At 37.7% G+C, this 72,089-nt stretch overlaps 4 protein-coding genes and 1 long non-coding RNA gene across 5 annotated transcripts; all 5 read left to right on the forward strand.

The window, feature by feature from the left end:
- Positions 1–5,621: 5,621 nt before the first annotated feature.
- Positions 5,622–6,623, forward strand: LOC145821802 (uncharacterized). Its single transcript, XM_082918375.1, has one exon. The coding sequence runs from the start codon at positions 5,622–5,624 to the stop codon at positions 6,621–6,623; it is 1,002 nt and encodes a 333-aa protein (XP_082774501.1).
- Positions 6,624–23,427: 16,804 nt separating this feature from the next.
- LOC145822753 (uncharacterized) lies at positions 23,428–27,651 on the forward strand. The gene is made up of 6 exons (XM_082920643.1): positions 23,428–23,505; positions 25,521–25,628; positions 25,999–26,169; positions 26,253–26,751; positions 26,946–27,093; positions 27,221–27,651. Exons 3-4 carry the CDS (start codon positions 26,011–26,013, stop codon positions 26,622–26,624), a joined length of 531 nt encoding a protein of 176 aa, XP_082776769.1. The 5' UTR covers positions 23,428–23,505; positions 25,521–25,628; positions 25,999–26,010; the 3' UTR covers positions 26,625–26,751; positions 26,946–27,093; positions 27,221–27,651.
- A 40-nt stretch (positions 27,652–27,691) lies between these two features.
- LOC145822754 (uncharacterized) lies at positions 27,692–28,232 on the forward strand. The gene is made up of 2 exons (XR_014364448.1): positions 27,692–27,757; positions 28,028–28,232. It is a non-coding gene; the product is annotated as an uncharacterized LOC145822754 (long non-coding RNA).
- A 16,726-nt stretch (positions 28,233–44,958) lies between these two features.
- On the forward strand, positions 44,959–47,286 carry LOC145821803 (uncharacterized). Its single transcript, XM_082918376.1, has 5 exons — positions 44,959–45,246; positions 45,827–46,063; positions 46,226–46,342; positions 46,476–46,691; positions 46,822–47,286. The coding sequence occupies exons 1-5, from the start codon at positions 44,959–44,961 to the stop codon at positions 47,284–47,286; spliced, it is 1,323 nt and encodes a 440-aa protein (XP_082774502.1).
- A 7,520-nt stretch (positions 47,287–54,806) lies between these two features.
- Positions 54,807–59,526, forward strand: LOC145789012 (protein MOR1-like). Its single transcript, XM_082920644.1, has 4 exons — positions 54,807–54,962; positions 55,081–55,258; positions 55,955–56,002; positions 59,207–59,526. Exons 1-4 carry the CDS (start codon positions 54,889–54,891, stop codon positions 59,348–59,350), a joined length of 444 nt encoding a protein of 147 aa, XP_082776770.1. The 5' UTR covers positions 54,807–54,888; the 3' UTR covers positions 59,351–59,526.
- The last annotated feature ends 12,563 nt before the right edge of the window (positions 59,527–72,089 follow it).

Genomic DNA, 72,089 nt, shown 5'->3' on the forward strand with positions numbered 1-72,089 from the left:
CCTAAACTTTAAACAGAATGGTTTCAAGCCCTTGAACAGAGTGGCATAAAGCCCTTAACAGAACGGCATAAAGCCCTTAACAGAATGGCGTAAAGCCCTTAATAGAATGGCATAAAGCCCTTATCAGAATGGCATAAAGCCCTTAACAGATTGGCATAAAGCCCTTAACAGATTGGCGTAAAGCCCTTATCATGTATGTATGAACTCAAGAGGTGGCTCGCACGGATTCTAGAGGTGACTCGCATGGAAGCACTTAGTTCCGTGCAGCACTTTGTTTCATACTAACGGATCATACAGAATGGCCATAGGCCCGGATATCACAAATTGGCCACAGGCCTCACAAATGTTACAAAATAGCTGTGAAACTCGCATGGCAGCACTTAGTTCCGTGCAGCACTTTGTTTCATACTAACGGATCATACAGAATGGCCATAGGCCCGGATATCACAAATTGGCCACAGGCCTCACAAATGTTACAAAACAGCTATAAGCTTCACAACTACCATAGAACGGCCATGGGCCTCATGACTTTCACATCGGCTTTACGCCTAGTTCACATATGTATGATGGACTCAAGAGGTGGCTCGTACGGATTCTAGAGGTGACTCGCATAGCAGCACTTAGTTCCGTACAGCACTTTGTTCCATACTCGATAGATTCACACATTCACAGAGTGGCCCTTGGCCTGATGGGTTCACACATTCACACATTCACATAGATTCATAACTTCACAAATTCTTTGATGTTTCCATAGCTTCACACTGTTTCCCTGAATCACTCATATCATGTCATAACATAGCAGAAACAGAACATATAAATAGAAACAGGGCATTCTCAGTTCCTAAGATTACCATTATACCATAGTGTACCTGCATTCCATTTTCTTGTCATGAACCAATACTGCTAACTCGCAGATATCAGAATGTTAACATTAACTATTAACAGTAAACAACGTATGACCTAATGATGCGTTTAGATTTCCTCATGGTTCATTGCAAATCGACATACTTGTCTTGCAATTAGCAAAACGTTCATTCTAACGATGATCCGAAGGCAAAGATACCATTACATTAATAGGTCAGAACAACCAACTTCACAGTGTTAAGAGTTTGTATGCAATTCTTATACGGAATCATAGGTAACTTACAAGTTGATACATTAACGAAAATCATGGACCTTAACCAAAATGCAAGGTAGGTTCAGAGTCGTACCGATGTACGCCAAAATCTTTCAATGTTCACATCGAAATCGTTGTTCAAGAATGATCCTAGGTTCCTTTTTATTCATTAAGCACGACATAGTCCACTTACGGAGGATAGACTATTAATATTGACTATTAATCAGAAGCATACACATTTATTTCATCATCGTTCGTGTGCGTTAACATAGTTAACTTGCAATTAACAGAGTGTTCATGGTGACCATTAGCTGTAAATAAAGCATACTACGACAGTACTACTACTCACAGTGTCGAGATGACGTGTTACTTCCTCCCAGGGTGTGTCCTGCACACGTTCAAAACTTGCTCATTAGTTCATTTTGCTTATCATTTTACTTTCTGTTTCATTTCACTTCGAAGGAGTGTATCATTATCAAAAGGCCTCAAATACATATTCCGATAATATTAGAGGATTCTACACGTAAAACGGAGCAAATAATATTTTTCAACATGAGCCGCACGTGCGGCTGTGAGCCCCGCACGTGCGGCAGTTGGCCCCGCACGTGCGGCCTTGACGTCCCGCACGTGTCTTTTAGGCAGAACCAAACCACAAAATTTCAGCATTTGCCGCACATGCGGCAGTGACTCCCGCACGTGCGGCGATTGCCTTGTTTTGGTCCGAAATTTGCAACAAATTCTCATCCTTTGGGGAATGTTCTCAAGGCTCTAAAATGGATCCTTTCATTACTAAATCATGGTTCAAAAACATGTAAATCAAGGTACAACATACCATAATCTAACTTGAATTAAACCCATGAACACAACTCAATTGGTTTGAACAAAAGTTGAAGCTCATCAATATAATTCCATTCTAGAGGCTCTTAACTTTGCACACACATAACATAGATACACAAAGGCATGGCATAAACATGAATACCAATTTGAGAAGTAAAGAGAAGAGACAAAATGTATGCTCTCACTAGATAACTTGAATTGGATCCAAAATGCACAAATGAGAGGATTATCATACCAAGTCTTCAACACACACATTTAGGACTTTCATTCCACTCTAGATCATACACATCAAGAGCTTCCTATTTCAAATTGAGGAAGAAGATTGGATGAGGGAAATTAAACTTACCTTAGCTTCAATTTCTCTCAACTCTCCCTTGAGTTCATAGAGGCTCTTATAGACATACATATATAAAGAGTGAATAAAGACGAAAATCAATCGTTTAAACATCTGAAATTGAAATTTCACAGAAACGCTTAATATTACCTAAAAATTATGTTGATCACATATATAAAATCAATTTCAGATAAGCAGGCCCCTAAGGCTTCCAATTTCTGATTCAAACTTTATAGTTGCAACAGATACATTTCTTAACAAACAGATAGGCATCTTTAAACATGAAGTTCACTTTCTTAACCGTAATTTCTCATAGGATTTCACAATAAGCATTCGAAAGCACAAAACAGGGACTAAAAATATATATCAGAAAACATGTACGAGGGTCGGGTTATTACAATTCGAGTGCAATATGCCAAAACCCATGGCATTCATAGCACTTGACACCTTGTCCTCTCACATTCTTATTCTCAGCTTTCGGAGCAACTTTGGGTGGAACAATTTGAATTTTTCATTACCCATCCTTAGAACTAGAGTCCTTGAAATTAGGCTTCTTTTGCTTTAAAAAATTTTAAACTGATTGTTAAACATAGCTTTCATTTCGTACTCTAGATCAATTTCTACCTCAGGGTTCTTAGCCGTCTCATGAGCACTAGCACATGCCACACTATCTTTTTTGTTTTTTCTTAGAAATCTAATGGGCTTCACAAGTGTCACGATCGAAACCCACCCCTATAGGTTTAGCATCGTAACCGAGTAGGAATCCGTAGATTACCGATGGCCTCTTATCAATAATCAAATAATTAGAGGCTAGCGGAAGCACATATACAAAATACAACGTCCATAGAGCTATGCAGACTTATATGGGACAGAAAATTTAAAACTTATATTCACACAAATATATATATATATATATATATAGTGACGTCATATGTATATACACATCATTGTCTTACGTCATCCACCGCTAAACAAAACCAAAAAGAGACTTAGCCCAAAATTTAGATTATACAAAAGTCTGGTTCAACAAAGGAAGGAAAAAGATAAAAATAGACATCACATGCACTACTTGATCACTTAAACACTTTGCGAACCTCCTTGGGAGGCACGGTAACTGGCTTGACAAAACACAACTCTAGGCTAGCAACTTAGGCCTAGTCCCACACTTGATCACCAATATACATGAATAATACTTTGAGTTGGAGCCCAGTAAATAACAACAAGGTAAAGGGTTCATGAATGATGTCCAAAAACAGATTCAGAAATCTGAGTTCATATCAAAAACAAATTCGGATTCACATACTTATACATAATTCATAAGCAGATATATGAAGTACATTCATTAGCTATTAGATCAGATTGGTCATAAGACCCACATGCATAGTCGGTACTTGTGGGGGCCGAATAATTGTACATTGAGAAAGGCCAAGATATTTGAAGACATCTGGCCGAATTCAATTCAGTTATAATCTAAGGGCTCTTGAAGCCGAATGTACAGTCATCCATATGGAGAGTCGAATGGGAACCAGCACGCAATCGGAGGGCTGAGTAAGCAATCAGGTGCCAGATTAAGAATAGGCCCAAACCTGGGGCCCAAAGGGTAATATAAAAAGAGGAACATCAACCAAAGAGAGGTATGTGAGAATAGATAAAATAACTTGAGATAGAAGTAAACTTGAGAGCATACTAACTTTTTCGTCGGAGTGCTAATTTCGGCGCCCCCGACCGGAGTGTTCACCCCTTTTTCAGGTAGTAATCAAAGGATCAAGGACGTCTGACTAGATCCTGGAGTACTCAAGCACATCCATGGCGAGCGTAATAGATGATCCTCCCGTAGTTGCTGATGACATTACGCCAAGAGATGACATCACCCCAAGAAACATGTTTGGACCAGAGAATATCACCGCACGATGGGCCTTGAACTTTCGACTCAAAAGCTCAGACCTCACCCTCAAATTCAGTGCAAGAGACAATATAGAAAACCATAGATCAAGCAAAGCGAAACGAATAGTGTCTAGAAAACATGATGGCTGAGAATGAACGCCTGCATCAAGAGTTGGCCTTGGAGCTAGCCAAATCCCAGCAGGCCGCAAGCCATGACGGGGTCGACCCCCAGGAAAGAAGGATGATCGATGACATCGACTTCGGAAGCACGATAATGACAGTGATTCTGACTCACCATCCTAGGAACCTAGAAAGAATGGATGAGTCAATGTATCCAACTCATCCGAAGGAAGTTTGTATGTACGGCACAAGCGAGGGAAAATAAATGATGATTCGGATGCAAAAGACAAGCATGACCCTTTTGTGTGACGAATCGCAAAGGCTGTGTTACCCAAGAAGTTCAAAGCACCATCGTTCACCCTGTATGATGGAAAATCAGACCCCACTGATCATATTCGTCATTAAAAACAAGCGATGACACTGCATGCTGACGATGTAGCCCTCGTGTGTCGAATGTTTCTGAGCAGTCTTGGACCACTGGCTATCAGGTGGTACTATAAACTGGAGCTAGCATCGATAAAAAGCTTCTATCAACTCGAAAAATCCTTCAGAGCAAGATTCATCACCAATGAAATCTAGCCAAAGTAAGCCGATTCTCTCTGGGCAATGCAAATTAAACCAGAAGAAACCCTTCGTGAATATTCGGCACGCTATTGAGAATGCTTTAACTTGGTAGATGATGCCTGCAATGATTTCATGGCCATTACCGCCTTTAAAGTGGGATTACATCCTGATAGTTCCCTCCACAGTTCGTTGACCAGACGACCCCCAAAAACAGCTTGGGCGTTAATGAAGAAAGTTGAAGAATATTGTAAGGTGGAAGACGATGCTCTGCGGGTCAAGGCTGGATAGAAATCCATTAAGACGACTCTGCCTGAAATCATTCAGTCCATAAGCGTCGTGTCGTCAAGGAGCCCTGAACTATGGAATCAGGCTAAATGAGACAAAATGCGTGACTCGTGCTGATCAAGTGATCAGTGTTCGCACCGATCAAATAAGCAATATCAAGTGGATAACAGGCGCACAAGATGCTCGGACAAGAAGTACACGGAGTTAGCAGAGCCGATCAGCAAGATTTTGTTAAAAGTTCAACACCTTCCGTTCTTTAAATGGCCGCCCAAAATGATGGGACCTCCTGATACAAGGAGAAGGGACAAGCGGTATGAGTACCACAACGACCATGGTCATGACACCGACAGTTGTTATGCACTGAAGGATCACCTGGAGGAGCTGGTACAAGACAGCCGACTAGGGCAACATGTTCGAAAGAATAATCCATCGAACACGGTAGCCCTACAGCCGGATTCACCCCCACTTGGTGTAATTCTCATGATATACAGCCTGTCGTCCTCCGCCGAGGTACAGACAATTCAGTTGCAACCTAGCCTGCATAGGCCAATCACACCAGGAAAACGGCCCCATGAAACTGGAAGGATTAGTTTCGACGACACCAACTTAGTTAGTGTATCTCTCCCTCACACTGATCCCCTCATCATCGAGCTACGCGTGAACAGATACACCATTGATCAAGGAAGCACTTCAGAAGTAATGTATTACAAAATGTTTGTTAAACTCAGCTTCAATGACTCGGATTTGTCGCCGGCCAATTACCCATTATTTGGCTTCAACGCTAACCCTGAGTATCCTTTGGGAAAAATCACACTACCAACTTGGGTGGGCACCAGATCAGTAGATGTAGAATTTCTGGTTGTCAAACTCTCTTCTCCTTACAATCTCATCATAAGAAGAACTTGGTTGCATATCATGCAAGTTGTTCCAAGCATCTACCATCTATTAGTTTGTTTTCTGACTAAGTATGGCATTGAACAAATTCGGGATTCTCAGAAATTGGCACAGGCGTGCTACCTTGTTGCTATTTTAAATGGACCGAAAGAACTGGAAGTGAATTTGATTGAAGTACCGAATCGGGAGAGCCTTGAGGACATTGGGAAGATCCCTAGTGAAAAGGCAACTGAAGACTTTGATCAGGTGGAAATTGATAGGAGTCCTGACAAGTTCTTCATGATCGGCACCTACTTAAATGAAGTTGACAGGCACGAGCTTATATCCTTCTTACTCGGCAACTTCGACATGTTTACGAGAACACAATACGAGATGCCAGGGGTGAATCCATATGTGGCCCAGCATTGCTTAAATGTTGATCCAAAATGTAAGCCAATCATTCAAAAAAGTTGGCAGTCAGCCGCGGAGCATGCTTCGGCCATTGTTGAAGAGGTTGACAGATTGCTTGATACCGAGGCAATTCGCGAAGTAACCTACCCTACATGGTTATCCAATACCGTGGTTGTAATGAAGAAGAATGGATCTTAGCATGTTTGTGTGGATTTCACGGACTTAAACAAAGCTTGTCCTAAGGATAGTTTTCTTCTCCCAAGAATAGACCAACTCGTAGATGCAACGACACATCATCAACGCATGAGCTTCTTGGACGCCTACAGAGGCTACCATCAAATTGCCATGCATCTGAAGGATCAAGAAAAGACTGCATTCCTCGACCCAAGAGGAACCTATTGCCTTTCGGGTTGAAGAATGCAAGGGCAACTTACCAGAGACTCGTTACTGCCACGTTCAAGGAATAGCTCGGCCGTACCATGGAAGTATACATCGATGACATGGTGGTCAAACCCAAGGAAAAGCACGCCCATTTAGCAGATTTGGAAGATACATTCGGCATTCTTCGAATGTACAAAATGAAATTGAACGCCTCAGAGTGTGCATTCGGCATTGGATCCGGCAAATTGCTCAGCTACATTGTTAACCACCATGGAATAGAGGCCAACTCTAGGCAAATCACATCAATTCTAGAACTTGGTTCTCCTCGGTCGATTAAAAAGGTTCAAAAGTTGATGGGAATGGCCGCCGTGCTTAACAGGTTTCTCAATCATTCTACAGATCGCTACCGCCAATTCTTTCACACACTTCAACAAGGAAAAGTTTTCGAATGGACCCTCAAGTGCCAGGCCGCTTTGGATGGTTTGAAAACTTATCTCCAATCAGTACCACTCTTGGCAACCCCTCGATAGGCGACCCGCTCATTTTGTATATGGCGGTATCTGACCGGGTGATCAGCACCGTACTTTTAAGGGAGGAACTGAGGGAGCAACGACCAGTTTATTATGTAAGCAAAGCAATGGCTGACACTGAAACGCGTTATCTACCACTGGAAAAGCTCATCCTTGCTCTCATTATGGCTGCAAGAAAACTGATGCATTACTTTTAGGGGCACACCATAAATGTACTAACAGACTATCCCCTCCCGTCGGCACTCCGTAGTGCGGAAGCATCAGGGCGTGTTTCGAAATGGGCTTCGGAACTTGGCCAGTATGATATCCAGTTTTTGCCTAGAACTGCCATCAAGGGACAAGTGCTCGCCGACTTTGTAGCCGAATTCGTAGGGTGCCTTGCTAACTTCAAGTCTGAGCAAGTGCAACCTAAACCCAACCGAAGAATATATGTTGGAGACATTTGGCAGTTGTATTGTGACGGGTCATCCAGCCAACGTGGCAGTAGTAATCATGACCCCCGAAGGGCAAATAATTGAGCAGGCGGTTAAACTGGGCTTTGATACATCAAATAATGAGGCCGAATATGAAGCATTGCTAATCGGCCTTCAGAATGCACTTCACCTCAGTGCGCGACAGTTGCTTGTTTTCTGTGACTCGAAACTAGTTGTGATAACCCTGTTCCGTATTAATCTTAATTATGATTGCAGTTATGTGTTTAGTATGATTTTGAGTGCCAATTGAATGATTATATGCGATTTTGAATTTCTATCTGTTCACCGTAGAAAAATCTGTCTGATTTTCTGCTTTAGAATTTAAATTAAAGGCCTTATCGGCCACAGAAACTGAAATTGATTACGCCATTGTGATTGGCGTAATTTTTAGAGCCTAATTAGATTCAGAACGATTAATTAAACTCTATTATTTAACCATAATCAATTTGAATAAGAGAGCCTATATAAGGGTCTTATTACACTTAAACTCTTCATTTGGTGAACTTAAAAATCTGGTTATACACCCTATAGAGAGAGAGAGAGGGGCCAGTTCTAGAGAGAGGAAGAGGGAGAATTGTGTATCTTGGCTCAAAGTTGTGAATTTGGAAGCTTAACTCCAAGAATTAGCTAGAAATTGGGAGCTTGGAACTCCAAGGTGAGTATTTGAGCATTGGTTCATAAATTGAGATTGTAATTTTGAGGATTTAAAGCTAGATTGTAAACAAAAGTGTAAATTAAGTTATATATGAAGTTAAATTGTGCATGCATGCATAGAATTACCATGAATTGCCATGGATTGTATAATTTAGCTTGTAGTTTGTTAATTATAAAAAAATTGAGTATTGAATCACACATGCAAGCATGGTTTTGATGAGTTTTGTGTGTGTAAGCATCACTTCAACCATTTGGAATGGAATTGAAGTCAAAAATTTGCATGCATGCTTGATTGATGAAATATAGAATTAATATGAAGTTGAATACACATGTTTTGGATCTATGGAGAGAATTCAAAATGATTTTGGAAAAGGGACCATGAATTTGAGCAATTGGCCTCATATTGTTGTTGTTCTTATGTTATGCAATATGTTTCCATGTTTTTGTGTCCAAACCATGATCTTTGAACCTTTAAACTTTGAGTTTGAACTTGGAGAACAATTCTGGAAATTTCAGAATTCGGCATGTCCGCTCGAGCGGGGTAATGACCGCTTGAGCGTGAAATGCTAGCTTCCAGCAGTTTTACAGACAATGTCATCTGCTCGAACGGGGAGAACCATACTCGAGCCTCCAAGGAAAATGTTTGACCTTCAGCTCGAGCGTCTGAATTAGCGCTCGAGCGTGAATATGAGACAACTACTACTTTTGCAGACCATGGGGGTCCGCTCGAGCGGAGGAACCCACGCTCGAGCAGGGAGCCCTATTTCAGAAACTTTGTAAAGATGTTTTGTGTTTCATTTTCCGTTCTCTTTCATTTCTAAGTACTCTTAGGCATACATTAAGCATTGTAAATGAGTTAAAAGAATAAGAAAGAAGCCTAAATGGGATGTATGACTTAAGAACGGATTGAATCGTATGTGCCCCATTATGTTCATAAAATGCGTAGGGTCAAGCACGAGAGCAAATCCACCGGCAGATCATTGTGAGTAATATCTTAGTAATGATATTTGAAGTATGTTATTTGTCCAATTGCTTATTTCCATATCAGTCTTATAAATTTGTTAAACAGAATTGTGGACAAATATTTGTTATGCCATATGATTAGGCCAAAGGCCGTTTGACATGAATGATTGGGCCAAAGGCCGTCGGACACCATTTGATATGAATGGTTGGGCTAAAGGCCGTTTGACATGAATGATTGGGCCAAAGGCCGTCAGACATTGTTTGTTAAGGAACGAAGTGGGCCAGAGGCCGTTTGACATGTTCGGGCTTGAATCGCCTAATGTACTAAATAATGCACTAAATAGAACTCTAAATGGGCCCAAGGCCGTTTGATATATGTGAATCACATTCATGTACCTTCTTTATTTGATATTATTCACTGGGCTTTCGCTCACGCTCATCCATGTGTATGTAGGTGAGCCAAGAGATGTCCAGACCCAGCCTTAGTGAAGTAGGTGTGGAATAGTCAAGTTTTGAGGAGTCAGCCCACACGTCTGACGCACGAGACTTGTTTTTGCCCTTTATTTCTTTTGTATATTTTTGTTATGTTGGCGAGAACTTTGGATTGCGGTTGTGTATAAGATTTTCATTGGCTGACCATGACTTGAATGATCCTGTTGTGCAAAGCTTTATGTTAACTTTCTTTGATGTGGGTTATTAACGAATATATGTGCAATGTTATAATGTGCCATGTAAGCACGGCTCTATGGACAAAATTTTTAAGTTTGCTTCCATTTTGGCCCCTTAACTCTGTTGATATATGTTTGATTTTGTCTGAGGTCGTAGGTAATCTCTTGGTTACTGGCCGGTTATGTCCTTAACCCATAGGGGCGGGTTCGAGTCATGACACTAGTCATCAACCAGTTAAAAGGGGAGTACGCAGCTAAAAATGACCGCAGGTGCATGACAGTGGCGAATTCCTTGCTCACGAAATTCGACCACCACGAATGAATCAAATAACCCGGGATCAGACCACGCATGCAGATGCCCTTGCTTGCCTAGCCTCTGCCATCAATTCAGGAATCAAACGGATAATCGAAGTAGGATTCATCCCTGAGTCGAGCATCACCTCTTTTGAACCACTTTAGATTAACATCATTGAACTAGGACCAAGTTGGATGGACCCTATCGTCGCATTCCTTTCCTTAGAACAACTCCTAATGGACAAGAAAGAAGCCCACAAACTACGAAATAAAGCCTTGTGATACTACTTGGATCCGCATTAAAAGCTCTACAAAAAATCCCTTTCTGGGTCGTACTTAGAATGTGTTCACCCAGACAAAGTAGAGGAACTCTTAACTGAAATACATGAAGATAGCTTTGGTGGCTATTCTGGAGGATGCTCGATGGTCCACCGAGCCATAACACAAGGGTATTATTGGCCCACCATGTGAATTGATGCCGTGAATTATGTCAAGAAATGCGAACAATGCCATAAGTTTTCCTTTTTAACTCATCTGCCAGCTGAGGAATTAAACTCAATCATTAGACCTTGGCCGTTCGCTCAATGGGGACTCGATATCGTCGGACCACTTCCACGAGCTCTAGGGAACAAGCGATTCCTGGTCGTCGCGACAGATTATTTTACAAAATGGATTGAAGTAGAGGCCTTAAAACATATTTGAGATGTAGTTGTTAAGCATTTTGTATGGAAAAACATCATAACACAATTCGGCATACAAGAGCGCTTGTCTTAGACAACGGCACCCAATTTGATTGTGGCGTCTACCGAGAATTATGGAACACATATGGTATTGGGCCTTACTTTTCCTCGCCGGCATATCCACAAAGCAACGGTCAGGCAGAGGCCTCCAATAAATTCATCCTAGGCGGCATCAAGAAAAGGTTGGAAAAAGTTAAGGATAGATGGGTCGAAGAGTTGCCCAGTGTGTTGTGGGCTCACCGCACTACTCCAAGGCGATCCATCAGGGAAACGCCGTTCGCATTGTGCTTTGGAACCCAGGCAATTATCCCCCTGGAAATTGGCCTACCCACACTGAAATCCAAGGTTTTTGACATGGGCTGTAATGACATGATGTTGGCCTTGGACTTGACTCTGATTGAAGAACGCCCAGATCATGCCCTTGCTTCCATGGCGCGGTATCAGCACCAGCTCGTTAAATCATATAATCAGCACGTGCAATTGCATCATTATACGCCTGGAGATTTGGTCCTCAAGAAAGTGCTTCCCGTTACTAAGAATCTGGCTGACGGAAAATTAGGCCCCAATTGGGACGGCCCTTATCAAGTTGATTCAGTCGTTGGAACTGGGACATATCGGCTTAAAGACATGGTTGGAAGACGTTTGCCGCGCCCTTGGAATTGCACACATTTGCGCAAATTTTATCAGTAAGCCAACTTGTACGGCATGCTAGTTTGTTTCAAAATTTTGCTGATATGTTATGAATACATCTTTCAATTTCCCAGTGCAATGCCCTTTCTTATCGCAACCTTGTTAATAATGATTTAATAACGAATATAAGACTCTGAATTCAGAGCGCCCTCCTTGGATGTCACGTTTGGGCTGAATAAGCCTCCGAATTCAGAGCGCCATTTGTGGATATCACGATTGGCCAACACAATAAAACTCTGAATTCGGAGTGCCCTTCGTGGATGTCACATTTGGGCTGAATAAGCCTTCGAATTTGGAGTGCCCTTCGTAGATATCATGATTGGCCAACACAATAAGACTCTGAATTTAGAGCGCCCTGCGTGGATGTCGTGTTTGGGCTAAATCACGTATTTGGGTTGAATAAGCCTCCGAATTCGGAGTGCCCTTCGTGGATATCACGATTGGCTAACACAATAAGACTCCAAATTCAGAGCGCCCTACGTGGATGTCACGTTTGGGCCGAATAAGTCTCTATATTAGAAATGCCCTTCGTGGATATCATGATTGGCCAACATAATAAGACTCCGAATTCGGAGCGTCCTACGTGGATGTCACGTTTGTGCTGAATAATCCTCCGAATTTGGAGTGCCCTTCGTGGATGTTACGATTGGCCAACACAATAAGGCTTCGAATTCGGGGCACCCTACGTGGATGTCTCGTTTGGGCCGAATAATTCTTTGAATTCAGAGCGCTCTCCATGGATGTCACGTTTGGGCCGAATAATCCTCCAAATTCAAAGCACCTTTCGTTGATATCACGATTGGCCAACACAATAAGACTTTAAATTCGGAGCACCCTGCGTGGATGTCACGTTTGGGCCGAATAGTCCTCTAAATTCGGAGCACCCTTCGTGGATATCACGATTGGCCAACATAATAAGACTCCGAATTCGGAGCACCCTGCATGGATGTCACATCTGGGTCGAATAATCCTCCGAATTCAGAGCGCCCTTCGTGGGTATCACGTTTGGGCCAAATAAGCCTCTGAATTCGGAGCGCCCATCATTTGTAAGCTCGAATGGCCGAGTAATCCTCCGAATTCGGAAGGACCAAATTTGACAATAGAATGGCATGGATCAATACATAGTTGTCACAAGAAGATACAAACATTAATTGAAACAATACGAAAAATATTTATTTCATTAAAAAAACGTAAATACGTGTTGACGAATTTAAAAGTACAATAAGTTATATTAATATCTAAATCTATTTGGCACCCTCTTTATCACCGAATTTCTCGGCGTCGTAAGCTTCAAAAGGAAATTTGTAATTCTGATACAGAGGTGACGTCGAATCAATACCTGCGGTTTGCAGAGCCTTAATCCATCCATGCTTAAATCCACGATTTTCGCACTGGCAAACATCCTCAGCTAATTTTTCCTTTGTCTTTTCAATACCAATTGTTTAGCCATTGTAAAAACCTTGTTCGTAGGCCTTCACTCTTATTGCTTTTCTTGCAAACATGCTCGCCGTATCTCGGTTGGCGATCGCATGATCCAGCAGACACTGGTTTACTCTTTCCTTTACAATTGGGTTCATTTAACTTGCCGACTATGTTTCAGAAGCCTTAGCTTTCTTCAACTCATTCTCAGCTTTCTCTGCGTGAGCTTCCAAGCTCCGAATGCGGCCTTCTTTCTGCTCTATCTCTTTTCGTGCAGCACGAAAACGCATGCTGATTGCATAAAAGGTGTATAGTCCCTTTACCGCTCTATGGACGCCCTCCTGAAAAACTTCGTAGTTAGGCCGACCTACCATTGATTGCTGGACTTCAAGTAGAAAAATCTGTCGAGCAAACTCGACCGCCACATTTGGATTGCGGATAATCAAATCCACTTCAGTCATTAGTTTATTTCCAACGAAGACCGAAAAACTCAACGGGCAAGGTGTCCTGATAGTTTCATTTCTCGAACGGGGGGAGCTCCTTCATTGCTACCTCTCCTTCCTGGGTGACTTCTTTACCCCGCCCCCTCTTGGAGACCTACTTGGACGACTGGGGGAGCAATGCCTATCACGCTCCTCCGACGGCCTGTTTCCTGTTCGCGTAGGTTCGCCACTCGATTCATCTCTAAGTCCAGTTCAATTAGTGTCCTTCCCTCCCCTCTACTGTTGAAGAATATTCTTCTTGATATCCACATTTCCTGAATTTGATACAATGTTCTTTTCCCTCTCGTAGATTATTGAATTTGAACATAGCACAGACCCCACGCACACCTAGCCCCTACCCCGCTTATTAATTACGGGTGTAGCGTTCCCAAAGCGATCGCTTCAATGGATTGCGTCGACAAGCTACTGTGCCCCAGCCAATCCATGAACTACAAATATTCGGCGGTTTTGTTCACTCATCAGCTAGTGCAAGGGTAGATTTAGTAATCTATTCGGCCCGATTGCAATGCATTACGCCAACAAGTTACTATGCCCCACCAATGGTGGTTCTATTCATTCATGAACTAGGGCAAGGGCAAATTTAGCAATCTATTCAGCCCGATTGCAATGCATTATGCCGACAAGTTACTGCGCCCCACCCAATTCATGAACTACAAACATTCGACTTCGGCGGATTTGTTCAACTGGGGGAAGGGCAGATTTAGTAATCTATTCGGCAGATTAATGCCCTATCTGACATCGTAAGCTGTATTTCTTTTTATTATTCGGCTCTTTAATGTTCAAATCGACATGGTTATTCGAAAGATTATGTTACAGCCGATTATGTTATCACTGAATTAAGTTACATCACCATACTTGTCTAGTAATTAGCATATGCAGAAAGATTATGTTATTGCCGAATTAAGTTATATCACCCTACTTATCTACTAATTAGCACATGCAGAAGACAGATAAAAAGGTTATTTTCATTAATAAATTGAGTACAAATAGTCGTCATTTTACACATGAAAATTTCCCTATATTTAACTTCTAAACAAAATAAATAAGCAAAAATCTACAAAAAATTGCGTATAGCAAAGCACCAAACAAAAACCAAAATTACATTAACGTATAGAACTCTTTCTTCAAGATCAAACTCCAGCGGCTCAACCTCTAGCTGCTCGTATGGAATTCGTTATTCCAATGTCACATTAGCGACAGCCAAAGCTTTGAGCCAGCCGTGTTTGAAGCCCCGATTTTCGAACTTGGTTACTTCCTCTACGTATTTTTCTAAGGCGGCGTCCTCTCCGGCTTGGAACGCCTTGGAGATCTCGAAGTCAGTGATTTCTTTTGCCTTCTTCGATTCTACCAAGTCAGCTTCCAGTTTGGCAATCACCTCCTTGGCCAAGTTGAGCGCATCCTCACTCGTGTTCGCCCTTTCTTCGGTGGCCTGCCTAAGTTGATCTAAATATTTAGCCTTCTCTTCCTCAGCATTGGCCCTGGCTCGATCTTCAGTCGTCTTGCCCGCCTCGGATTTGGCTCTAAGGGAGGCCTCTCCAGCCTTGACCTTTTCAATTTCAAGTTTGACTTTGAGCAAGCCAATGTGCTCGATAACGTCACAATGACGGCAGCCGATTTCTGCGATCCTGCCTGCCGCCTATGCACAAAAGATTAATAAGATAGCTGGCATAAAAAGGAACGAAATATTTTTTCAAAGTTACGTACCAATATCGCCGATTGAGCGGCTAAAGCTATCGACACCATGTCCGGCTCTGCACGAAATGTTGCTTTGTCAATCGGCAGAGAAATCGACGAGGCCACGTTTAAGGCCACGACAGTGTCTTTCAAAGCCAAAGCATCAGAAGCAACCGGCACATTATTTTTTTAGGTTGTATGATAAACGGCGCAGTTAAGTCCTACGACTCTTCTATGTGCGACTATTTATTAGTTTGGTCTTCAGAAGAGTCTTCGTGCTCCGCAAGGCGTTTCTCCCCCCTCTGTTCGGCCACCAGATTGTCCGATTGATCAATGACAATTGGCTCCGTTTCAGCTATAACAATCTGCTGCATTTTGGCTATAACAATTTGCTTCGTTTCCTCAACAAGAGCAGGTGGTAGGGGTTCAGACCTGGCGGCTTCGACCCTCCTTCGGGCTGCCATCTTCTCAGCATTTTTTCTTCTGGCCTTCTGGGCGAGCGACTCCCCAGCCGTATTCTCAGGATCTGTGCCGGGAAGGTCTCCTAAGTCGGTGAAAATATCTTCTTCTAATGATACGTTGACTCGGCCTGAAGTGGACAAAAAGTTGAAGCTGGCTTCCTCAAAGGCCAAATTAAGAGCCGCGTCAACCTTCTCACCCAGACTGTCAGATCTGTCCAAGTTGGACCGATTTGACTGTTCAACGACTTGTTCGGCGACCTGCTCGGTGACTTGCTCTGAATTCGAAACTTCAAGACCAATCTCCCTAAGGTTCTTGAAATTTGGGAAAATGAGTGCCATGAGCTGCTGTTCGCCCTTTGGAATCGGAATGTGATAAGTGGCCGAAAAGGTAGCGTATGTTGGCTCGTACCACAATAAGATGTGGGCGGCCCTCCCTTGCTTTTGGAGGTTTGGACAGTCGAAGAATTGGAGCGCAGTTTTGTTTTGCTGAAGCACAACGTCGTTGGCCGGAATAAGTACTTTTTTCAAATCGTTACCTCCACAAACAAAACGGTAAGTACATGCAATCTAAGCCGAATAAAAGTATAGCAAATGTGCATAGAAATGGGACTATACGGCCAACTGGTTCACCTTTTTGTTTAGGCACAGGATCTAGTTGATCTTCATCTTCGCCCAATTCCCAATGGCCTCAGACAACGACCATGACATCGTCAACATGCTTGCTAGAGCTGGCAAGCAAAGTCACTAGATGGTGATCAGTGTCCTTGGCCCTAAGAAAGTAGCATCCCTACCAACCAGATGATTTCGCCAAGGCATAACAATGCCGAATAGCAGGGATTCCTAAATTAATCCTAAGTTGGCGGTTTGATACTACTATTCCCATTATAATTCGGTAAAAGTTTACGTTAGGTTGTGAAGGGAGTAGACCCCAATAACGAAGGACGGCCTTTAAAAATTGATGAAGGGGGAAACGGACTCCACCCTCAGCGATTGACAGGAGGGGAAAGATGATCGTACTCTCATCGGTCCTCTCCATGTCGAGTACGTTATCTGCCACAAGCGACAGATTTTCTGGAATGGAAAAGTGGCATCAAAAAGTAGAAACTCGGTCTACGAAAAGGAGAGCTTTCAAATGTTTCGCCATCCGAATCAGAATGGAAAATATGCTAAACTAAAAACAAACAAGAAAATGGGATTTGGAATGAGGAAAAAATGTAAGGAAGAGAAGAACTTACAAGGTAGAGAGAAAAGGACAATGGGGAGCAGTTCCAAAGGTCATGAAGTTGCAGAGGTGAATTCAAAAGAGCTTTGCAAATTCAAAAAATATCCGAAGGGACAACGCGGCTTCATATCGCATTAAATGAACAATGCGTACGAAGAGGCGAAAAATTGTAATGATTTCTAAACCATGATCGTTTTGATGCTTCGGTATTGAAAGGAGTGCCAGCGCCGTATTCTTGACTTTCCACATAACAAAACCAAACATGCCGACTAATTGGCGTTAGTCAGATGTTTGAGTGGCAATTGTAGGGGCCGAATAATTGTACATTAACGAAGGCCAAGATATTTGAAGACGTCTGGCCGAATTCAATTTGGCTATAATCTGAAGGCTCTTGAAGCCGAATATAAAGTCGGCCATATAAAGAGCCGAATGGGAACCAGCACACAATCGGAGGGCCAAGTAAGCAATCAGGTGCGAGATTAAGAGTGGGCCCGACCCTGGAGCCCAAAGAGTTATATAAAAAGAGGAACGTCAACCAAAGAGAGGTATATAAGAATAGATAAAATAACTTGAGATAGAAGTAAACTTGAGAGCATACTAACTTGTTCGTCGGAGTGTTCACCCTTTTCAAGTATCAATCAGAGGATGAAGGACGTCTGAATGGATCTTTGAGTATTTCTAAACCACTTCTCCACAGTACCAGTGACCATAAAGGTCCATGTCTTTGTGCATAAATAGCTATGTTACCCCTAGGTGAGGGCCACTTGAACGTAGACCTCGGTATTGTTACCTCCAGGTAAGGGCCACATGAACATAAACTACGGTATTGTTACCCTTGGGTAAGGGCCACGTGCATATTGGCCACGGTATTGTTAGTCTGAGATATTTTGACAAGGGACAAGAGTCCTAGATAACGTTAGACTACCTATTTGGGTAAGGATAGACTCTTGAGAGAGTTAATTCTAATCTAAATAGGAAGAGTCTTAGGTAAGTGATATCCTTATAAGGAATAGAGTCCTATGAAGTAAGACTTCTAGGAAAAAGTGGGCAATGCCATTATAAAAGGAAGGCACCGCCGTGGGTCTAAACTATGTTTTATTTTGTGAGTTTTGTGATTGAATTGATATCTTTGAGAGATAAGTTCGCTGACTTGATCGTCGAAGTGCTCCCAAGTAGATGAGTCACTAGTCTTTGTTGTTTTCTTATGTGCAGGTGTTGGCTTCTCTATCCTACCATATGTTTTTCGGCTTTGTTTCCTGAATCTCAAAGACTAGATACGATTAGTTGTGAGGTCAGATTTTAACACCCAAGACTACTATCTGAATCCTTTTTAGGGTGCATATGCACTTTATGTAAAAAAATAAAAAAATAAAATAAAAAATAAAAATTATTACAAAAGGTATAATTTTTTTTTTTTTTTTTTTTTTGTAAAAGAATATAAGGCAGTGTTTGGTTTGATTTTCAAATCATGATTTGAATCAAAAAATTTCAAAACTTATAATCAAACAAAGTTTTTAATACACAATTCAAAAACTCTTTTCAAAACTCTATTTTTTTTATAAAAAAAAATTAAAAATATTTTTTTGTACTTTGAATTTTTTTTCTATTTTTTATTTTTTTGAAAAAATATTTTTTTTATTTTTATTTTTGCAGAAAAATATTATTTTATTATTTTATTTTTTCAAAAAACATATTTTGTTATTTTTTGAAGTATTGGCCAAATAATTTGTTATGATTTAGATATATATATGAGAAATCCAAAAATTTTAAAAATTTTAAAAAAGTATATATTTAAAAATGAAAATGTTAAAATAAATATTAAAATATTTCAAATAAATATTAAAATACTAAAATATTTAAAATAAAAAAATAAAAAATATTTGAATGAAAATTTATATATTTAAAATATTTAAAAAAATACAACCCACAACTGTATTAAATACAGTGTAGCTTAAAAATTAAATATTTACAATAAAAAAATATTTACCATAAAAAATAAAAATAATTAAATTATTAGATATTTAAAAAAATAAATCAAAAACTACTTCAAAATACAATTCAAAACTCAAAACTCTTTTTAAAATTATTTTCAAAACTCATAACCAAACAAAGTTTTCAAATCACAAATTCAAAAACCCTTTTCTAAACTCATAACCACACTCTTTTCAAAACTCTATTTAAAAATAATAATAATCATAAAAATATTCAAAAAATAATATTTTTTTTATTTATTAAAATCATTTTTTATTTTTTTATTTTTTTTGAAAAAATATTTTTTTGATTCCATTTGTTAAGAAAATTATTTTTTATTTTTATTTTGTTTTGAAAAAAACGGTTTTGTTATTTTGTTATGATTTAAATATATATGGGCGATCCAATTTTTTTTTAAATTTAAAAAAATTAAAAAATTAAATATTTAAAATAAAAATATGAAAAATATTGAAAATATTTAAAAAAATAAAATAAAATATTTACAATAAAAAACATTTAAAATATTTTAAAAAATATAGCGCACATTAAAAAAAATAAATATTTACAATAAAAAAATATTTACCCTAAAAAAAATAAAAATAAGGAAATTTTTAAATATTTAAAAAAAATAAACCCAGAATAATTTCAACATACAACCCAAAACTCTTTTTAAAATTCTTTTCAAAATTCATAACTAAATAAGTTCTCTTTTCAAATCTCTTTTTTCAAACTTATCTTTCAAAACTTAAAACTCAAATCTCATTGCAAAAATTAAACCAAATGGAGCCTAGCTTCTTTTTTTTTTTCACAAAAGTATAATTTTAGTTATTTATAACTTTTAGGTGTACATTATAATTTCATCATTCATAACTTTCATTACGAAAATCATATTTATCATCACATAAAATTCGTAACTTTACTCGCAAAAAATCGTAATTTTTCTGGACATCGTAGCATTTTCTAGTAGTACTTAATCCCACGGAACTCCAATTGCTTTCCCAAAACACCATCTCCAATGGTCACTCAAATCTATCATCAAATTTGAATTTGGTGGAAAATCACTTCTTTTTTTGCTCTAACGGTTTCATCAAATAGGCATCAAATCTAGAATTTCACTTTTCTTTCATTAAATTGAGGACAAATATGCTTTTTATCAAATCACTGCTCATACCCGTTTGATTTTCACCACCGGATAACCACCTCAAGGCAAAAATTTGTGAAAAATTACATTGGCTGGATGTCCGCCTGGTCGATCGATGTTCTGATGAAGCTTAAAAAACTTTTGTTAGAGCACTTGATATCAAATGAAACTTTTACTCAAATTTAATGAGAATTTTGATATACCGTTGGAGATGCTCTAATAGGGATTTTTGGAGTTAGGATAAGATTGCAATTTTCTTTCTTTGTTTTTTTTTTTTTTTGGAGGGGGGTTGGTTCAATCCATAAGAAATATTACCAATATTACATCAAACTAGGGTTTTTATTCTGAAAAAAAAAATGTAATCATAAGAATATAACTAAATAATTAATTCAACAATATAAAATAGACCCCACCAAAAAAAAAAAAAAAAAAAAAAAGTTTAGTTATAAAAATTTAAATCCCCTTGACCTCCTAATGAGACATAGGGACTCATTATAAATTCCTCTGTATATTTAAGATTCAAAGACAGTTCAAGAGTCTACGAGTGTTTGTTGACTTCACATGTGCGAGTTACATTTTATTAAAATATATATGCCAAGTTATTTGTAGAGCGCCAGTCCATCATATACATATATATTTTTATCTATATAACGTGAGCACCCCATATGGAGTGAATGTTCTATTCTAAAAGTATCACAAATTTTATTTCAACCATCTTACAATCCAAATACATGTCTCTACTAACTACAAGGGATTCAATTGCTAATCCATTTGGTAAGTTTTTCAATTATTAATCTTCGCACTATATTACTCTCTTTATGTAGATGGCTATTTTCAATATATATATATATATATTTTTTATAAAAATATGATGAAATTACACCTGCATAGTATGTGCATCGGCCGAGATATTTATATATATATATATATATATATATGAATGATTAATGTAAAAAATGAGAAAAGAAGACATGGTATAAGTGTTCAAGTAATAAAAAAAATACAATAATGCACACGCATGTGTGCTGTGTGTTGATTTTCAACACTCACGCAATGTTGGAATATAAATAAAACAATACAATTGGTGAAGAAACTGGTCCAAGTTTAGGGTCTAACTAGGGCTGTTGGAATATAAATAAAACAATACGTTATATACAATTTGTTGTTTCTGAAAAGGGTGACTAACTAGGGCTGTGGTGCTTGTGTAGGCATTTTAAAATTCCACATGCACCAAAACTGGTCCAAGTTTAGGGTCTAAACTTGGTAATATTCATTTGATTTTAGTGATATTCAGTTGACTTACTACATTGGTTTCTGCACTCTTGTGTTTGATTCCCTCTAATGGTGGATGATTTTGTAATTTATTGATTTGTTATATGTTTCTTATTACAAGCACATAATTCAATGTCTAATTTGAAACATAATGCAACTCATAGGAATAAGTACAATGTTCATTCCCAAACATGTAATCCCTTTCATTTTGATTTCGGATATTTCAATTGTGTCAATTAACTCTCAAACTTATGCAATTTGTGTTTAAATGATTCCCAACGACATTTTTGTCCAATTATCTGTCTAATTTTTTTTCCTATGACCAAACTTATTCAATTGCATTCTTTTTAGGCCGGTTGAGTCATGAAAAGGTAGACTTGCAACATGGGGTAGGAAGCAACAAAATGAAGGACTTTGCCATAATTTGCTCAAGCAGAACCTACTAGAAAACTCCTCAAACTCAACTTCTTCAAGTGAATCTATTGGTCCATTCAGAATGAGGGCAATTAGAGCTCTACTCAAGCAGAGATAGATACTGAAGTTCGCGTATTTCAACCTAAAAAGAGTAGGTTTGGGATTGTTTTTGCTCTAATCGAAAAATCTTGAAGAAAGGATTTTTAGTACCTTTGCCAACAGTCTAATGAATGTGTATCAAGGAAGGGAAAGCCAAAGATATTGGGATTGGAGGTGGGTGCTGTGACAACATCCGTGCTGTCACACCCTGCAAGGTTTTTTCCACTACAAGAAATAAGGGTTTTGGCGACGTTTTTTTAACGGCGTTTTCTTAAACGTCATTTTTATTAATATTTAACGACGTTTTAAAAACGTCGCATATTTATTTAATTAAAACGACACCGTTTTATGATCAAAGGCGTTTAAAAAACGCCTTCAAATGCGGTACGTCACACGCGCTTATTTTGAATCTGATAATAAAGCCTTTGTAAACCCTTAGGTCTTCAGACCTCTCAATCCTCTCTAACCCTTATCCTCACGTCGCCTCTCTCTCAATCCTCTCTAAACATTGAATCTCACATTCAAATCTCACAGATTCACCAATTTCGAAGCTCTACCTCCACCGCCATCTGCACCGGCGAGGTAGCGAGATTCATCGATTCACCGATTTCATAGATTCACCGATTCAAATCTCACAGATTCACCGATTTCAGATCGATCTGCATCGCCACCGCGATTTCGATTCAGATCGGTCTGCACTGCCACCCCGATTTCGATTCTCTCTCTAGATCTCTCTCTCAGAGATTCATCTTTGATTTCATCTCAGAGCGATTTTGATTTCTCTTCTCTCTCAATTTCAAAGCTCCACCGCCACCACCATCTATGCAAGCTTCCATGGCTTAGCACCTCATCTTCTTATCTCTTCTACTTTGTATATACATATACATATATGTATATTTATCGATTCTCTCATGTACATACACGTATCTGTATAGACACCGATCGATAATGGAGCAGAGCTTCTTCGATTTGATCTATTTTCTACACTGCCCAGGCCTCGCCGAGACATTCCTTGACGCTTTACTCTCCTCAGTCCCGATTTGGCTCGCTGTCATGATCGGCCTTGTTATCGGTTGGTCCTGGCGCCCTAGGTGGACCGATTTGGCTCACTGTTATTCCTCAAGGATTTTTAGTTGTTAATGATATGATATGAATGTTTTCAGCTGATTTACCCGCTAGATAAATTCTAATTCTGAGCAGTCTGATGTTCAGAATTTTATTTGTTGGATAATCATAAAGTTGGCTTTCACCTTATTACATGGAGTCTAAATGTTGTCATTTTTGGATTTGTAGACTGTTGTTCATCGAAGTTTTGCAGTAGTAGATAATCTTGGTGAAGTTTCTGCAAACGCACAGGTTATAGATTTCCTATCATATGCAGTGTATTGTGCTTTGTATCTTATTTATATAACTGAAATGATCTTTGGTTGGGTTTCAGATTCAAACAGTGTGCTTCGATAGCCTTGGTCTTATGCTTGCGCCTTGAACATTTTGTTCAGAAACAATCTAAGGTTTTTACTTTTCATCTTTAGATTTTAAATAAGTTCCATAGTGCCACTGTTAATCTTCATCAAATTGATATTCTATGATCGTCCTAGCCTTTTGTGATAGCTAAGTTGACCATATTGTACATCTTACTGCTGCAATTCAACATTGTAGAATTCTTTTCCCCTGTTTACATTATATTGCAATATGTTTAATATTGATTAGTTTGCTAAAAATTTCTATTTTATATAACCTGTGCTCCCCATGAATATGTGATTGAAAGGTATAAAAAATTTATGACTTTTTAACTGATGTGATGTATCCAATTTGCTTAAATTTGGGTGAGTTTTGATCTCAAGTTGTAAAATTTACTCTAATTTGAGTAAAAGCTTTATTTGATACTAGAAGTGGTGTCATTTTATTTTAGAAAAATAAAACTGTAAACTATATGATTGAATTCAAATTCTGAAATCAGAGGGGAACAGATTTGGAAAAAAATAAAAATAAAAAACCTTGAATTTAGGGCATAACTAACCACCTAATTGCTATATACGGACACTTTGGGAAAATCGAAAAATTGAGACAAACACCAAGTTGAGCCTTCTCTTTATAATAGTATAGATAGATAGATAGATCGATAGATAGATGAAACACTCCAATGGACAAAATCCAGTTGAAGTATAAATTTGAGTAAATCTTCAGTGCTGACAGAGTTGTATATTTGGAAGTTACAAAAGGGTCTTGAAAATTTTGAGTAACATTTGAGTCTTCCCTTGATTAGGATAAAAACATTGGGTAAAACTCAAATTGATATTAGTTTGAGTGGAGAGGTTTTTTAAGTGATTTTTATCCAAATTTAAATTTGATATAGGTTTTGTGTTATGAATTGGAGATGCCTTAGGTTTCAAGTATACAAAGTATTAAACAAGGTTCTTACTCTGTTGTAGGTTCTGAATCCACTTAGCCCCCAGTTTTACTACAGATTTGTTTTTTCAAATTCATGGGTGTTTGTTTCAATGAAGAATTAAACAACACAGATAAGTCAATGTCTAATCCAATCCCAGCTTGCATCCACCATAGCTTTTAAAAGGATAGATGCTGGATCCTTTTTCTTCCATAATTTCTCTTGGCAATAAATTTCCTTGCTTTATGGGCTCACAGAAAGTGTTGGGAGTTCATAGCAATCTTGAAGTGTTGACAGATTCAGAAGACAGATACAAGTAATTAAAGGAAAGGAGTATATTACAGTGCGATTGTAATGAAAGATTATCTTTAACAGGTTCTTACAGATTCAGAAGACAGATTATCTTTAAAGATTATCTTTAACAGGTTCTTACAAAAAAATGTTATCGTGTTTTGAATATGCTTAAATCGGACATAGGATCTTTCTTAGCATAACCTTGAGTCTCATGAGGGAAAGCTTGTTTTTATCACGTTTGTGGACACGTATATGAACAAGTCTGTTACAATCATTTTAATGGTTTAATTTAATGCTGCCTTATGGGTTAGAAATTAGGAATTGCTAGACATTTCTTTGATGCAAGCATGGATTAGGGAGTATTATTTTGATGTTAAATTTAGTAGATATATAGGACAAGTGTGATGATGAACACTCTCCTACAACCTTTCATTGCAAAATTATAGGGAAGCGGTGCAGGGATTTATTTAGGTTGCATATTATTTCATTTATGCCTTTGAAGGTTGTTGAAACTAAGGAGTTTCAGCATTTTAATGGTGCATGAGGGTTGATTTTATGGTTACATTAAGCAAGAGAATGCAAAGTTTTGGGCTACTATGGGTTTTGAACAGGACTGTCAAGGTTACTTTAGTCTTGCAATTTGTGATGCCAAGAGTGAATTGGCTTGGGCTTCAAAATAGGATCTCTAAGAATACAACAAAGGTTAATAAGGTCTGGTCTTATGTTTTGGAGGTGTAAGAAGATCATAAATGTAATAATGAAAAAGACAAGTTGAAGAACATGCGAGGAATCACTCAATCAGGTCTGGTCTTATGTTTTAGCTTTTCATATCTTTAACTGCAGGTTACTGACCAGAACCTAGATGTTTGGGAGACCTCATCTGCATGCGTATCAGATGCGCTCCGTCATTACTATTACCAGTACCTCTCATCCACTGCAGAGGCTGCCGAGGTACTTTCAAAACACAAATGGGGTAGGCAAGTTGTTTTTTGTGTATTCTCAAAGGAATTGCAGATGAATTAGTAACCCTTTATAGATCATCTGACATTAATTTCCTTTGGAACCAAATCAATGAGTGATCAGCTTTTATGAAGTAAATGTTTCAGCGGGCCTCTTTAGTCAAGGCTAGGATGCTTTCATACCCAACCAGTTTCAATGATTCATAATCACTATTCACCAAAGTTTTCTTTTCCTTTCTTTTCTTTCTTTCTTTTTTTTTTAAATTATTTATTTCTTTTTTTTTTTTTTATAAATAATAATTTGAATCTTGCTTCTTGTTGCTGAACTGCAACATATATGAGACAGCTTACCCATGCTGCAGGAAAAAATTGCGATGCTTCGAGCAAATGAGTCTTTGCTAAAAGAAAATGATAAGCTCAAAAAAGAAAAAGTGTCTTTGCTGAAAAACAAAGATTTGGCTGATGGTCAAGTTATGGTGTTGACAATATCCTTGGAAGCTCTGCAGAAGGATTTGAAAGACAAGGAAATTCTGGTAGTTCTCTCTGATTAAGAGTATCTTCTGTAGCCTGTCAATAATATATTTGTGGGAATTATAGCTGTTGTTATGATTTTCAGGTTCAAGATCTGAAACAGTCATTGGAACGCCAAAGAAAGGAACTCAATGACTGCAGAGCTGAAATCACTTCACTAAAAATGCACATTGAAGGTTCTCGATCTGGATGGAATTTGGTAGCTGGTGAAATTGAACATGCGCAATCAGAGTCCTTAGAAAGCTACAAGGAAGAAATAAAATTGCTGCAGAAGGAAATAGAAAGAATTCAGAATTCAGATAGACTTAGAGATTATATCCTCAACCCTTTTTCCTTGGGGAATTACTGTCAGTGCTTGAAAGAATTCAGAATATTTCCTGCCTTCCTATCTAGTCATTATATATATATCATTTGTTCCTCGTGTTATTCAATATATTACAATCTTTATTTTCCTTGACTTGGTATACATCTATTATCAAAGATTTTCCAACTTACAACCACACCACCTCCATCAAGTGATGTGATGCGTCGCCGTGAGAGAGCTAATGCATTTTGTGAATCCATCCGTGCTCTAGATGCTACAGGTTTGCTCCTTTCAAGATCAGAAACATTTCTTTTTTCGTTTCAACCTGTGTGAGTTCAATGCTTCTTGTGGAGTACAGTGTCATGTTTATTTGTTTCTAGTGGAGATATCCACAGCCAGTAATCAATATAGTACTAATTTTGGTTTTATTTTTTGGGCTTTTTCCTTACGTTTCTTCATCTTCTTCCCCAACAGGATCTTTATATCTAATAAATAATAGGTCACCATTGTGAGAAATGAAGAAAGTGGAAACTTTGTATGCACTGTGGTCCTATGAGGAAGTACCGATAGTATATTAGATGACCTTGAAAGAGCAGTTGATGATGGTGTGAATACATACAAGGTAATTCTGTCCAACACATCTACGATACTTATTTTAGGTAGGTCATCTTTTATAAAAAGTATTGCATCAGTTTCTACTGGACCTTAAGAAGCTAATCTGAATGTGGCTTTATGCATCTTTGTGCTAGGCAATGTGCAGGGACAGTTGTATAGTACCTAGAGCTGCAGCTACTGAAATTGAGTTGGCTAGAAAACTGAAGGAGTTTTCTTTTAAGGAAACAGGGTACGTAGTTTCCTCTCTCTCCATAAATAGATAGATATGATGCATGGGTATATTATGAGATATGCCATGTTGAGATATGTTATCAACCATGAAATGATTAATATTGTAAGAACGCCTCAAGATACTCCAACATATATTTCAATTCCCCGATTAAATGATGTAATTGTTGTGTGTGGGGAAACCTTAGAGGTGGAGATGGGGGTTTGTTACTTTGTTTTTTTGTTTATGTATAGGGTCCTGAATTAGTTAAGAGGCAATGACTCTTGTTATCTTCCTCTATTGAGAGAAGTTTTACCTTATGGCACTTTTTGTTGTCAAAATTATCTTTTGATCATTTTTTTGCAGATGTTTACACCACAAAGATGTTTCAGCTAGCATTCAACAATAAGCATTCAAGATGCTTCTCTCTTCTTGGGAATGAATGAGGATGATGCTACAAACTGTAAGTTTCTAGTCTTTCTTGTGTTACAAACTGTATTCAACAATAAGCATTCAACATTGGCCCAGATTTTTGGTTGGATTCAAATTTGAAAAGCATTTTTATTTTTATTTTTATTTTTTCTTTATATGTATTTAGTGCTTCTTGGTATGTGATAAAATCTTCTTGTTAGTGCTTCTTCAAGTTTTAAGTACTATTTATAAGTATTGGGTACGAATTCTTCAATTTGTGTTTATTTTAGTGAATCTCATTACAGTTTATGTTATGATGCAGGCATGTAGACCAGTGAAGACTACAACTTTAATGCTAAGACATGATTTTTGTATATATGTTAGTTTGTGGTTAATGTTAAGACATGATTTTTGGATATATGTTAGTTTGTGGTTAACGTTTTGGATTTTGGATATGTTAATTTTGTGGGTAATGGTGATTGGATATTAATTGAATGAGAAAGTGAATTAATGCTTCATTACAACTATTTGAATGGGAGTTGTTATTTTATATTAGTGTTATTACAGATATTTTTTTAGTTCAATCAAATAAAGTTAGTACAATTTCCCAAAAAAAAAAAAAAAAAAAAAGGATATAACGGCGTTTTTACAAATGCCTCTGAAACCTTACATATTAACGGTCGTATTTGTTTAAAAAGATATGACGGCGTTTTTCAAAAAACGTCGCTAAATATCGTCAGTGACGTCAGCGTGCGTTTAGGAGGACATTTGGCGGCGTTTTTAAAAACGCCGCCTATATTAATATCACGACGTTTTTAAAACGCCATAAAGCTATAGCGACGGCCGCGTCATCGGCGTTTGGTGTTAAGCGTCACAAAAAGAATTGGTGGCGTTTTTGGCACTTTTAGCGGCGTTTTTTAAACGCCACTAAAAGCTGAATTTTCTGCAGTGTTCCTACCATATTTTGATAATTTGAGTCATTCATATTATAGAATTTGTTGAGTATATTATCCATATAAAAAAATGAAAGTAATCTAACAAGTATAACCCCACGATCAAGCTGAATAATAATCTTAAAAAATTATTAAAATTGTGTTACCCGTTTATTTTCCTAAATATAGACGTGGTCTTGTTGTGGGTTATAAATGACTAATTAACTTGAATTTTTTTCATGGATGGTCTATTCAACGAACCCTATTGAACGATTTGGATCATTAAAATAAATTCAAGATATGCCTTCACAAACTTACAACCCGATGCTATGCCTATAAGTCACAACACCTACCTCATTCCCAAGATATTGTCACATATTTGTTAGAAGAGTTTGCTTCTTCACATCTCCCTTGGAGTAAATGTTTCCATTCTTGGATCCAATGGAAGTTAAGTTGATCAAATCATCTTTGGGAGAACCATCTTGCTTAATGAAGCTATGCTGAGCCTTGATATATTTAATCACCTAGTGATTGCCCACTCAAAAGAAGAAGACAGACATCTTAGGGAAGAGAAACATCCAAGGGATGCTCATCAACAGGAAAAGATGTCGTTAAACAAGACCTTGGAAATGAATTTACCATTAATCCTACCTCTACTTTTGAAAATACAAGCCAAGAAGGCTATGATAGAAGCAAGACAGATATTAAGGATTGGGAAGATAGAGTATCAAATGACTTGCATGAAGAACAAAAAAATTAGGAGTTTAGTTGTTCACCTATGAAGCACGAGTACTCCGAAAATGGTGTCGTATGAGTACTGGGTACTTACTGCGTACTGGTACGGCGGTACACGTATCGAGTATATAATGATTTTAGTTTTAACCTAACCCTTTTAATTATTTTTGGATCCAAGAACCCATGTATTTAACTGTTGTTCAGCTTATTTCTATCTTGTTGTTTGTTGGGGTTGGCTATTGGGAGTTTTGGTTTTTTTTTTTAAACAGGTTGGGAAGTTCGTTTTTCAAATAGTTGTTGGCCAGATGTTGGCTTGTTCACTCAAGTGACCATTCCTGCGCTTGAGCGGTCTTTTATAATCTACAAAACTATTGAGAGTTTGATATCTTCACTCGAGCAACCTTTCTTGTGCTCGAGCAATCTATTACAAGTCTGAACTACTGTGAGGGGGTCATTGTGCGCTCGAGCAGTGGTTTTGATTGCTCGAGCGGCGCCACTTGCTGTATCTGTCGCTCGAGCGACCATTCATGCACTCTAGTGGTCTTTGCATATATCAGTCCGAGAGGAAGCCATTTTTAGTCACTTTTTCATGTCGTTCTCTCTCTAAACATTTCAAAACCCTAGATCTATCTTCTCTCTCTCTAGTTCTTGAACTCTTGCACCAAATACTCTCAATCCGTGAGTTTCCTCACCTTAGTCCTTTGGAGAAAAACGTTGAGCACGTTGAGGGCTTCGTCTAATCATAGCATCTAATGTTTTGACACAATCAAGTTCTACCCATCTTTTTTTCGTGTCTTCTACTTTGAGGTAGGGATTTCTTTAAGTTTTTTATATGATTTTTAGCTCAGTTATTTGTACTTTGAAAAGGACTATTTATTTAGAAATTTTTGGTAAAACCTAGGGTTTGGTTTGAAATCAAAAGAGGGGTTTTCCAAATTGATTCTTGAAAATGGGTGTGGGAATATGGTTATGGATCAGTTGTGTTGAAATGATGGAAATCTTTTCCTGAAATTGATTTTCATAAATAAAGGCGTTTTGCCCTAATTTTGGATATTTGAAATTGTGAAAGGAAAATGAAAAATGATGTTGGTTATTGTGAAATTAGAATAATGGTTATGTTAATGAAAATGGTGGAGTTGGATATGTAATATCACTCCCAATGTAAATGATGAAATTGTATCTTTTAATTGAAAATTATCTAATGTATATAGATAATTGTTTTGGGCTATCAGTAGAGGATAGTCTTGATTGTTGTAGACATTACATGGGGATTAGGTTGAATTGAAACTTATTTCTCATCCATTGTGCATTGAGCATCATTACACATTGAACATTGTAAATGTATTGGTTTTGAGAAAAATAGGTGAATATCGTGATGAATCTAGTTAGGGGTGTGGTTGTGGTTTTATTATGTTGGCATGTGTGTCCTTGGTGAAAGTCTAGAAACCCATGCGGTTAGGTGCTGATTCTTCTAGTTAGCACCAGTAAAATGGCTTTAGTAGTGCTTGCATAGCCTACTCGCAGACACGTACCTAGAGATTCGTAGTGTATTATAACCACTGCCCTATGTTTTGTTATAAAAATATTATTTTCATGAATTAAATTATACTCTGGCATTGCATTGTTTTGAGATGGAAAACAAGGAATATTTGACAAATGGTAAAGATTCATAAACTATGTTAGAGTATCTCTACTGGACTTTAGCTCACCCTATGTGGGAAACAATTTTCAAGTGCTGATAATATGTCTCCACCAAGGACATAGCTTGGGAGGACTTGGAGCTTAAGGCTTTTTTTTTGGCTTCTTTATGTAATTATTTTTTATTAAAACTCAGGCTTTACATGTATTGAGTTTAAACTTATTTTGTTGTAACCAAGCATCGTCTTGAAAAGTTGTAGCCATTAGGGCATTTCATTGTTTGGTTTTATTTTCCTTTTTACTCTCGTATCCATGCCATATGCTATAGATTCAGAATCTAGGATTTGTGAATATATATTGCATATGTCATCTTTTGTAATCATCAAAGGTAAAATAAATAGAAGATGTGAGATTGTTGGTTAATTGTAGCACTGGCAACAAATGGGTTATTGTTTTTTATTTCGGGGTGTTACAACTTGTTATTAGAGCTACCTGGTTTTAATACTTTGGGATCATAGGAAGTGGTTATTACCGTAATGAGTTCTCTTGCTAGACAATATTACGAACAAACTTGGTATGCTATGTGATAACATACTTATGTGACTAAATGCGTATGGGATTTAATTTCTTAGATATTGATTAGATCTACGAGTTTCTAGAAGTTTAGTTAAAAAAGCACATGATCACTACTAATTCTAATTGGAACTCTGGCAATGTCGCAGGACGGTCACTATCTAGAAAGAAAATTTGTTTATGTAATTAAGTGCTTAGGTGGAGTGAATTATTCTAATTGGAACTCTGGCAATGTCGCAGGACGGTCACTATCTAGAAAGAAAATTTGTTTATGTAATTAAGTGCTTAGGTGGAGTGAATTAATTGTTGTCCACCGCATTAGGACGTGAGTGAATTAGCTTCCGCACATTTGTAAATGTGCTAACATGTTGTGTTACCTTTATTAGGATGTTAGGATGTGGACGTGGACGTAGACGAGGACGTGGTAAGCCTAGGTGGCAGGAGGTGCCGTTACCGGATGAAATTCTGACACAAGAGGAAAGAGTTGGTCAAGCCAATATGACTGAGCCAGCACGTCAGCAAGCTATAAGCGCTTTGGCCCGACAAATGGTTAGTGCTTTGCGAGAATCTATGAACATTCTCAAGGCTGAGAATCAATTCTAGGCCCATGTTGCTCAGACGGGGCCATATTTTCTGAAGAGGGAGTTCTTCCGATCAAATCTAGATGAGTTTTTGGGGATCGGAAATAGCTACTGAAGGTATATGAGTGGCTAGAATAGATGGTGAAGACATTCGAGATGCTTGGCATCAGTGACAACAGCTTGAGAGTGACCTTGGCATCCTTCCAGCTAAAGGGAGATATGGGTCAGTGATGGAAGTATACGGGTTGGCGTATTGGATTGACTTGAGAGGCCTTTGTCAATGCCTTCTACAACAAGTTCTTGCCTCCCACTACTAGGGAGAAGTTGAGGGATCAGTTCATGAAGCTCAAGAAGCTGAACACACATGTAGTAGAGTATAAGGCAATTTTTACTAGTCTCTCTAGATTTGCAACAGAGCTGGTGGCGTCTGAGGAATGCCGATGTGTTGAGTTTGAGAAGAAGCCGAGGACCAGGCTCTTATTTGAGGTGGTCGGGTCTATAATTAGGGATTACGGTCGTCTTGTGGAGATGGCGACTCACTTAGAGACTGTGATTCAGATGGAGGAGAAAAGGATGAGGAGCTCCAAACAAAGGAGTCAAGAGGTTTAAGGAGAGACGAGCGACAACAAGAAGCAAAGGGGCTCTACCCCACAGTAGTCCTAGGCAGTACAGTTCAAATCCAATTTTCCTGTACCGAGTTTTGGTTAAGAAAAGAGTAGTCAGGGTGGGATCACTTGTTTTAAGTGTGGTCAACTGGGCCACAAGTCTGTAGTTTGCCCGCAGAGAAGAGAAGGGCAGCAGTCTGCGTTGTTAGTGGCTCATTCTCAGAGCCAGAGTCAGGGAAGAGGGAAGCTGTCTACCAGTTATCAATGTGGGCATTCGGGGCACTTGAGAAGGTTTTTTCCTCAAGCAGGTGGCACATTTGGTGCGTCTGGTTCAAGGCAAACGCAAAGCCATCAACCTACTTAATCAGTACAAGCCTTAAGGGCCACTCAGAGAGCCTCTTTGGCTTAGTCAGTTTATCAGTCTTATGCTCTGTGGGGTGAGTAGGTGGAGCAGAGTCCTACGAGATGTGTGTATGTTGTTACCACGCCAGATCAGTTGGCAGCACCCTTTGTTTTGAGAGGTAACTTCTTGTTGTCTTATTATATTGCCAATTTATTAATTGATACTGGTGCATCTCACTCTTTCATTTCATCTGCATTTGCATTAGTTTTGGGGTTAGAGGTGGCTTAGTTAGCGTCTCTACTCGAGGTAGAGTCTTCAGTTAGGTGTAAGGTTTACTTGGACCGGAGATGTCGTAGTTGTGAAATAGAGGTTGCCAGGTGCCAATTTCTTTTTGCATTTGTGTTGTTAGACATGTTGAGTTTCAATGTCATTTTAGATATGGATTGGTTATCCTTGTATCGAGCTACTATAGATTGTTATCATCAGAGAGTTACAGTGTGCACCTCGAGTGGTGACTTTTTATTTTCTGGGGGATCGAGCTGATAGGGTCTTATCGCTAGTCTATGACCCTCGCGGTAAGGGCAAGCTTAGTTGTCTCCTTTCAACTCTTCAGGGTAGTGAGAGTGATATGGTCCGAGTTGAGTTGCCGAGGATAGTTTGTGAATACCCAGACATCTTTCCTGGGGATCTTACTAGTTTGCCACCCCACCGAGAGGTCGAGTTCTCCATTGACTTAGTGCCTGGAACAACACCGATTTTCATGGCACCGCATAGATTTGCACCTGCCGAGTTGTATGAATTGAAGATTCAACTCCAAGAGCTGTTAGATAAGGGCTTCATTCGCCCTAGTACATCATTGTGGGGAGCACCGGCTCTCTTTGCTAAGAAGAAAGATGGCACTTTGCGTTTGTGTATAGATTACCGGAAGTTGAACCGGGTAACTGTTAAGAACAAGTACCCATTACCTTATATAGATAATTTGTTTGACCAGTTAAAGGCGTCTTTTTGTTTTTCCAAGATTGATTTGAGATCGGGTTATCACTAGTTGAGGGTGAAGGAGGAGGATATTTAGAAAATGACATTCTGTACGCGGTATGGCCACTACGAATTCTTAGTGATGCCTATTGGGCAAACCAATGCACTGGCTTTGTTTATGGATTTGATTAATCAAATTTTTCATGAGTTCTTAGACCGTTTTGTGGTTGTTTTTGTTGAGGACGTCTTGATCTACTCACCCTCCGAGAAGGAACACGAGGAACATTTGTGAATTGTACTTGAGTTACTTAGAACCCACTGTCTGTATGCTAAGTTCAGGAAATGCAAGTTCTAGGTTAAAGAAGTTAAGTTCCTAGGCTATGTGGTATCCAAGGAAGGAGTGACGATAAACTCTTCTAACATAGAAGCGATAAAAGATTAGGAACAACTTAAGAACACCTTTGAGATTGGCCTCACTGTTGACTAGATTAACAAGGAAGGGGGTCAAATTTGTGTGGAGTGAGATTTGTGAAAAGTTGTTTCAAGTGCTTAAGGTTAGACTCACCACTACACCAATATTGATTATTCCGGAGAGGGGTTGGGGCTATTCAGTTTATTGTGATGTGTCTCTAGAAGAGTTAGGTTGTGTGTTAATGTAAGAGGGGAATGTGGTAGCCTACAGTTTGAGGCAGTTGAAAACTAATGAGAGAAATTATCACACTCACAACTTAGAGCTTACGGCAATAATTTTTTCCTTAAAAATCTAGAGGCATTGCTTATATGGTGAGAGGTTCAAGGTGTTCTCTAATCACAAGTGTTTGAAGTCTCTATTCTTATAGAAAGATTAGAATTTGAGACAGAGGAGATGGATGGAGCTTATGAAGGATTATGACTTTAAGTTGCACTATCATTTGGGGAAGACCAATGTAGTGGGCGACGCTTTGAGTAGAAAGTCTATAAGTAGTGTAGCTAGTATTGTCATCTGCGAATGGGAGATGTTGGGTGCTATTGGCAAGTTCAATTTGTATTTGGGCGAGTCCGTTGAGTCAGCTGTCTTGTTTACTATAGTTACACAACCTACACTTGTAATCCAAACTATAGAAACACAAAGGGGTGATCACGAGGTAAAGGCTATCCGAGGAAAAATATCCAGTGGAAAGGTAAAAAAGGGCTTGAATATGTATTCTGACTCTAGTGTAAGGTGTTTGAACTGTCTTTTCCTGCCAAAATCTTGTATGGATAAGGTACTCTGAGAGTTTCACCATTCGCTCCTTGCGGTACACCCAGGAGGTACGAAGATGTACCATGACCTCAGCCTCCAGTTTTGGTGGAGGGGGATGAAGAGAGACGTAGCCTTGTTTGTTTCGAGGTGCCTCACTTGTCAGCAAGTGAAGGCCAAGCACCAGCAACCAACGGATTTGTTGTAACCCTTACCTATAGTCAAGTGGAAGTGGGAGCATATCACGATGGATTTTGTTTTGGGTCTTCCGAGGACTCAACGGGGTAGTGACGTTGTATAGGTGATAGTCGACCGGTTAACTAAGTCAGCACACTTTGTACCTATGCGCACGAGTGACTCGGTAGATTATCTTGCCAACCTTTATGTTAGGGACATAGTTCGACTTCATGGGATCCTTGTGACTATTGTTTCGGATAAAGATCCACAATTTACAACTCGATTATGGCAGAGCCTACAGAATGCCTTGGGCACTGGATTGACGTTTAGCACCGCCTATCATCCTCAGACTGACGGGCAGTTCGAGTGGACCATTCAGATCTTAGAAGACAAGCTTTGGGGTTGTATTCTTGGTTTTACGAGGTCGTGAGGGAGGCATTTACCTTTAGTGGAGTTTGCCTATAATAACAGCTTTCAGGCGAGTATTGGTATATCGTCGTTTGAGGCCTTGTATGGCCGACCCTATAGGTTTCTAGTGTGTTGGGCCGAAGTGGGTGACACACCTATGTTAGATCTTGAACTAGTTCGGGAAACGACTGAGAAAGTCGCGCTTATCTGTTAGAGGTTGGCTTTGGCTCAGAATCACCAGAAGAGCTATGCCGATAGTAGGAGGAGATCGTTGCCTTTTGAGATAGGAGATCACATGTTCCTAAAGATATCATCGAGGCGAGGTTTGATGAGGTTTGGGAAGAGGAAAAAGCTGTCTTCTAGATTTATTAGCCCTTTGAGATTCTAGAGCGAATCGGGAAGGTAGCTTAACATTTGGACTTACCGTCCCAACTATCTGGGGTAGATGAGGATGCCTTATATGAGGAGAGACCGGTACGAGTTTTAGACTCGCGAGACCAAGTCTTTCAAGGCAAGACTATCCCATTGGCTAAAGAGTTGTGGTAACACCACAGGGTTGAGGAGTCAACTTGGGAGCGTGAGACAGAAGTCCGTGAGAAGTATTCAGACCTATTTGTTGACATTTGAAACTTATGTGGAAAAAAAAATTGTAAATGTTGTAATATATGAACATGGTATATGTTTTGGGGAAGTTAAACTATGATAATTTGTGTTAAAAGATTTGGTGTATCCTTATTACAAATTTGGATGTAAGGAAATTGTTTCATTTTCTTTTAATGAATGTTGAATTTAAATTTCGGGAAAGAACTTCCTTAAGGAGGGGAGACTATAAGGATTCTGGTTTTAACTCGACCCTTTTAATTGTTTTTGGATCCGAGAACCTGCATATTTAACTGTTGTTCAGCTCATTTCCATCATGTTGTTTGTTGATTGGCTATTAGGAGTTTTGGTTATGTTTGAGACAAGTTGGGAAGTTAGTTTTTCAAAGTATTATTGCCCAAATGTTGGCTTGTTCGCTTTGGAAGTTAGTTTTTCAAAGAGTTGTTGCCCAAATGTTGGCTTGTTCACTCAAGCAACCATTCCTGCGCTCGACCGATCTTTTATAGTCTGCAAAACTACTAATAGTTTGATATTTTCGCTCAAGCGGTCTTTTTTGCTCTCAAACGATCTTTTACATGTCTAAACTATTGGGAGGGGGTCATTATGAGCTCGAGTGATGGTTTTGGTCACTCGAGCGGTGTCACTTATTGTGTTTATTGCTCGAGCGACCATTCATGCGCTCGAGCGGTCTGTGCGTATATCAGTCCGTGAGAAAGCCATTTTCAGTCACTTTTTCATTTCTTTCTCTCTCATAACAATCCGAAACCCTAGATTTATCTTCTCTCTCTCTAGTTCTTGAACTCTTGTACCAAATACTCTCAATCCGTGAGTTTCCTCACCCTAGTCCTTTGGAGAAAAACGTTGAGCACGTCGTGGGCTTCATTTTAATCGGAGCATCTAGCGTTTTAACACCGTCAAGTTCTACCCATCTTTCCTTCATGTCTTCTATTTTGAGGTAGAGATTTCTTTGACTCTTTTATATGATTTTGAGCTTAGTTATTTGTTCTTTGAAAAGGGTTATTTATTTGGGAATTTTGGGTAAAACCTAGGGTTTGGTTTGAAATCAAAAACATGGTTTCCCAAATTGACTCTTGAAAATGGGTGTAGGAATATGGTTATGGATTAGTTGTGTTGAAATGATAGAAATCTTTTCTTGAAATTGATTTTCATAAATAAAGGGGTTTTGCCCTAATTTTGAATATTTGAAATTGTGAAAGGAAAATAGAAAATGATGTTGGTTATTGTGAAATTGGAATTCTAGTTATGTTGATGAAGATGATGGAGTTGGATATGTAATATCACTCCCATTGTAAATGATGAAATTGTATCTTTTGATTGGAAATTAGCTAATGTATAGAGATATATGCTTTGAGCTATCGGTGGAGGATGGTCTTGATTGTTGTGGACATTGCATAAGGATTAGGTTAAATTGAAACTAATCTCTCATCCATTGTACGTTGAGCATCATTACACAATGAATATTGTAAATGTATTAGTTTTGAGAAAAATGAGTGAATATCGTGGCGAATCTGGTTAGGGGGTGTGGCTGTGGTTTTATTATGTTGGCCTGTGTATCCTTAGTAAAAGTCTACAAACCCACGCAGTTAGGTGTCGATCCTTCTGGTTAATACCGATAAAATGGCTTTGGTAGTGCTATTGTATATCCTACTGGCAGACACGTACCTAGAGATTCCCAGAGTATTGTATCCATTGCCCTGTTTTCTGTTATAGAAGGATTATTATCATGAATTGAATTATATTCTGGCATTGCATTGTTTTGATATGGAAAACAAGGAACATTTGACAAATGGCATGCACATGCATTCACCTTATCATTTTGCTAAGATTCATATATTGTGTTAGAGTATCTCTATTGGGTTTTGATTGACCCTATGTGGGAAATAATTTTCAGGTACTAATGATATGCCTCCGCCAAAGATATAGCTTGGGAGGACTCGGAGCTTAAGGCTACCTTTTTGGCTTCTTTATGTAATTATTTTTTTATTAAACCTTGAGATTTACATGTATTAAGTTTAAACTCATCTTGTTATAATCAAGTATCATCTTAGAAAGCTGTAGGCATAGGGCATTTCATTATTTGGTTTTATTTTTCATTTTACTCTTGTATCCATACCATATACTATAGATTCAGAATTTAGGATTTGTGAATATATATTGCATGTGTCATCTTTTGTAATCATCAAAGGTAAAATAGATGGAAGATATGAGATTGTTGGTTAATTGTAGCACTAGTAACAAATTGGTTAATGTCATTTATTTTAGGGTGTTACAGGGTACATCGAATACATGTCGGGTACGACAAGTACGTTTCGATACATTGTAGGTACAACATAGGTACGGCGAAGTGACTTTTTTTTTTTTTTTTTTTTACAGCTGCTAAAATTTGTTGGAACCTTTATTCTTCTTCTTTCAACTTTGAAAATCATCAAGCAATTTATTTCCAACACCCTTTACCCATGAGTCATGGTTTTACTCTCTTTTGCATCATGTTTTAGACAATCAAAAAAGAAAAAGAAAGAATTATATTCTTATTTAAATAAGTTATTCACTTTTTAGTTTTGATATTAAAACTTTGATTTATATGTTGGATGTTTAGCTATAAATTTTAAAAAAAAAATGGTGTATCCCAACCGCACCTGTACCCTACTTTTTTAATAATTTACCGGCAGGATTGCTTCAACCCCTTCCAATCTCGAAGTGGAAGTGGAAACATTTAACTATGGATTTCATCATGGGTTTACCGCGAACACCTCAAGGTATGGACTCTATATGGGTCGTTGTGGACCGGTTAACTAAATCCGCTCATTTCCTACCTATGAAAACTCAATACAATGCGGATAAACTTGCTGTGATTTACGTGAATGAAATTGTAAGGCTCCATGGTGTTCCAGTCGCAATTGTGTTCGACAGGGATCCGAAATTTGTGTCAAGATTTTGGCAAAGCCTACAGAATGCTATGGGAACATAATTGAAATTCAGTACCGCCTTTCACCCTCAGACAGATGGGCAATCTGAGAGAACAATACAAACCTTAGAAGACATGCTAGCAATGTGTGTTTTGGACTTCCAGGGAAGTTAGGAAACTCATCTACCGTTGGCGAAGTTTGTGTAGAATAATAGTTTCCATTCAAGCATTGGAATGGCACCTTATGAAGCCTTATATGGAAGACCATGTCGCTCCCCTGTGTGTTGGGCCGAAGTCGGAGATATATCGTTGTTGGGGCCTGAAATTGTACAGTTGACGACAGAGAAGATTAAAACTATTCGAGAAAGATTGAGAACCGCTCAAAGTAGGCAAAAGAGTTATGCAGATCACCGACGAAGAGATTTGGAATTTGATGTAGGTAATCATGTTTTTGTGAAAGTCACTCCGATGAAGGGACACCAAAGATTCGATAAAAAGGGTAAGTTAACACCCCGATATGTTGGTCCATTCCAAATTCTAGAAAAAGTGGGTTCGGTGGCCTATCGAGTTGCTCTTCCACCAAGTATGGGCGAAGTGTATAATGTATTTCATGTGTCTATGTTACGAGGTTACCTCCCAGATCTCTCCCATGTCATAGATTACCACCAAATCACTTTGGATGATAAATTAACCTATGAAGAGAAACCAATTCGAATTATAGACCGGCAAGTGAAACAACTACGGAATCGGGTAATTCCAATGGTAAAAGTCGAATGGCAGGAACATTATGGGACATAAGCTACTTGGGAAAAAGAAGAGGAAATGCAACACCAATATCCGAAATTATTCCTATCATAAGGTAAAGCAAGTTTGGGGGACCAAACTTATTTAAGGAGGGGAGAGTCTAATAACCCGACCCTCTTATATGCCTAATGGTATGCTTTCAGTCTCTTATTATATGTGTAATTATATGCTTAATGTGAAATTCCATGTAAAATTAAGTTTAATTGTGTGAATTATATGACTATGGATTTATATCTGTCAATTGTGTGAAAAATCTGTTACAATTGTGACGTTTGGATTAGTAATTGGGAGCCTTAGAAGCACGATAACCCGAAATCGACTTTATAATTGTGGTGAGCGTGATTTTTAGATCATGATATGAATTTTTATAAAAATTTGATTCGTAATGATTAAATTGATTTATTTGTGGTCAACCCTTAGTTAAGCTTTCTAAACCCTTAACTTGGTAACTTCCTATCGCAAAAGAAATATCTCCTGAGAATGAGAGAGTGCTAGAGAGGAATAGAAATGAGAAGAGGCTTCAACAAGGAGAAGATTGAAGGAATTGAGAAGAGTTGTAGAGATTTGAGATCAAGGTAGGAATAACCCACCAAAAATAACCTCTCTAATTGATTTGAGTTGGAACTTCTTTTCCATTCATGAAAACTAGGGTTTATAATTAAAGCCAAGTGTATGGTAATTGGTTAATTGGAAGAATACTTCTTGTTTTAGGTTGTTTTGGAATTATTTTGAGCTATATGGAGGAGAATTGCATCTCATCCTTTAGTTTTGCATGTTGGAACTCACCTATGCAACTGGATGGTTAAATATTTGTTTGCTTAGACAAATAAAGCTAGAAATCTAAGGGAATTGAGTCGTGTACATGAATTTGGAGAGAATGAAGACCTAATTAAACTTGTGATTCATGTTAGTGTGATGTTATATCATAATATTGCATTGAATTCCTCTATTTTGTACCTTATGATGTGTTGACCTAGTTGGAGGTTTGTCTTGGTTCAGACTGCTCAAAACAGGGGTTGCGACCACACGTGCGGGGCTCACAGCAGCACGTGCGGAAAATAGGGAAGTACGAGTTTGAAGTTCTGAAATAAATGCACGTGCAAAGGAGGACTCCCGCACGTGCGGCCCACCTTCTCGCACGTGTGGTGGAGGACTTCTGCACGTGGGGCCTAAGAGGAAAAATTATGTGTGTTTCTTTTCTTCTATTAGACCCTCTGGGATTATTGAAATGTGTATTTGAAGCTTTTAAAATGCTTATAATTAAATGAAAGTTGAACGAATCAGATATTGATTAAAAAAGGAAAAAACTAAAGAAAAGTGACTAATTTATGAGTTGCATGTTGTGTGTAGGTCATGTATAGGAAATGAATATTGCTCCCCCATAGCACTGTGAGTAATAGTAGTGTAGTGATATGTTTCACTTACTTTTGATAATTATCGTTAGCATTCTGTTACTCGTGTATGGGTTGTGTCTCGATATGGTGAACAATTGGAAAACTTGTATGTAATATTGAGCAATGGTATTCTTATGGACCCGAGGTTGTTCCGTTTTGTTATTGATGGGCCCGAGGCCGTTCGGATATAAGCTACTTCTTGTTGACAGCCCTAGGGCTGACGGAGATGGTGACATGCCGATGTCTCATCAACCCTAATATGATTTGAATTATTTATGACTCATGGCCTAAGGCCGAGGGAGGTGGTGTACATGTCGATGTTCTACCTACCCTCCAATGTTCCAAACAGCTGTCGATATGTTGGGCCTAAGGCCATTTTGTATGATATTGGGCCTGAGGCCATTCTATATGATATTGGGCCCAAGGCCATTTTGGGAATGAATGCAAAACCAGGACAAGCATGTGAATTATACGTTTACATACGGTGTGATTTTTGTTTATTCATACGAATTGCTTGCATGTTATTATTCACTGAACCCCGCTCACTCTGTGTTATGTATATCTATGTAGGTAATCAGCTCGGAGGCCAGTCTTAGTCCAGCCCTAACAGCTCTTTTGTCAACCCTGCTGTGTCCAATCAATTAAATGAAGCCTATTTATTTCGTAGAGTTCCTTTCATGGCACATAACGTTGGGTCACTAGTACTTTTGTCAAATGTCGATAAACATGTATAACTTTTCACCCTTTAATGTTTTGGTTATACCCCTAGTTATGGGGTTGGAATTGTATATGCATGTATGTCGTTGTCACTTACGTATATGCTACGTTATGTGTTGGGTTATGTGATGAAATGTTTTGTGATCCTGGCATTTAAACACTGCTCAATGGATGTCATTTTAGATTAATATTTGCTTCCATTCAGGCCCCGGTGTTACGTGGTATTTTTGCTATTTGATTATTTGGTTTTGAGACCCATCATTGGGTCGGTCATACCCAAACTTTTATGGGCAAGTTTGGGGCGTGACAAGTGGTTTCAGAGCACAAGTTGCTATCTCACACACGAATCCATTGAGCTTTAGGATGTATAGAAAAGACTTAAGTTCCATGCATGATACTTTTGATGCATACTAAGTGAGCGATAGCAACACGACTTGTACATGTAATATCTACTGACAAGTATTTTGAAATGGTTATTATTCATGTTTGTTTGTGTACCTCTTGTGTCTATTATAATTGATTGTTATGTAGATCATGGTGAGAACAAGGATGGATGATCCAGAGGATTCTACCTCCGCATTGCTAGACAGAATGGAAAGAATGATTGTGGAAATTGCAAAAACTCTACGACAACAACAACAGCAGCAACAACCACCACCGCCACTGGTACCTCCACCTGTGGTGCAAGATCATCATGCTGAGGATCGAACCATCACTCTTGCGAAATAATTTAAGAAAATGAAGCCACCTTTATTTAAGGGGGAATCAATCTGATGAAAGCAAAGGCATGGGTGTTGGGCGTAGAAAAGTTATTTGAGGTGTTTCCGTGCACTAAAGCTTAGAAGGTACAACTGGCTGCTTTCACTCTCGAAGATGAAGCACGTAGGTGGTGGATGCTCACAAGAATTGAACATCAAGGGTTGACTTGGGCCCGATTTCTGGAACACTTTTATGATAAGTATTTTCCGCAGTGTATGCGAGATAAGAAGGTGACTGAGTTTGAAACTTTGAGACAAAGGAACAAGACTGTTGCGAAGTATGAAGCTCAATTTGCGGAACTAGCCCGTTTTACACCTCACATGGTGGACACGGACTACAAGAAGGCGAGGAAATTCGAAGGGGGATTACGAAATGCTATTCTCGATCGAATCAATGTATTGAAATTACCTACATACGTTGACGTGCTGGAAAGGGCAGTCATGGCAGAGGGAACTATTGCTGTGCAGAGTCAGATTTCTGAGTGGAGAGGAAAGAGATAGAATACTCAAATACCAAGGGCACCAACAATTCCACCAAATAAGAAACTGAATTCGGGAACTTCGAGTGCTTCCACCCCTACTCGAGATTCAGCCCACATTTGTCCAGATTATGGAAAGAGACACCGTGGGACTTGCTATCGGCTAACCGGGGCATGTTTTAAGTGTGGCAAAACGGGCCATTTGGTAAGGGATTGTCCTCAATGAGATCGGCAAAATAGGAATAGAACTACTATAAGTTCGGCAAGTTCAACAAGTTCAACACCAGCTCCAAGCACAAAGTCAGTTGCAAAATCCACCAATGTTAAAGACACCGCTAGACAATGAAGAGTGTTTGCATTGGTTCCGGGCGATGTGCAAAATGTTGAAGTGGTAGTATCAGGTACATTTACTATTCATGGTCACTCTGCTCATGTGTTATTTGATTCAGGTTCTACCCACTCCTTTGTGTCAAAAACATTTGTCCACAATTTAAATAGACCTATAGAACTACCACCTTATGTGTTGTGTGTGTCTTCACCTTTGGGGGATTCTATGGTTTGTACATCTATTTATTTTGCCTGTGAACTCCTAATTAGGGATGTCTGGGTATATGCCAACTTGTTACCTCTTGATATGACTCACTTCGATATCATTTGGGGAATGGACTAGTTAAGCGAGTATCATGTGACTATTGATTGTATGTCTAAGCAAATCATTTTTCGCCTTCCGGGATAGCCAGAGTTTATTTTTAAGGGGCATGGAGTGATTTCTCTACCTTATTTAATTTCTGCAATGAAGGCATGCAAATTATTACAAAAAGGGTGCTAGGGTATTTATGCAGCGTCTTGAAGGGGAAATTAGTGAATGCGTGTATTGACATAATTCCAATTGTTCGTGAATTTTCGGATGTTTTTCTGAAGGAGTTACCAGGGGAATTAGTGGATCGTGAAATTGAGTTTACAATTGAAGTGGTGCCAGGAACTCAACCCATTTCTAAAACTCCTTATAGGATGTCACCGATTGAGATCAAAGAGTTGAAGCTTCAGTTGCAAGATTTACTTGACAAAGGGTTCATACGCCCGAGCATTTCTCTTTAGGGCGCACCAGTCCTCATTGTGAAAAAGAAAGATGGAACCTTTCGGTTGTGTGTGGATTACAAGGAGCTTCATAAAGTAACAATCAAGAATAAGTACCCATCGCCTAGGATTGATGATTTGTTTGACCAGCTACAAGGGGCACAAGTCTTTTCAAAAATTGATTTACGATCTGGGTATCACCAATTGAAGGTTAGAGCTAAGGATGTTGAGAAGACTGCTTTTTGAACCCGATACGGTCAATATGAGTTCTTGGTTATGCCCTTTGGAGTTACCAATGCACCAACAGCATTCATGGATTTAATGAATCGTGTCTTCAAGCCTTACCTAGATGAGTTTGTAGTAGTGTTTATCGATGACATCCTCATTTGTTCAAAAGATGCGGAAGCTCATGAAAGCCATCTTCGTTTAATTGTTCAAACGCTTCAAGATAATAAATTGTATGCAAAGTTAAAGAAATGTGAGTTTTGGCTACATGAAGTGGGGTTCTTGGGACATATTCTAACGAAGGAGGGCATTTCTCTTGACCCACACAAGATTGAAGCCATTGTGAGTTGGGCAACCCCTACTAATGTGACCGAGGTGCGTAGTTTCTTGGGATTAGCCGCGTACTACTGAAGGTTTGTTAAAGATTTCTCCAAAATTGTCGTGCCACTTACCCAATTGACTCAGAAGGGTGTATTGTCTAAATGGTCAGAACAGCGGGAATCTGCCTTCTAGGAATTGAAAACAAAATTAACTACAGCACCGGTTCTTGCCTTACCATCTGGTACCGAAGGATTTGTGATCTACAATGACACATTTTATAAAGGGCTAGGTTGTGTACTTATGCAAAATGGGAGGGACATTGCCTATGCCTCTCGTCAACTTAAACCCCATGAAAAGAACTACCCCACACATGATCTTGAGCTAGCAGTAGTGGTCTTTGCTTTAAAAATATGGCGACACTATTTTGTATGGCACTACATGTGAAATCTTCACCGATCATAAGAGCCTTAAGTATCTTTTTACCCAAAAGGAGTTGAATATGCGACAGCAACGGTGGTTGGAACTTATTGAGGACTATGATTTGCAAATTCATTACCATCGCGGTAAAGCCAATACAGTTGCAAACGCTCTTAGTTGAAAAGGTATGGGAAACTTGGCAAGTTTGCTCATGCAGCGGAAGGAATTATCACTCGAATTGGAAATGATGAACATAGACATTGTGACACATAAACGGGATGCTATGGTAGCAGCAATATTAGCCCAACCAACACTAATCGAAGAAATCAATCAACGACAGATGGAAGATGAACTTTTAAGGAAGATCAGTGATGAGATGGAAACAAAACCAAGACCTAGATTTGAGCTTGCAAATTCAATGCTAAAATTTCAAGGCAGGTTATGTGTTACTAATGTATCAGAAATTAAGAAGAACCTAATGGAAGAAGCACATGCCTCAAGATTTTCAAAACATCCCGGAAGTACCAAGATGTATCGAGTTTTAAAGAAAAATTTTTGCTGGCCGAATATGAAGAAAGAAATTGCGGAATTCGTTTCGAGATGTTTGCAATGTCAGCAAGTAAAGGTAGAGCACCAAAGTCCGGCAGGATTGCTTCAACCCCTTCCAATCCCGGAGTGGAAGTGGGAACATTTAACTATGGATTTCATTATGGGTTACTGCAAACACCTTGAGGTATGGACTCTATATGGGTCGATGGACTGGTTAACTAAATCCGCTCATTTCCTACCTGTGAAAACTCAATACAATGCGGATAAACTTGTTGTGATTTACGTGAATGAAATTGTAAGGTTCCATGGTGTTCCAGTCTCAATTGTGTCAAATAGGGATCCGAAATTTTGTCAAGATTTTGGCAAAGCCTACAGAATGCTATGGGAACAGAATTGAAATTCAGTACTGCCTTTCACCTTCAGACAAATGGGCAATCCGAGAGAACAATACAAGCCTTAGAAGACAAACTACGAATATGTGTTTTGAATTTCCAGGGAAGTTGGGAAACTCATCTACCGTTGGTGGAGTTCGGGTACAATAATAGTTACCATTCGAGCATTGAAATGGCACCTTATGAAGCCTAATATGGAAGACCACGTCGCTCCCCCGTGTGTTGGACCGAAGTCGGAGATAGATCATTGTTGGGGCCTGAAATTGTACAGTTGACGACAGAGAAGATTAAAACTATTCGAGAAAGATTGAGAACCGCTCAAAGTAGACAAAAGAGTTATGCAGATCACCGACAAAGAGATTTGGAATTTGATGTAGGTAATCATGTTTTTGTGAAAGTCACTCCGATGAAGGGACACCAAAGATTCGATAAAAGGGGTAAGTTAACACCCCGATATGTTGGTCCATTCCAAATTCTAGAAAAAATGGGTTCGGTGGCCTATCGAGTTGCTCTTCCACCAAGTATGGGCGAAGTTTATAATATATTTCATGTGTCTATGTTACGAGGTTACCTCCCAGATCTGTCCCACGTCATAGATTACCACCAAATCACTTTGGATGATAAATTAACCTATGAAGAAAAACCAATTCGAATTTTAGACCGGCAAGTGAAACAACTACGGAACCGGGTAATCCCAATGGTAAAAGTCGAATGGCAGGAACATTATGGGACATAAGCTACTTGGGAAAAAGAAGAGGAAATGCGACACCAATATCGGGAATTATTCCTATCGTAAGGTAAAACAAGTTTGGGGGACCAAACTTATTTAAAGGGGGGAGAGTGTAATAACCCGACCCTCTTATATGCTTTATTGTATGCTTTCAATCTCTTATTATGTGTGTAATTATATGCTTAATGTGAAATTCCATGTAAAATTAAGTTTAATTGTGTGAATTATATGACTATGGATTTATATCTGTCAATTGTGAGAAAAATCTATTACAATTGTGATGTTTGGATTAGTAATTGGGAGCCTTAGAAGCGCGATAACCCGAAATCGACTTTATAATTGTGGTGAGCGTGATTTTTAGATCATGACATGAATTTTTATAAAAATTTGATTCGTGCTGATTAAATTGATTTATTTGTGCTCAACCTTTAGTTAATCTTTCTAAACCCTTAACTTGGTAACTTCCTATCACAAAAGAAATATCTCCTGAGAAGGAGAAAGTGCTAGAGAGGAACAGAAATGAGAAGAGGCTTCAAAAGGAGAAGATTGAAGGAATTGAGAAGAGTTGTAGAGATTTGAGATCAAGGTAGGAATAACCCACCAAAAATAACCTCTCTAATTGATTTGAGTTGGAACTTCTTTTCCATTCATGAAAACTAGGGTTTATAATTAAAGCCAAGGGTATGGTAATTGGTTAATTGGAAGAATACTTCTTGTTTTAGGTTGTTTTGGAATTATTTTGAGCTATATGGAGGAGAATTGCATCTCATCCTTTAGTTTTGCATGTTGGAACTCACCTATGCAACTAGATGGCTAAATATATGTTTGCTTAGACAAATAAAGCTAGAAATCTAAGGGAATTGAGTCGTGTACGTGAATTTGGAGAGAATGAAGACCTAATTAAACATGTGATTCATGTTAGTGTGATGTTATATCACAATATTGCATTGAATTCCTTTATTTTGTACCTTATGATGTGTTGACCTAGTTGGAGGTTTATCTTGGTTCGGACTGCTCAAAACAGGGGTTGTGACTACACGTACGGGGCTCATGGCCGCACGTGCGGGAAGCACCACCGCACATGCGGGGCTCACAGCCGCACGTGTGGAAAACAGGGGAGTACAAGTTTGAAGTTCTGAAATAAATGCACGTGCGGAGGAGGACTCCTGCACGTGCGGCCCACCTTCCCGCACGTGCGGTGGAGGACTTCCGCATGTGCAGCCCAAGTGGAAAAATTCTGTGTGTTTCTTTTCTTTTGTTAGACCCTCTGGAATTATTGAAATGTGTATTTGAAGCTTTTAAAATGCTTGTAATTAAATGAAAGTTGAACGAATCAAATATTGATTGAAAAAGGAAAAGACTATAGAAAAGTGACTGATTTATGAGTTGCATGTTGTGTGTAGGTCACGTACAGGAAAAGAATATTACTCCCTACAGCACTGTGAGTAATAGTAGTGTAGTGATATGTTTCGCTTACTTCTGATAATTGTCGTTAGCATTCTGTTACTCGTGAATGGGTTGTGTCTCGATATGGTGAACAATTGGAAAACTTGTGTGTAATATTGAGCAATGGTATTCTTATGGACCAGAGGTCGTTCTGTTTTGTCATTGATGGGCCCGAGGCCATTCGGATATAAGCTACTTCTTATTGACAGCCCTAGGGTTGAGGGAGGTGGTAACATGCCGATGTCTCATCAATCCTAATATGATTTCACTTATTTATGACTCATGGCCTAAGGCCGAGGGAGGTGGTGTACATGTCGATGTTCTACCTACCCTCCAATGTTCCAAACAACTGTCGATATGTTGGGCCTGAGGCCATTCTGTATGATATTGGGCCCAAGGCCGTTTTGGGAATGAATGCAGAACAAGGACAAGCATGTGAATTATACGTTTACATACGGTGTGATTTTTGTTTATTCATACGAATTGCCTCCATGCTATTATTCACTGAGCCCTGCTCAATCAGCTCGGAGGCCAATCTTAGTCCAGCCCTAGCAGCTCTTTTATCGACCTCGTTGTGTCCAATCAATTAAATGAAGCCAATTTATCTTGTAAAGTTCCTTTCATGGCACATAACGTTGGGTCACTTGTACTTTTGTCCAATGTCGATAAACATGTATAACTTTTCACCCTTTAATGTTTTGGTTATACCCCCAGTTATGGGGTTGGAATTGTATATGTATGTATGTCATTGTCACTTATGTATATGCTATGTTTTGTGTTGGGTTATGTGATGAAATGTTTTGTGATCCTGGCATTTAAACACTGTTCAATGGATGTCATTTTAGATTAATATTTGCTTCCGTTCAGGCCTCGGTGTTACGTGGTATTCTTGCTATTTGATTATTTGGTTTTTAGACCCATCATTGGGTCGGTCATGCCCAAACTTTTAGGGGCAAGTTTAGGGCGTGACAAGTGGTATCAGAGCACGAGTTACTATCACACACACGAATCCATTGAGCTTTAGGATGTCTAGAAAAGACTTAAGTTCCATGCATGATACTTTTGATGCATACTAAGTGAGCGATAGCAATGCGACTTGTACATGTAATATCTACTGACAAGTATTTTGAAATGTAATATCTAATGTTTTGACATCCCATCTTTCCTGTATGCTGCCATCCACGCCTGTAGCCAATTAGCAGGAACCCCATTGTTCTTTTTTGTCTCCTGTAAATAAAAGACAGATAAAACAAAACATTAGAGTAATATCAAACAAAAAATTCTGAGAATGACAACGTTCATAGAATAGAACAAGGTACAAGTACATGGCAGTAAACTCATAGAATAATGATCATTTCAGCAAAAACCAAACTGCAACATTTGATTTGAAATAAGATAATGCTAAAGTCATGGCCTTTTTTATGGTTTCATGCTCACTATTCATTTCTCCTCTTGTAAAATAAAACAATGATGGCAAAGTGTATAAACAATTTAGAAAATAAAATAAAATACTTTTAATTGATGTGAGAGAATAATTATACCTCCACTCGAACTACTGAGAAAGGCTTTCAGCCTATTCTATGATATAATGTCTTTTTCTTCTGGATTTTTCTATGCTTCTTGCTTGATTTCTGTCAAATATGAAATTTATTTAAGATATTATAAAAAAATTATCATATATAAACATTTTTTCATATGAATAAAATTATACCGATGTACTCTGAGTGCCCCAATAGTAGACCAAGGCCCACCACTTATCCTCATATACTCTATCTGGTCGATGATCCAACCTCTTTACATCATTCTTGAAGGGTTTGTATCCCATTTTTTCACTCTACTATTCTAGTCTCTCAATTTCTTCCCAAATGAACCCATTATTGTTCTCTTCATGCATTCATCTGCATTCGTATGTGCCTGCATTACAATTTTACACACTTGTAATATGCAATCAAAACGTTGATTTTTCTCTATTTTTTACACTGCACCTTTTCGACTTATATACTTTAAGTTCAGTGACATATTTCATATTAAATATTCGTATTTACCTTTATCTCTATCCATATGTTATCTTTGTTTTGTTCTGGGACATAATGCCAAGTCGTACAAGTGAGTGGTGCAAGACTCCGATCTCGTGCCAAAATGCCAAAATGTGACGCAAGGGATGTGTATCCTTCAATTACTTGATTCAACGCATTTGAAACAACATTAAAACGCCATCTTCACTAGAACCCCATGGACTATGCACATATGTGGGACCCCTCGTCTGCGTTTGTATGGCTTGACTTGAGCTAGGATCTATAAAACAATGTTATGCAGCCATCATTTATTCTAAATCATCGCAAATTGGATTCATACTCTTGATAAAAAAAAAAAATACTTGAATTCACATTGAGCTTATAAAACATTTCAATAACACTAAAATAATGATCACAAAAAATAGCCTTTCAAAGTTTATGCGTACCAACTGAAATTGAACTATGTGATATACTACCGCTACGTGATGTGGTAGGAAGATTGCCTGGTGGATGCCATGATGTCATGGATCGAGTATGACTCTCATCTTGAGTGTGGCCTAAGTCTCATCTGAACTAGAACTACTAGAGCTTGACTGCTCACTCTCACTAGAAGAACTGTCAGAGCTAGAACTCATAGATAATCTATTAAAAAAAAAAAAAAAAAAAAAAAAAAAAAAAAAAAAAAACAAACTAAACATAAGAGTAAGAACATGATAATCTATAAAGAAACTACAAACATCCACTACAAGAAAAAGAGTCTTTGGTGATGAAAACTAATGACGAAAATAAATTTTACCACGAAAGACATACCTTTTAGTGAGAAAAATGATATTTCGTCTCCAAATGTACCATTTTTAGAGAGAAAAATAAAATTTCATCACCAATCTATACAAATTATAAAAAAATTAGGTGATGAAATTATTTTTCATCATTATTTTTAGTTTTTTGTCACCGAAAATTTTCCTGCTAATTTTTTTGGATGGCGCCAAAATTTTGAGACTTTTGGTGAGGAAAAAATTAGTCACAAATTACAAAATTATTAGTGACAAATATATTTTTGTCACCAAAAAATTTTTAATATTTTGATATCATTTAGTGAGAAAATCTATTTTCGTGGTCAATAATTTTGTCTTTTAGTGAGAAAATAATTTTGTCACCAATTTTGGAGGGAAAATTGAGAGGCAATGAAAAACAAAATAGGCTATTATTTTTTTTTCCCACTATAATGACCCAAAATTTTAAAAAAAGAAGAAGTAGAAGTGAGTGCATAAATTAATTGAGCAGTGTTTGGATTGGATTTCTGTGTAAAATTCTGTATTAAAATACTTTTTAAATACATTTAAATTATGTGCAACTAAAAAGTATAAAGCATTGACGAAATATAAATAATAAAAAAAATTCACTAAACATAAATGACAATTTTTTAAAAAAAATTAAAAAATCAAACCAAACATAACTTTTAAAATGTTGAGTTTTTTAGATAAAATTTTTTATTTAATAAGAAAAATTTTTCTTCACAAAAAAAGCCAAATATTTTGGCGCCATACGAAAATTGAACGCACTTAAAATTAGTGATTGGTGACAAAAATTATTTTGTCCCAAAAAAATTTATTACTCCTGAAAAGAACAATAAAATGATAAGTTTTGGAGAGAGAGAGAGAGAGACGCTCTCTCTGAAGCAGATAAAAGAAACGACGGAGAGGGAAGAATCCGGCCGGAAGGGGAACGACAGAGAGATGAGAGAAACGAAATCACCGCGGAGGGACTCGATGAAGAAAACTCTCTCCCTTCAACTAGGTTTGGAACCTATTTGTTCTAGGGTTAAGATTTGGAGATTTGAAAAGAAAAAAGTGTTTTTGATTTGGAGATTTCAATTGAAAAAATAAAGTTTTGATTGAGGACCTAAAAAATTAGTTTTAGGTTTTGATTGTATAAAAGAAATTATTTTGTTGAATATAAAATTTTAATGTGTTTGTTGAATCTAAAACATGTGATTGTATAAAAATTGATGAAATCCCCAAATCATGTTATAGGAGCTGTTATAATGCTTCATGGTCTGAAGCTATTCAATATGGCCTATTTGATTAGTTAAAGTTTCTTTTGAAATATATATATACACATGTCATTCATTCTAGAGGCATGTGAGATTTTGTTGGACCTTTATTTAGTTCTATTCCCTTCATAATACATGTGGAAAATTACTATTATAAATTTATGAGGAAATAAAGTTAGATGTTTAACTATATATTAAAATACTAACAAGCCAATATTTATATACATCATTAAGATGTGTTTTTTTTGAGTTTTGTTAAAAGATGAGCACTATCAAGTAATGTTGGTTTTAGTGTATCAAAGAACTTTATAGATGGGTTTTAAAAGAAATCAGTTTTACATTAGCAATTCAAAGGGTTAGAAAGCTTATGGGTTGGGGTTATGGAATTCTGATGCTTCAACTGTAGCTCAAGACATGTGATTGAAATCCAAATCCTTTATTTTGGCTTGAAATCAGAGAGAATGTAGCTGCTATAGAAGTTGAATGAGAGAGGAGTAGCTTGTGTCATTTGACAATTTGTTAACCTGCCAGTCTTTCTATCTTAATCGAGGAGCTCAAAATCCACCTGTTGCCTTCCCAATGGGGAAATAAAAACAAAGGAGTTTACTTTTTTTGGATTCTGTAAAGAAAGACCTATGTTGTCAATATGACCTGATCCAAATGTGGAATAGAAGCTTGTTTTATTAAGTTGTTCTTCCACATACTAGACTTGGTTTGACTTTTACATTTATGGATATGACTATTGTGGGCATACAAAAATCATGTTCTAATAACTTTAGAAGTGGCATCTCTAATTACCTATACTTGGTTGGCTTACATTGCTTATACCTGATTTGCTATTATAGTTATCATTGCTTTGCATCTTTATTGGATCTTAATTCTTATATATCTGTTCTTCATTCTGTTAATTATTTTTAAATGTTTTCTGAAAATTCCAATGTGAGAATTTTTTTAGTTGAGGTGCCCTCTATGTTACACGGACTCTTTGAAATTTCGGAGGTACCCATGTCAACACGACACGACATGGGTACGGGTACGAGATACGGCCGGGATACGGCTCATCACAAATGGATACGACTATGTTTTGCCCTAAATACAAAAGCAACGAAATAGCCCTAAATACAGAAGCAACGAAATAGCCCTAAATACAGAAGCAATGAAAGGAAAGTGGAGAGAGCAAGAGCCTGGTCTTCGACTTCTCTGATCCAATTGACTCGTCGTCGACCTCCATGACTTCGACCACCGTAAGCCATTGACCTCGACCTCCATCCCCTTCGACTTTGACAATCCAGTCGCCCTTCAACTTCGACGAGCTCTCTCTCTCACCTTCTCTCTCTCCCTCGCGATTGCGATCGCGATCGATCACTTCTTCCTCTGTCTCTGTGTCGCGTCTATTCTTCTTCATCTTCTGGATTCACATATATATACATATATAATATAACTATTATTATTATATAATAATAATAACTGAAAGTATTATTATTATAATAGTTATAAAGATGACAACAACTTATTATTATATAACTATTATATTATATAACAGTTATTACACATATAATATATTTATAAGATAATATATAATACATATTATAAGATAATATATATTTATACATATTAATAAAAAAAAATAAACACATGTATGTAAAATAAATTACATTATTTATTTTTTTATTTATTTTAATATAATTTGTTATTCCTTATTTATTATATATTTTTTACTTATAATATATATATATATATATATATGTCAATTAAAAGTAAAAAAATAAATTAAATATATTATCAATAAAAATAATACATAAGATAAAAAATAATAAATATATTTAAAAAATAACTATTTAACTCATCTTTATATAATAAATATATTTTTAAAAATTAACTATTTAACGTATCCCCGTATCCGTATCCAAGTTTGGATCCATATCCACGTATCTTCAATTTTTAATTTTGAAGTGTCCGACCCCCAGATACGCACCCGCACCTGATACCCATAGCCAAGTCCGTGTAACGTAGGGTGCCCTACATTTGAATTCTTGCTTACATAGTTTCCCCTGGCATGTACCTTTATGAGAATTAGGTTCATTGCTGGATGCAATGGAGAAAGCTATTAAAAGCAAAGTTACTAAAGCAGTTGTTCCAGCAATTGATGTCATGTTTCAAGCTTTAAGGTTAGCACTTGGCATATTTTACCATTTGAAAAAAAAGAAAGATACCAGAATGTGATGTTGATTTTTCTGTGTTTTGCTAATTTTGGGGAATTCTATATTTTGTTTTGTTTCTAATTAGTGAATTTGGGGCAAAGATAGTACCCCCTAAAAGAATTTTGATAATGCTGCCTGAACTCTTTGATCACCAAGACCAAAATGTCCGTGCTTCATCTAAAGGATTGACACTTGAGCTTTGTCGTTGGATTGGAAAAGAACCAGTGAAATCAATATTGTTTGAGAAAATGCAGGATACAATGGTATGCTTATTTTAGTCAGCTTTAATCTTTGGTTTGTGCATTTACTTCTAGATGTATACATTTTTATGGTTTTGCCCTTTTTTTTTATTATTTTAAATCAGAGAACCATACACACAATATTCTCAATTATGTTTGATGTCAAATATGAGTGTATTTCTTTCTAATGGATCGAGAATACTATTTGATATATTGACTCAAAATTTCTAGTAAATCAATATATGTGGGGGTTCTGTAGCCTCAACTCTATTTTAGTGTCCTAGGAAAGATGCCTATTCCCCTCTTAGTTTTTGGTTACTTATTAAATTATATATGTATATACAATGTAGCTCTGTTTTCTTTTCTTTCTTTTTTGTTTTAACAAACCCTTGTCACATGGTCCTTTCATCAATTTCATAAATCTCTATTCATAGTCTATCATAATTGGATTGGACAGTGAACAGTTTTGGATTTTTCTTTCAGAATACAAATCTTTTCAATTTTGTTTATGGAATTAGTGAATTTATGAATTTGGGAGGTACTCAGATTGATTGTTTCATAAGAGTCTAAAGAACATCTAGATTCATGTAGTTCACTAAGCTTGCTAATAATGTTTAGAAAGAAGTCTTATTTGGTTTGCTTTTAGTCTATCTCTCCCTCTCTTTTTTTTTTTTTTTTCTTTTCCCTGTGCATATGGCTAATGTGCATTATGTGATGCAGGTTCCATCTTACATTGGTTCGTATTGCAACAGTATGTTGCTGGATGATGTAAGTTTGATTTTTAGTTGAACTTTCTTCTTTTAGTAGCAAAATCAAAACATGAATTATTACTTATCAAACAAAAATATATATATATATATATATCCAAACATGAACGTCAAGTTTAAAACAATAAATTCATGTTTCATGTAGCTAATTATGAAAGATTGCAGTACATATGAATTTAGGCTCTGATTGCATGAGACATAACAATCTTAGAACTTGAAATTAATGTGATGCACACAGCAGAGCCACAGGGGCTGACAATTACAAGATAACAATCCATAATTCTATTTAGGAAATTTAACTGACTAAGATTTTGAACCACAAAAAAGAAAAGGAAACCTCCACATCATTGAGCCATAAAGACTGAAGCAACATTGCTAAACTCTAGTATTTATTTTAGCACGGGACTCCCGGTTTGAAAACTAAGTCCAAAATTGCACTTTTTCACACTTAAGCTTGAAAATAGGCCATCGGAGGCCAAAATTGTGCAACAGCCACGAGACGGCCCGGGGAACATGTCAAACACCTTGGGAGGGACCAATGTGAGTTGTGGAAACTAACGGAACTAGCACGGGACTCCCGGTTCGAAAACTAAGTAAAAAAATGCACTTTTTCACACTTAAGCTTGAAAATAGGCATCGGTGGACAAAATCGTGCAACAGCCACGAGATGGCCTAGGGAACACCTCAAACACCTCGAGAGGGACCAATGTGAGTTGTGAAAACTTACGGAACTAGCACGGGACTCCCGGTTTGAAAACTAAGTCAAAAAATGTACTTTTTCACACTTAAGCTTGAAAACAGACCTTCGGGAGCCAAAATCGTGCAACAGCCATGGGATGGCCCGGGGAACACCTCAAACACCTTGGAAGGGACCAATGCGAGTTGTGGAAACTTATGGAACTATCACGGGACTCTCGGTTCGAAAACTAAATCCAAAAATGAACTTTTTCACACTTAAGCTTGAAAATAGGCCATCGGAGGCCAAAATCGTGCAATAACCATGAGACGGCCTGGGGAACAGCTCAAACACCTCGGGAGGGACCAATGTGAGTTGTGGAAACTTACGGAACTAGCACGGGACTCCCGGTTTGAAAACTACGTCCAAAAATGCACTTTTTCACACTTAAGCTTGAAAATAGACCTTCAGGGGCCAAAATCGTGCAACAACCACGAGACAACCCAAGGAACACCTCAAGCACCTCGGGAGAGACCAATATGAGTTGTGAAAACTTACCGAACTACCATGAGACTCCCGGTTTGAAAACTAAGTCCAAAATTGCACTTTTTCACACTTAAGCTTGAAAATAGGCCATCGGAAGCCAAAATCATGCAACAGCCACGGGAAGGCCCGGGGAGCACCTCAAACACCTCGGGATGGACCAATGTGAGTTGTGGAAACTTACGAAACTAGCACGGGACTTCCGGTTTGAAAACTAAGTCCAAAAATGAACTTTTTCACACTTAAGTTTGAAAATAGGCCATCGGAGGCCAAAATCGTGCAACAGCCACGAGACGGCCCAGGGAACACCTCAAACACCTCGGGAGGGACCAATGTGAGTTGTGGAAACTTACTGAACTAGCACGGGACTCTCGGTTTGAAAACTAAGTCCAAAAATATACTTTTTTACACTTAAGCTTGAAAATAGACCTTCAGGGGGCAAAATCGTGCAACAACCACGAGATAGCCCGGGGAACACCTCAAACACCTTGGAAGAGACCAATGTGAGTTGTGGAAACTTATCGAACTAGCACAAGACTCCCGATTTGAAAACTAAGTCGAAAATTGTACTTTTTCACACTTAAGCTTGAAAATAGGCCATCGGAGGCCAAAATCATGCAACAGCCACGGAACGGCCAGGGGAGCACCTCAAACACCTCGGGAGGGACCAATGTGAGTTGTGGAAACTTACGGAACTAGCACGGGACTCCCGGTTTGAAAACTAAGTCCAAAAATGTACTTTTTCACACTTAAGCTTGAAAATACGCCATTGGAGGCCAAAATCGTACAACAGGCACGAGACGGCCCGGGAAACACCTCAAACACCTCGGGAGGGACCAATGTGAGTTTGGAAACTTACAGAACTAGCACGGGACTCCCGGTTTGAAAACTAAGTCAAAAAATGCACTTTTTCACACATGAGCTTGAAAATAGTTCTTCGAGGGCCAAAATCGTGCAACAGCTACGGAACGGCCTAGGGAACACCTCAAACACCTCGGGAGGGACCAATGTGAGTTGTGAAAAATTTCGAAACTAGCACGGGACTCCAGCTTTGAAAACTAAGTCGAAAATTGCACTTTTTCACATTTAGGCTTGAAAATAGGCCATCGGAGGCCAAAATCGTGCAACAGCAACGAGACAGCCTGGGAAACACCTCAAACAGCATGGGAGGGACCAATGTGAGTTGTGGAAACTTACGGAACTATCACGGGACTCGCGGTTTGAAAACTGAGCCGAAAAATGCACTTTTTTGCACTTAAGCTTGAAAATAGACATTCGGGGGGCCAAAATCGTGCAACAGGCACGGTATAGCCCGGGAAACACCTCAAACACCTCAGGAGGGTCCAATGTGAGTTGTGAAAACTTACGGAACTACCACGGGACTCCCGGTTTGAAAACTAAGTTGAAAATTACGCTTGAAAATAGGCCACCGGAGGCCAAAATCGTGCAACAGCCATGAGACGGCCCGGGGAACACTTCAAACACCTCGGGGGGGGACCAATGTGAGTTGTGGATACTTACAGAATTAACACGGGACTCCCGGTTTGAAAACTAAGTTCAAAAATGCACTTTTTCACACTTAAGCTTGAAAATAGGCCATCGGAGGCCAAAATCGTGCAACAGCCACAAGACAGCCCGGGGAACACCTCAAACACCTCGGGAGCGACCAATGTAAGTTGTGGAAACTTACGGAACTAGCACGGGACTCCCGGTTTGAAAACTAAGTTCAAAAGTGCACTTTTTCACACTTAAGCTTGAAAATAGACATTCGGGGGCCAAAATCGTGCAACAGCCACGAGACGGCCCGGGGAACACCTCAAACACGTCGGAAGGTACCAATGTAAGTTGTGGAAACTTACGGAACTTGCACCGGACTCCCGATTTGAAAACTAATTCGAAAAATGCATGTTAAATTGTATATTTTATGGATAAGATAATAATTGTCTAACTTGCATTTTTTTTTTTTTTGGTTTCATTTTTTTGCAGATTCGAGATTTGATATGGACATGTTTGGTAATTTGGAGGGTAGATGGTAGCTCATTTTGTGTTTTTGTTCATATTACCTTACATATATTTTGGTTGCGTTGTAAATTTTATATTTTTGTTTGTATTACAGGGCATGTTGGGTAATCCGCCCTTGATATTTTATTTTTGTTGATATTAGTAGACATGTATTTTGTTGGATATTAGGAGATGTGTTTGGTAATCTGCATGCGGTTGATATTATATTTTTGTGGATATTAGTAGACATTTTTTGTGGATATTAGGAGACATGTTTTTAATCCGCATGCAGTTCATATTGTATTTTTGTGGATAGTGCTGAAATTTGATTGTAATGTTTATGAAAATGAACAAATTTTTGTATTGATTTGTAATAGATATTTTATTGAACAGGTTATTGAAATGCGCAGGGAATTGTTACTGAAAAGAAAAAAATTTGGAAGAAAATAGTATCCCTATTTTCAAATTTTTTAATTTTTATTAGTAACAAAATAAAAAATGTTGCTATTAGCTTTCAAAAAACATGACGAATAATTTTGTCACTAATGATATAGTACCAAACAAATAATTTTGTCACATTTGCCGAATATTTCGTCGCTAAATTGAAATATTTGGTGACAAAAATTTTTTGTCATTAAAGAATTTTCTTTTTTGCTTATTTTAGTGACGAATTTTTTTGTCACCTTAATCCATATCATTGGTGAGGAAAACTTTCGTCACTAAAATCTATTTAGTGACAAAATATTTCGTCGCCAAAAACAATTAAAATAAAATATTATTTAGTTTTGGTGACGAAATTGATATTATAGAGAACGAAAATTCAACATTCGGAGACGAAACATTTCGTCGCCAAAAATCAAAAATAGGCAATGAAACTATTTTTCATCACCAGGTACTTTCAGCGACGACGTATAGGCCACGAACGTGGTGACAAATTTTTTTCGTCGCAGATCACTTTAGTGACAAAAATTTGATATTTGGAGACAAAATCAGTCTGTCACCAAAGGCCTTTTTTGTTGTAGTGATAAGAGTAAGGACTATGAATAGAGTTTACCTTCTTAAATGACTACAATCCATGGAATGCAAGACGATAAATCAATACATTTAAATATAATGCAAAATATAAAATGTAAAACAGAATCAGGGTATGTAGTCTAATAATGGCCACTTAAAGAAAAAATTACAAAGCAAAGATTTTATTAACATGAATATCCGTACAACAACAACAACAACAACAACAACAACAACAACAACAACAAAAAAAACCACACACACACACAAATATAAAGGTGAATATGAGATGAATTACAATACCATATCATTTCTTCATCATCTTCAAATTGTGCCTCTGTCGATGCTTCAAGAGATTCCGCAGTTTCATCAACAGTTGTTCCATCAATACCTTGCCTAACCCAATTCATGTCCTCCTCACAAGTGAAGGAAGCTGCATCTAACTCTTGATCATAAAATCCTTCCACTTCGTTGTGATGTAGGCCTTTATCAATAGTTAGTTGTTCTCCACACACCTCATACAAGTCTCTAGGTTTCATCTTAAGTACAATATTCCAATCTTCTTCAACAGAATCATTAACATAAAAGACTTGTTGTGCCTGAGATGATACGATGAATGGCTTATCAATGTCTTGTTTCTTTGCATATAACAAATGATTGAAATTAACAAGTGTAAAACCAAAATCATCCCGCTTGAGTCCCTTATTGTTATCAATCCAGTTGCACATGAATAACATGCATCTATAGTCGTGTGAGAAATACAATTCAATAATATCTGTCACATATCCATAGTACGCTACATCAACTCCCACTGGATTCATGTCTTTAGCACTTGCATAGCTAGAAGTCTTTGCCTTCACCATAACCCCACTATTCTGAGTTTTTCTTCTTAACTAACGACTCCTCGTATGATACCTAGTACCATTAATTATATACCCACTAAATCTGGTGGCCTTTTGACTAGGTCCCAAAGCCAAAATTTTAATCTCATCTGACAACACTACATTTTTAGTAGCTAACAGCTTTGCAACATATTTTTAAAAAGGAGTTACCGATATTAAATATCAATTAACAACTTCAAAAAATATAGAAACGCATGGATTAAAAAAAATTAAATCATGAGAATTGGAAATTTGAAGCATGTAAGTTATCAATACTTACATGAGAATTGAACCTTTTAGGAAACTCATCATTGTGATGACGATCCACATCATAATCTCTGAGACGGCGATGTGACTATTTAATAAATTCGCGATGTTCCCTATATAATTAAACCAATTGTAAAATGCAAGATAATTATAGTTGGTATAAATAAATTCACGATGAGACAAAGGTTGCATCTATCTGACTCTCAATATAGGACAATCGCAGTAGTGTTAAATAACACATACCGATGAGCCCGTACCCATGTTGTGTTATCAAGCACAAACCCTTTTCCTTTTTCCAAAGCCTGCCCCATTAATATCTCAGGATTGTCTCTAACATCACAATTCCTTAATGGTTGATGCAATTTTGACTCGACATCATGCAAGTACCTTGAGCAAAATGTCATATATTCTTTGACAAAGTATCCCTGTGCAATTGAACCTTCAAGATGACTTCGATTACGCACCTATGATTTAAGCATCATAAGGTACCTATAAAGAAAAAAAATGCATACATGACTTCCAAGTATAAACAAGCAAATATATACAAAATGGTCATTGCAATAGAATTGCATACCTTTATACAAAGAACATCCATCAATATTGCACCGGACCAGCAATCTTCACTTCCTCTGCTAGGTGAATGGGCAAGTGCTCCATTATATCAAAAATGATGGAGGAAAAATTCTAAGTGTATGAGCAATTTGGGATTGAAAACGATCTAGCCCATCCACCTCTAGGGTTTTGGAGCACAACTGCCTAAAGAAATTACTTAATTCAATCAATGGTTCAACCACTTTCTTTGGTAAAAAATTTCTCACTGTCATTGGAAGTATTTGTTGCATGAGTATATGGTTATCATGACTTTTTAGTCCAAATATGCTACATTGTTTGAGGTTAACCCGACGAGAGATATTGGGTGAATAACCATCTGGAACTTTGATATTCTTCAGAACTGTACAAAATAGACTTTTCTCTCTGTTGTTCAAGGCAAAACATGCACGAGGCAAATAATACTTGTTCCCAACCCTTTTTTGAGGATATAGTGCCTTCTGAATTCCTATATCTTGCAAATCTCGATAAGTATTTAAAGTGTCCTTCCCTTTCCCATCAGCATTTAATATCATCCACAATACATTATCACACACGTTTTTCTCAATGTGTGCATCACATCAAGATTGTGGCAAATCAAATTATGCTCCCAATATGACAGCTCAAAGAAAATACTCTTCTTCTTCCAGTTATGACCCGAATCCTCCTCATTTTCCTCTTTTTCCTTCCCCTTTCTATTCCGTTTGCTAGATTGTTGACGCTTAGAATTCATTTTGAAATTAGGCTTAGGCCCTAGTTGTCGTAGCACATTAGCTCCTAATAACTTAGTTGGACATGGTTTGAATCAAGAGTTCCATTAAAAGACACACCAGCTTTCCGAAATTTGTGACCCGCATTCAACCAGCAAGGACGCCCCATGTAACAAAATTTCCTGAAGTTCTTCAAATATCGACAACAAGTATGTGTGTTACAACAAGGACAAGCTAAAGCGCCTTTCATGCTTAATCCAAACAAAATTGCATAGGCAAGAAAATCATTTATAGTCCATAATAACACAACATGCATTCGGAACATCTGATTATTTTTCGCATCATACATATCGACACTATTTTTCCACAATTCTTTCAATTCATCCACTATAAGGTGTAACTAGACGTCAATGTTATTATGATGCCATACAATTTTCAAAAACTTATTACTTGATGTCATACAATGTTATTAAAACTTATTACTTGCAAACTTGGGATACAAATTATCAAAAATTTTCCAAATAAGAGAGTCAGCAGGATGTCTCATTTTGCCATCATCAATTTGATCCTTCGCACGTCATCTCATTAAAGAAGATGTTTTGGATGACATATACAATCTTTGAAGCCTTGGAATCAAAGGAAAGTGTCTAATAATCTTTTGTGGAATTCTTTGTTTCTTCTTCTTAACATCATTCTCCTCCCTCTCAAATTGTTTGTATCTAGGCATACGACACACTATGCAGTTATCCATATTAGTTGTTTCCTTCCAATATAGTGAGCAATCTCCTAGGCATGCATGTACCTTATGATAATCGAGGCCCAAGTCCCTAAGGAGTTTCCTAGTTGCATAAAATGACTTTGGCAAGGGTTCACCCTTTGGGAACGTATCCTTCAAAAGCTCAAGCAACATCGTGAAAGATGTGTCACTCCATCCACTGAGGCACTTGATGTGCAATAACCGAACGATAAATGAAAGTGTTGAAAACTTCTAACACTCAAGATACAACTCTCTTTCAGCCTCCTTCAATAAATTGAAGAATTTTTCAAATTTTTCATCTGAACCTTGGTTAATACCAAAACTTGTTGCCTCATGAATAAAGCTTGGTAGAGAAAGTCCAAATCCCTTGTATAGCATTTCATAAGTTTCATCACCATCATTCGAATTAGTTTTCCCGACATTTACATTGCATGGCACAAGCGACGACAAATTCTCCCTATGAAAAATCCAACTGGTGTAACTTGGAAGAAACCCGTTGATCATTAAATGTTCCCTAGGAGGCATTTCTCCACTAATTTGACATTATGACCGTTTACATGGGCATGTGACTTCATTCAACAACGGCTTATTTTCGCATGCAAATTTAATAAATTCCTTAACCCTTGTATGTATTCCGAGTGCAACCTATGCTGATTTCTCAAACTTTTATCCATCTGATTCCGTCTTACACTACAAATGTCACTGCCAAATCAACAAAGTTCAAAATTACCATTCCATTTTAATTAATCTTAACCTCAATTAAGTACCTTATCATGCATGCGACATGATATCATTCATCTCTAACTAGTCTCTAATATGTTGGTTCATCCTACTTTCCCATTTAGGAATGCACAAACCATATTGTAAAAAGTAGTTCATACTGCTCTATTGATCTCTAACAAAATTTCGGCAGCATCTCCCCATGGTTCTCCAAGTACATGACATAGACTAGATGTACTATTACACCTTGTCTAGTATGCACCCGCAGAACATGAGGAGCTGCTACATGAAATCTCTATGAGATGGACTATAAGCAGTAGAACTACTAATTACAATATAGACTTGTGCTCCTAAACTGTCCAAACTGGACAATCCAAGAAGAGCTTCATGAAAGATGACTAGGTATCTCTAATGAAGATTCTTGGAGGGGTCTAAGGCTATTTATGCATGCATGCACCATTAATGATTGCATCCCAATGGTGCAATCTAAATTAGTACTATCAAGCATACTAGAAGCATATCTAGTATGAAGCATATTAAGGAAGAAACCAAAAGTTTCTACAATGCTCTTGATAGATTATAATAGATTCAAAAAATACACTACTCTTTTAAATCAATCAATAAAGACCAAACTATTACACCAATGCAGATGGTGAAGTGGCCCTCACAACAAACAAATTCTCCAACAACAAATCCAGTCCTAGACTTTTTTTTTTTTTTTTTTTTTATAGATAGGAACCAAGTCATAGTCAATACTTCACTTTTCTAAGAAAACTTCAATTGAATTTACATACAACATAAGGGTGCAAAACTACACAACAAAGATTGTAAGGATTTTTTGGCTATGTTTCAATATTTATGGATTTTAAAGTTTAAAATAGGTTAAAGTTTAAAGTTTTTAAGGTTTTTTTGGCCATGTTTTGATATTTACGAACTTTAAAGTTTTTAAAGAATTTAGATTTCAGTGACATATTTCACTTCAAAGATTGTAAGGATTTTTTGGTCTAACTCTATTTATCCAAAACTGTCAAATTCCAGCAATCAGTCAATTTCTAATATTCAATTGCATGGCCTTGAAATTTTATAGAAAAAAAATACATGAATGACCACATAGAGAGTACTGCACAAGTAATAGAAAGACAAACTGGTTATATTTTGGCCCAAACATCAAGAGATGGTGATATTTTAATTTCATTCCACAGCTTTTTAGCAATTAGTCAATTATACTACTCATTTGAATGGTCCAACAACTCCACAATAGCCAAAAAAATTCACCCAAATTAGACCACACATAAATTACCCCACAAACTAGTAAGATGTGTTTTGACTATTTTTGCCCAAAGTTTAGGAAACATGGCCAAATTACAATGCATCCAATCTATGGCCCAAAAGATTACGTACCATTGTTGGGAAAAATTAAAGTGTCTTTAGCACATTTAACCGTAGGCTAACTGATATAACAAGAAACAAAGTAAAATCATTACATCATATGCAATCTAAAATCAATACATACCATTGTTTTAGTTTTAATTGCTTATATTGACCTAGTTCACATGAATCATATTCCAAACTCCACAAATACTAAGTAGAATTCCCTCAAACAAACCACAGTCAATGAGATAGAGTGATATCAATCATAAAATGAATGCTAGAACTAAAATGATACAAAATCACGTGCATGAAAAAAGAAAATAATCCAGATTTATATTCTTTAATATTTTTTTTTCCAATTTTCTCAGTAACCAAACAAAGAAAAGGCAATGAAACAGAGCATATACAACTCATCAATGAAAAACAAGTACTGAAACAAAGCACATACAACTCATCAATCACTAAAAGAGAGAGAGAGACGGGAATTAAGAGCTTCAGAGAGAGAGAGAGACTGTGGAGCTCACCTTAGTAGATAATGGTGTAGATGATAGTGTAGACGATGGTGTAGATGGTGGAGACCGATCTGAATCTTTGAATCTCTACGATGAAATCACTGAGATGAAATCGCTCTGAATCTCTAAATCTCTGCGATGAAATCACTGAGATGAATCTCTGAATCGCTCTGATAAGGGTTTAGAGAGGGTTAAGAGAGAGAGAGAGAGAGAGATTTAGGGAGATTTAGAGAGAGAAAGAGAGATAGTGGAGCTCACCTTCGTTAGTGCTCACTACCTCGTTCTAAGAATGAACAATCGATGGAGCTTCGGAATTGCTGTGAAATTTAGAGAGAGAGAGAGAGAGAGAGAGAGAGGACGCTCGAGATTTGGATCTTAAGTGAGTCTCAGATTCAAAATTAGGGTTTGAAAAGAGAGGGAGACCAAGCGCGTGAGGCACAACGCATTTGGAGGCATTTTTAAATGCCTTCTATTATAAAACGATGTTGTTTTGTTAAATAACTACGCGACATTTTATAAAACATCATTAAATATTAAAAAAAGTGGCGTTTAAAAATGTGCCATTAAAAATGCTGCCTAAACCCCTTTTTCATGTAGTGATGTCACAAATGGCTTCTTACATGGTATTTTAAATGAAGATGTTTGCATGAAATAAGTCTCTGTGATATACTAATGACTCCCATCCTCACTTTGTGTGTAAATTACACAAATCCCTCCTTAGCTTGGAACAATTGCCACATGCATGATTTTCTCGACTTACTACTTTTCTACTAGCACACAATTTCCAAGTGTCCAAAATTGATACCTCACTCATCATATATTGTCATGTCCATGTGGTTTTTGTATGTGTTTATTTATGTTGACAATATCCTGGTCATAAATAATGTGTCTTCTCAAATCCAGTCTCTCATTTCCTTGGCTTATGTAGACACCCCATTTTTGACTGCCCGCAGACTTAAGCACTTGGTTCGATACACTTGATGATGAAAGTTGAATTGTGAATTAGTAACGATTCAGATTCAATCAGGCTCTCGAAATAACCTCAAATCTTCAACATTTACCTTGTTTAAACCTGTGAGTTTCATTTTTGGACCTTTTTCCACTCTGAGTTAAGTTTTAATCAAAAAAACAAGGGAGGGCATCAAAGCCCAGCCATGCATCAGTAATGGCCGGCCGTGGCTATGAATGGTCGGCTGGCCCTTGGTGTTGAAAAGCACTATTCTGGGCAGGAGCCTGCCAGCTATCCATTTTTTAAGATATTTATCACCTTTTGAGCTCGAATTCTATAAAAACGAAGTTGTGTTATTGTTTTGAGGGTTGACCAAAATTTAGAGAGCCTATATACACCTTGAAAGCTCCTTCATCCTTATTCTTCCGTTACAAGCAACCTTTGAGCTAACCTAGCTTCCTTGAATCATCTCTATACTCCATATAGAACCTTGTCTCACCACCTTAGAGTCTTGGTTGATCTTGGAGAAGCATAATTCAAGCTTGAGAGTGGGTTGAAACCAAGTTTGGATCACAAATAACAAGCTTACCCCTTGAAAGGTATAAGTTTGTTTTCTTCTCTCTTGCTTTCATTTCTTCCATTTGCTTCATAATTCTTACTATTTTGTGTTGTTTTGAGTCTATTTGAAGTGTTCAAGGTTGGGTTTGAAGAGCTACCAAAAGGGTAGAGAGAGCTTGCTCCTTCTACACCTTTACCCATAGCTTAAACCCTTCATTTTCCACTCTTTTTCTTCGTTATCTACACTGATTTTCAGAGTTTTCAAAGGGCCAAAAATCATGTTTTGAAGTTTCAAAAGTGAAGGGGTTGGCCACCCCTCCTTATGCTTGCTTACTAGCCTTCAGTTTTTTCTTTATTGTCTAGCTTTTTAGGCTATTTTCATTCACTTTTAGCCTCTATTTTTCATATGTTAAGGGTTGTTTTTGGGACTGTCCAAGCCTTTTACATTGGTTCATGCTTTGTTTAGTTCATTTGTTGTCTCATAAGTTAGCATACATAACTTGTTGCATGTTATTCCAAGCTTCCCTTTACTCATTTCCATGTTTAAGAGTCTAAGTTTAAACAATCAATCCACCATCCATCTCTTTCATGCTTGAGAATAATTTCAACCGATTGAGGTTGCTTAAAACATGTAAAAAAGACTCCTACGTAATGGCTTAATCTTTTCGAAGATTCATTGCCAACAGTATAGTCTATCTCTCTCATATTTTTTTGAAGAACCTCTCATTTGACATTACTTCTTGTTTAGAGGACTTTAACATCACCATGGACAAATGGACTAAATAATGGCAAGGCTTAATAAATTTAATTTAAAACTTGGATCAACGCACATAAAGAAAGTAGCTTAAATTGCTTAGACATTATGCCAAGTTCCTTGTGTCGAGAATTGTCACATGCTAATCAATGGCATTTTGATGATTCTCGAAGTGTTGCAACCTCTCTCTTTGAGTTCATACTATGACAAGAAGGAGGGGTGGTCATATTCTTTGCATTTCATCAACTTTTGTCCAAGATCAGCATCTGAGATCATCAAGCAATTTATTTGCTCATTGATGGCTTTGGAATCAATTTTGACCTTCTCTCGAGGCTTTACCATGACAAAGGAAGAAGAAAGGGACAAACAGAGCTTGAGGACACTCTGTCTGCATTGGTTCACCTCAGAACACGAAAATAGAGCTTTGCACCAAATTGATGCACGGTCGGCCATTTGTATACCTGACCGGCCATCAGTGATGCACGGTCGGCCCTCAATGTGTGGCCAACAGTACAATTTTGCAGAAAACAAATGCAGTGGCTGAAGATGAAATAGAGGCGGCTTGGGCAGACAGAATAGCTCTCAGGCGCTGTGCATGTAACCTTCATCCATTTTTACTTACACATTTCGTCGAATGTAATTAATTGTTTCATTCGTGTTATAATTACCATAGTTGTAAATTAATCTTGTTGCGATTAATTAGTTTTAGTTAATTAATTTTGTAAAATGTTTTAATTAATTAAGTAGTTAATTAATTATTCAATTTCGCTTTGTAACTAGTTAGTTAACTAGAATAGTTAATAAATTTATTTGTTGTAATAATTAGTTAAATAAATTAGCTAGTATTCATTCAATTTTGTAATAATTAGCTTAATTAGCTTAGCTTAGTTAATTAGCTAGCTTGTCTATTCGGACTCTCCTTCGTGAGAGCGCAATATTGTAATAATGTGTATGTCTTCCAACCCCACGTCTTTCTCCTTTTTATTTAACCGCTTACAACGGTTAGTTTAGGGACATCATGTTTCATTTAGCACTCTTCATGTTTGCATCCATTCGTATTGCATACACCGGGGCTTGCTTCATCATTCTAATTGCATTGGTAGTTCAACAATTCTTTGAATACGTGCTTAGACCGCATGCTATTTAATTGATTCATATACCGTGTAAAGTAGCCGAGCCTATTTAATTGCATATCGCATGTGTTGCATTAGTCATCTTGTATAAGTTAGGAATCATGCATTTTTTCTAACTCTTTTGTTTATTTTGGGCTTGGAGTACTAGGTAAGATTTTTATTTGCTTTAGCATACTTGCATGAGTGTGAGTGACTGCCATGACTAGCATGCTTGCCATGATGTTAAATGCTTAAATGATAAATTGCTTGAATGCCCGTGGATGACGGCTTCTTGGTTGAATTGGAATAATTTGAGTAATGTTTATATGCGGTCACTTTTTCAAGTGGTACATATTCAAAATAATTTTCAAAACAAACATGACTCAAGTGTTCCAATTCTTCCAAGTTAGTCTATACTTGTTTTGTGCGCATCACATAGTAACGCTAGCCTAATAAACCGGAACAAGAGCATATAATGTTGATAAAACTCATATCATGATTAGTAGAGGCCGATCTTTGATCAGGCGAGTGGGCTGCTCAATTCATGACCTTCCACTCTTTTACCTAAGTTCTCGAGTCGAGACAATCTTGGTGATGACGGACACGTGGATTAAACTTAACATACAACAATAAAATCATGGATTAAACTTAACAAAACAACATAAAATCTAACTTACATTATGACATGCAATCCAACTAAATTAACCATTATCAAATAATGAAAACATGATTAATACATACTAAAATTATATAGAGATAAGATAAATACCCGAGATTTGAAGATGAAAGCGAAGAACTCAAGAAAAAGCAATAAAAGGTTACTTGGATGCTCCCCCTCAAGCTTTAGATGTGTTTGATATCTTTTCTTCAACCTTAGTTCCACTTCAAGTTGTTGTTTTGCTGTTGTATCTAGGGTTGGATTTTCAAATTGGAAGCTAGGGTTTCAACTCTCAAGTTTCCTAGTTCAACTCACACTCTTCTCTTAACTATAACTCTTGAGATCCTCAAAAGGAGAGGAAATTGATGATTTACATCAGCATGGGAAGTCTTAGGGGGTAACCTAGATGTGTTAGGGTTTTTCTTATACTTTTCTTGCGGTGCCTCTTGCCATAATCGGCTAGAAAACCCAACTAAAACAACACTATGCACAATTAAAGCCATGTGCGGCTGTACTACTCTTGTGCAACCATACAACCTCTATTGTGTGGTCTGTGAATATGATATGCGGCTATTGTATACATGGTGCAGGTGAACTGGTGAGGTGCAGATGTGGATTGAAAAATCCACAGGCCCATTGGATCTTAAGTCCACTATTATATTCCTGGGCCAACTTGTTGCCTAAGAAAGCCTAATTAACTCCTAATTGACATTTTTGGTTGAAAACTTGGCTAGCACTTTTGGAAAATCTATCAACTAGAACTTGATTTAACCTCCTCCATCTCTCTATGAATGAAGCTCAAAAGAGTAGGTTTTTTGTAAAAAGTGTTTATGGGGTAAAATGATAATTTTGAAGAAAAAAAAAAGATGGTTTTGAGTGTAAAAAGGTTGATACATTAACTCACAGCAACCCAAAGCATTTCTAAAGTCAAAGTTTAACACATTTCATCATCTGGAAGCATCCAAACACCTAGCCTTTCTAATAAATCAAAATGAGGTGTCTACAACTGTCACGACCCAAACTTTCCCCTAAATGTTTCGATCATGACCGGCCAGTAACATAGATTACCTTCGGCCTCAAAAACAAAATTCAGAATATTCAAATCATATCAGGGCCTAAAGCAGAAGCAAAATTGAATAAGAATGTCCATTAAGCTTGTACGTACATGATAACTGGAATAATTAAATCATTTAGTCACACTAGTAACTTATATTCATATACAAATTTTATATATCTCACACACACATACATAAAACTCAATAAAATACAAAATTCTAACAATACAAAATTAAAGCCTCGACACAGAGGCCCGTCTTGGGAGGTTTGACAAAAAGGCAGACTTTACTCAGAGTATCTCAAAAGGGCAAAAGCTCCATCTTGGAGGCTTAGTATAACAGGTCCACGAAAGGACACCTGAGGCTGACCTAAGATTAGGCTCCAAATTGATCACCTATATACATATAAAATACAGAGTGAGCAAAACTTAATGAGTAATAATACAGTAAAGAGGTTTAAATGAATGAGACCACATCATAGTAAGCATAATAATATAAATTCCTACTTTTCTTAAATCGCATTTACAGAACGACCTCGGGTCCATAAAATAGCCTCAGGCCCAACATTTATCAGAACAACCGGCCTCAGGCCCACATATGATATAGAACGGCCTCAAGCCCACACTTAGCACAAAATGGCCTTGGGCCCAATCACATGTTAACAGTTGTTCGGAATGACCTCTGGTCCAAACGTATCTTATCATAGAGTAGATGGAACATCGACATGTCTCCATCTCTCACCTGAACTCAGGTCCAAACGTGTCTTATCATAGAGTAGATGGGACATCGACATATCTCCATCTCTCACATAAAACGGAACGGCCTTGGGCCCACATATCATAGCATAACCGAATGGCCTTGGGCCCACTTATCATAGCATAAGCAAGTCATATTTCTTATCCAAATTCCTTATCACAATTCTTAAAACTCATTCATTCAAATAAAACATAATTTTAGAAATGCAC

The sequence above is a fragment of the Camellia sinensis genome, chromosome 3 (genome assembly GCF_055761805.1).
Source record: "Camellia sinensis isolate YWXY chromosome 3, ASM5576180v1, whole genome shotgun sequence".
Taxonomy (NCBI): domain Eukaryota; kingdom Viridiplantae; phylum Streptophyta; class Magnoliopsida; order Ericales; family Theaceae; genus Camellia; species Camellia sinensis.

Coding starts and splice junctions, on each gene's coding strand:
- LOC145821803 (XM_082918376.1), top strand. CDS start 44,959: ATGGATTTAATGAATCGTGTCTTCAAGCCTTACCTAGATGAGTTTGTA. Junction 46,343..46,475: donor GTTACTGCAAACACCTTGAG/GTATGGACTCTA, acceptor ATGGTGTTCCAG/TCTCAATTGTGTCAAATAGG. Junction 46,692..46,821: donor CTACCGTTGGTGGAGTTCGG/GTACAATAATAG, acceptor GAAATTGTACAG/TTGACGACAGAGAAGATTAA.
- LOC145789012 (XM_082920644.1), top strand. CDS start 54,889: ATGGAGAAAGCTATTAAAAGCAAAGTTACTAAAGCAGTTGTTCCAGCA. Junction 54,963..55,080: donor GTCATGTTTCAAGCTTTAAG/GTTAGCACTTGG, acceptor GTTTCTAATTAG/TGAATTTGGGGCAAAGATAG. Junction 56,003..59,206: donor ACAGTATGTTGCTGGATGAT/GTAAGTTTGATT, acceptor ATTTTTTTGCAG/ATTCGAGATTTGATATGGAC.
- LOC145822753 (XM_082920643.1), top strand. CDS start 26,011: ATGCTTCGAGCAAATGAGTCTTTGCTAAAAGAAAATGATAAGCTCAAA. Junction 26,170..26,252: donor TGAAAGACAAGGAAATTCTG/GTAGTTCTCTCT, acceptor TATGATTTTCAG/GTTCAAGATCTGAAACAGTC.
- LOC145821802 (XM_082918375.1), top strand. CDS start 5,622: ATGATATACAGCCTGTCGTCCTCCGCCGAGGTACAGACAATTCAGTTG.